The 65,849-nt window shown below is 46.8% G+C and overlaps 4 protein-coding genes across 5 annotated transcripts; 1 reads left to right on the top strand and 3 right to left on the bottom strand.

The window, feature by feature from the left end:
* Positions 1-7,150: 7,150 nt before the first annotated feature.
* Positions 7,151-9,479, bottom strand: LOC120679814 (BURP domain-containing protein 12-like). Its single transcript, XM_039961477.1, has one exon. The coding sequence runs from the start codon at positions 9,371-9,373 to the stop codon at positions 7,454-7,456; it is 1,920 nt and encodes a 639-aa protein (XP_039817411.1). The 5' UTR covers positions 9,374-9,479; the 3' UTR covers positions 7,151-7,453.
* Positions 9,480-40,231: 30,752 nt separating this feature from the next.
* LOC120678014 (2-methylene-furan-3-one reductase-like) lies at positions 40,232-42,013 on the top strand. Its single transcript, XM_039959178.1, has 4 exons — positions 40,232-40,817; positions 40,926-41,263; positions 41,365-41,516; positions 41,618-42,013. The coding sequence occupies exons 1-4, from the start codon at positions 40,401-40,403 to the stop codon at positions 41,881-41,883; spliced, it is 1,173 nt and encodes a 390-aa protein (XP_039815112.1). The 5' UTR covers positions 40,232-40,400; the 3' UTR covers positions 41,884-42,013.
* Positions 41,960-46,590, bottom strand: LOC120678012 (phosphoglucan phosphatase LSF1, chloroplastic-like). Of its 2 annotated transcripts, XM_039959176.1 has the most exons (10): positions 46,139-46,590; positions 45,943-46,046; positions 44,353-44,806; positions 44,120-44,191; positions 43,880-44,001; positions 43,192-43,407; positions 42,954-43,062; positions 42,730-42,842; positions 42,467-42,614; positions 41,960-42,296 (listed from the first exon to the last, which is right to left on the bottom strand). In XM_039959176.1, the coding sequence occupies exons 1-10, from the start codon at positions 46,448-46,450 to the stop codon at positions 42,174-42,176; spliced, it is 1,773 nt and encodes a 590-aa protein (XP_039815110.1). In that variant the 5' UTR covers positions 46,451-46,590; the 3' UTR covers positions 41,960-42,173. The 2 variants fall into 2 exon arrangements, with proteins under 2 accessions (XP_039815110.1, XP_039815111.1); XM_039959177.1 differs by lacking the exon at positions 46,139-46,590 and having other exon boundaries at positions 45,924-46,044.
* Positions 46,591-51,714: 5,124 nt separating this feature from the next.
* Positions 51,715-52,814, bottom strand: LOC120677750 (two-component response regulator ORR12-like). Its single transcript, XM_039958932.1, has 5 exons — positions 52,721-52,814; positions 52,307-52,353; positions 52,112-52,189; positions 51,896-51,966; positions 51,715-51,796 (listed from the first exon to the last, which is right to left on the bottom strand). Exons 1-5 carry the CDS (start codon positions 52,812-52,814, stop codon positions 51,715-51,717), a joined length of 372 nt encoding a protein of 123 aa, XP_039814866.1.
* Between the last annotated feature and the right edge of the window lie 13,035 nt (positions 52,815-65,849).

Below are 65,849 nucleotides of genomic sequence, written 5' to 3'. Positions count from 1 at the left end.
AGGCCATACAAAGCAAAACACGAAGAAAGAACTCAAAGAAACGATGAATTGGACGAGTTCTACTAAAATCAGTAGCACCGGAAGGACCGATGCCTATAGCATCGATGCACCCGATGGTTGTCGGAAGATCCGATGCCCTGGCATTAGTGCAAGACTGAGTGCCTCTGGAGATCAAGTGAAGAAAGAAGTAAAGCACCGGTTGAACCGACGATGTCAAGTCAAGCATCGGTTCATTCAACATACTATGTTCCAAAGACAATGTCAAGTGCCCAGGAGCCAAGTCTTCAGCACCGGTTTAACCGATAATGCATCGGAGCATAGCGTCGGTGCAATGACGTCAGCAGAAGTGGGAGGTCTAACGGCTAGTCCTGGCGCTGTGTGTGACCGGTTTAACTGATGCCCTATGCATCCAACGGCTACTTCAGTTGTTGTGGGTGACCGGAAGAACCGATGCTCCTGCACCGGAAGTTCCGATGCCTACGCAGAAAGCTGTTAATGGATACAAACGACTAGTTCAACTTGGAGGCCTATATATATGTGCTCCCCCGGCCATTTGAAGATTGCTGGAGTCCCAAGATATCACACACGCATCTAAGAACACCTCTAAGCCATCCAAGAGCATAAAGATCAAATCCTTAGTCCTTAACACAAGTTTTGTGAGTGTTAGTGCTAGGTTAGCTCTTGAGTGAGTGATCAAGTAAGGTTTAGATCCTTGTGCTGTGGTTCTAGAGTGAACCAAACTTGTATCTTGGTGCGCCGGCCTCCTTGGAGCATTGGTGGCTCGCCGGCACGTCAACGACCCTCCGACTTGGTGTGGAGCGTCATTGACAACTTTGTACGGGGCTCGGAGACCCCTCCTTCGTGGGCAATCTCCCTTAGTGAAGATCGGGATCAAGGTAATCGTGATTGTGTTCACGGAAGAGACTTGATTGCCGGGAAGCGATACTCTTTGTGAGTGCTTCAACAATGTGGACGTAGGGGCGCTTTTGTGGCAATCCGAACCACGGGATAAATTCTCGTGTCGAGAGTTCGCTTCCTCTCATCCCTCTCTTTAAACTTCCGCATTTCATATTGCAACTTGTGTGCCTTTACTCTCTTAGTGTAGTATTTTATTAGGATTGGCTATAGGTTGCAAAACTCTTTTGGGATGAGGGTTTTACACTAAGGTGAACCGTAGTTGCACATCTAGATAGCTTGATCTAGTTTAAGTTTTGTGCAAACTAGTTAGAGCCATATGTTAAAGTTTTAATAGTGCCTAATTCACCCCTCCCCCTCTTAGGCTAGAGCACCCGATCGCTTTCGGTAGTCCATAGCACTATGGGTACCTTTTGCTATAGACTGCTATATGGACCACTTCTACAATGTTTCAGCTAGCATATAGTAAATATTTTAATGCTATGGACTACCTTATGGCAAACATTGTGGTTGCTCTAATGACCTATAGTCCCTTTTGGCAACCAAACACCACCTTGGACATTGCTGAGGAGGAATATTGTTGAAAAGAACAGAAGCAATGATCTTCTAGAAACTAGTGTGGACCGAGAGGTACAAAAGCAACTCAAGTTTTGTTTGTCTCTATGTTAATTTAGGAACACATGAACATCTTTCATGGTGCTTTGCAACTTTATGGGCCGAAGATTACTGCCTAATGACCCACCCTTTTGTACCATTGCTAAGACTTTATAAAGATCAGAATCTGAGGTCCAAACCGAGCCAAACCAAACAAAAGGGAGCTGCTGAAAAGAAGCAGAGGGATCAGGGAATAAAGCCAATTATAGCAAGCACTTGCCTGTGAGCCTGTGACCTTGGCACACAACACAAAGGCTGTAAGCTTGGCAGCAGCTAGGTATCACACATTCACACTTCGTGCTAAAGCTAAACAAGCTGCATGAGGAACGTTTCACCATGTGCTGTGGCATGTGCCTTTTGCTTTCTGCATTCCATTGAGGATGTCCTGGCCTTTTTGCAGTCAAAGAGTGTCCCTGCAGACTGCAGGGTAGTAGAGCTGGGACAACCAGGTTTTGCATCAAAACTGTACCGTTCTTTGCGTGCTCTAATCTGAAAAGGGGTTGCTCATCAGAAATGCCTCAAAAGAGCAGAGCTGGCTTGCAGTGAAGAATTGGCTTGGGCATGGCTGACGAGATGCTCATGCTTGTCCCAGCAACTTGGGGTACTCATAGGATCGCACAATCGTTCATGATAAGCAGGCCACTGATCTTTGCCATTGCGTGTATTGATTAACAATTCGACATCGTGAGAGTTGTCTGATTGCGCTATTCCTGGGACCTTGAAGTGGATACTATGAAAGATGGTGCTAACCACAGCTGTTGCGCTATGACAAACAGACAAAGCACCGGAGATTTGCTCATCTAGCATGACGCCAGCGTGACCCTGTGCTGACTTAGGCTATTGACCACAGTGTAAGAGGGGAAATAATACTCCATGATTGCACTCGAGAGAGAATTTCGTTCAGCGTAAACATGTAGCCATGTAGGGGATGATTGGATGAATAAACTCGTCTCATTGTTTTCCTTGCTAGATCTTGTCATGGTGAAGCCAACTGTAAAAGAACACCTTGGATCTTGATCACCAGTTGTTGTGAGGCCCCGTGTAAAAGAACAGATTAACTTCGGTGCTGTGCTTTAGTGATAACCTTCTTTGTCTTTCTTCTTTGAAAACTTTTCCTTTGTTTGCAAACCAACTAAGGCCCTGTTTAGTTCCCAAAAAAATTTGCACAGTGTCTGTCACATCGAATCTTTGAACACAGAACACATGCATGGAGCATTAAATGCAGTTGAAAAAATAACTAATTACACAGTCTAACTGATTAGCACGAGCTGAATCTTTTAAGTCTAATTAGTCCATAATTGGATATTATTTGTCAAATAAAAACGAAATGTGCTGCAGTACCAAAACTTAAACTTTTTCACCAACTAAACACACCCTAAGGAAACCCCAAAACAAACTTTGTACTATGCACTTTGCAGGGTTTACTGGTGAGGCTACTCAGTGGCAGACTTGCAAAGAATATATATATCCTTATAAAGTAACATGGACCTACCTTAGGACCATATGACTAGGCCAGTGATAGGCCTCGTAATCTGAAGGCTCACATTTTGTATGACAGTATGAGCATGCATTGCTAGTTACCATGATATGTGGTGGAATTATCTTCCACCAAGTGCATCATTGCAAAATCTGCTTTTGTCTTATTCTCAAACTATGGACAATGTCTCATTACCATTCTTATGTGATTGTCTTCAAATACAATTTCTTTTTTTAGGGGAAACCATGGCAGGCAATCAGCCGGCCTAAACGATTATATTGATGCAAAGTTGTTGCATACAAAGTTTTGGGAAAGAAGGGATCATAGAAATTACAGCTTAGCGTACTACATTTTTGTATAACATCTTCAGGAAAATACAATTTCTGTATACCATCTTCAGGAGAGCTGTAAAAGTAAAATTGTTTTTACTCTAAGGCTACAAAAGTAAAACTCGTTCGCTCACCTAATCAATGAGTCAGTGAGATCTGAAATTACTCAACTCCAGTTTCAGAAACAGATCCAAGTGTACCGACACCAACCTCTGAAGGGAAGAGTCAAAATCCTTCATGGAAGAATGATTTCCAATCTAAGATCCACAACACGTCTTTTGTTTTCAAGCAGAAGGAAATCATTGCTGTTTGTCATGCGGTCATGCCATGGGATCCCTTTCAGAAGCAGATGAAGGCCCTCTTTGGTAGGGCTCCGGCTCCGGCTCCAAAACCGGCTCCAGCCGGAGCCCTGCCAAACGGTGGATTTCGCAGCCGCTCTACGTCCGGAGCTGCACCTGGAGCCCCTCGCGGCTTCCACGCGCGAGGCGGAGCCAGGAAAAGGTAGCTCCACGTGGCTCCTGCTGTCCCTGGACACTCTTGTCCTATGAGGGAAGTGGACGGTGGGAGCAAGGCTCGGCGCACGCGGAGGCGGGCGGGGCAGTAGCGCAGCGCTCGCGGCGGCGTGCCGCACCACCGCGAGACGGCCTGCTTCACGCAGCCCAGCGGGGAGGACGGCGGCGTAGGGACCTCGCGGCGGTGGGGCGGCCGGCGGAGGGAGGTCGCGGTGGCGGGGGTCCCCGAGGCGGCCTGCGATGGAGGAAGCTCGCGACGGCGGGGGTCCCCGAGGCGGACGGCGGCGCGTGGAGCAGGGAGGCGGCGGAGGGAGCTCGCGGCCGGCGGCGGGACAACCCGAGGCGCGGCGCGGCGGGGCGGAGAGAGCCCAGATCGCCGGCGAAGGGGAGGTGGGGCGGGCCGCCGGAAGGGAGGAGGGGCGGCGGCCAGTGGGGCCGAAGCTCGCTGCGGCGGCCAGCGGGAGGAGCCGGCGGCCTACGCGAGGAGGACTAGGAGGTGTGGGCGGCAGGAGGGAGGTGGGTGGAGAAGATTTGCATGGAGGAAAAAAAAGAAAAGGGAGAGAAAAAATCAAAAAAAGGAAGAAAAAAAAGAGAGGGCAAGTTAGACATTTTACAACATCAATACAACAAGTGAAGCCGTTTTGCCAAACGTTTTTCAAAACGGCTCCAACTCCATCAGAAAAGCCGTTCCACCAGAGGAGCCGGAGCCGGAGCCATTTTTGGAGGAGCCGGAGCTCTGCCAAACAGGCTCGAAAACTGTACAAGTGTATGGTGCCCTACTGTCCCCACACTGGAGATGCACGGTAACATTCAGACAAGCAATCATCAGCACCAGGAACTCACAGAGATTTGCTCACAAAAGGTGATCCTTTTCTTTTTCACTGGCAAGTGATTCATGGCATCAATGGCTAGTCAGCCTAAATTCCTTCACCAAACTTGCCTGCCACTCATCCTTTGGTCCATGGTACCCTCCTAGACAGCCATAGTGTGAGCCAGGGAGCTGCCACCACCACACACACACATACAAAAAAGAAAATAAGGGCAAAAAAAGGAAAAACAAATGCTATTGGCTCTATGGATAGGATGGAAGGACAGTAGGACATAAATACCTTTGTGCTCCCCTTGTGAGGAAGGAGACTTTATATTTAATTAGCAAACCGGAGGGCTTCAAATTGGAGCCCCATATTGAGGCCGTGTTTAGATGGTGTAAACGCAAAATACAAAATTTTTATAAATCGCTTGTATGGTGTACTAAATATAGTTGAAAAATAAATCGCATTATACAAATGGACTGTAAATCGCGAGACGAATCTAATGAGTCTAATTAGAACGTGATTAGACACTAAATTGTTACAGTAATGTTATAGTAAACATGCTCTAATGATGGATTAATTGGGCTCATTAGATTCGTCTCGTAGTTTACAGACGAGATTTGTAATTAGTTTTGTGATTAGTCTATATTCAATACTTTAAATATTAAAGATTCCCTTTCAAAAATAAAAAACATATAATACAAAGTGACCTAAACACATGCTGAGTTCGTCATGTGATGCACAACACTCTCGCAATTAACATTAACTCCTGCCAGCTCTTTGACCTCCAAGATGCTCACGTGTCCTCACCCAGCCATGGATTCCTGTGACCTCAGAGCTCAGTGAGGCAGCACCAGTACTGTTCCCAATGCCAAATGCGTTGCCTTGCCCCCATAAAAGATGGCCCTGCCATTGAAGGTCAGCACCAGGGCCCTCCAACTGCCCTGGCCATGCTGGGTGCCCCTGCACGGCTGCACTGCAGCACAAGGGGTGCCTCACTGCCTCTGAAGTTCTGACTCTCATCTACCACCACCCACAGAGTAGCACTACGGTGACACATGGAGGATTGAGATCCGCTGCAGTTGGGGTGGCTGACTTTGAACCACTGCATGTGGGGCCCGCTGGCAGTGACCCAATGTCAGCAGCCCCAACGTCAGCTGATCCGGTTCCACACATGGATTGCCCGGTGTCATAATGCAACAAGATTTGTCCGAGAGTGCAGTTTTGCTCACAATTCATATGAGCTGCTCTAATCTTGCATGAACAAGCTTTTTCAGAAAAAAAAAATCTTGCATCGTGTCTAGACTCTTGAATGTGGATGGACAATTTGATCAGCGACCATCCAAGCACCCAAGCACACCTTCACCTTGGTTTCTTTCTGTTTTTAGTTTTCGTTTTAGCAAAAAGTACGAGGACATAAGATTTCGATTTCGCTGTAGTATACTGTAGCAACAGGATACATCTGATGGGCAGCGGCACTGACTCTGATAACCTGAATTGTAAGTAGGAGTACCATACTAATCTGATATTGTAACACCATTTAGCCCGCCCTCGTGGGACGAGGCTCCGCTGCAGTTGGCCGCCGTCGCCCTCGTGATTGCAAGGTCAGGTCACAGAGCTGCATCGGGCTAAGCACCCCTCGTAGCCGTCACGGGAGAGGAGAGCTGCTGAGCTCGTGATGAGCAGCACCAGCCACCCAACAAGTTACGGCTTGCAATCTGGAGAGGCAGTGCCGGCCAAAGCCTCCCGATTAAACTACGCGGCACTGCAGAAGCAGATGCGCAAGGCAACAACGCATGTCACCTCCAGGCCCCTTGTTTGCACGCCCTCTCGGGCTTGGATGGACATCTGCTGCTGCTGGGAGGCTCAGGAATCAGGAGCCCAGAGCACTAGAAAGTGTCCCCAATCCTCTGCCACCAATCCCACAAGTTCACAGCTAGTAGAGGTGGTTTTACGGCCTTGAGGATTGCCAGTCCAGGAGGGGTTGATATTCCTCCAGAAAATGGCATGGCAACAGACCATGAGCAATGGCAATGGCAGTAAGGGTTGAACTTGACAGGCATGAGAAAGGAACTTAGGCCCCGTTCAGTTCGCGGAAAGGTGGCGAAAAGTTACTGTAGCACATTTCGTTGTTACTTGATAAATAATGTCCAATCATAGATTAATTAGGCTTAAAAAATTCATCTCGGGCTAATCAATTAGACTGTGTAATTAGTTATTTTTTCAACTGTATTTAGTGTTTCATATATGTGTCCGAAAATTCGATGTGATAATACTGTACAAACTTTTTTGGGAAGAGAACGGGGCCTTGGACATTGGAGCAGTGGACCATGGTTGCACAAGGCCACACATATCCAAATCATGAAGCTTCGGTTACAAGCTCACCCTTTACGGTCACTCTTTTTTCTGAAAATGACGCGACGTACTTGAACCGCACCACTTTGCCTGAAATTTGACCAAACTTAACATTTTTTTTTCGTTTCAGTTTCACCACCGCGCAGGGGCAATTCGATCAAGAGAATAAAATCAAGTCCCCACACAACTCCTTCCCAAAGATTTCCCGGGATTTACAGTTTACATTTGATTACTGATGACTAACCAACCCTTTTTCTCTCTTCCTATACAAATCGCACAAATTCACCTTGAGGTAAGGTTAAGGTAGGTTGAGAAAGCAGTGAAGAAGAAGAAGAAAAATTGCCGACCCTGCAAGATCAAGAAGAGGAAGGATTATTCGCCGCGGCCGGGCCACGTCCGTCAATCCGCGACCGTCCACGTCATGTCGCCCTCGAAGATCCAGTGGCACACCTCGACCTCGCCGGGCCTCCCGCCGAGCGCGGCGAACGCGCCGTGCGCCGGGCTCCAGTCCGACGTGTCGAGGTGGCAGATGGCCACGCCGCGGTTGATCTTCTCGCCGGAGCCGGAGCCGTCGGCGGCGGCGGCGATGTCGGCCTCGTACACCCGCACTTTGGGCACCGAGTGGCAGTAGTACACCAGGTACGGGAACAGGCTCTGGTGGCACGACACGGACCGGGTCACCCTGCCGCCGTCCACGCCCGTGACGGCGCCCAGCCGGATGTCGCCGCCGCTGCCGGCGGCGGAGGCCGTGCTGCGGACCACGACGTCGCTGCCCAGCATCTCCACGGCGAAGTCCACGACGTCCTCGGCCGAGGTCGCGCACCGCTTCGTCTCGCCCCTGCTGGGCGCGCGCTGGCACTCGGCCACCGTGGACGCCACGGCCTTCCCCATCGCGGTGTCGAGGGGCACCCCGAACACCTCCGACACGGCGGTGGGCTCGAACGGGATCCTGGCGGCGATGTCCCGGGGCAGGAACGCCCGGGGCGGCATTTTGTCCCTGATGTCCGGCATCGGCATGCGGTTCCCGGCCACGAGCTCCCGCTCCCTGAAGAACTTCCCGGGCTCCGGCGACCACTTGAGGTGCTGGTGGTGCATCGACGCCGCCGCCTCCGCCGACACCGTCAGCGTGGAGGCGGAGGTATTGTGGTACTCCTTGAAGTCGACGCCGGTGCTGGCGTAGCCCTTGAAGGTGTTGTTCTCGCCGGCGTACTCCTTGAAGCCAATGTGGTGGTTGGGGTTGGTGCCCTCGCCGTAGCCCTTGAAGGTGGTGCTCCCCGGGTTGGCCGAGTTGCCGTAGCTCTGGAACTCGGCGGCGCCGCCGTTGGCGCCCTTGGCGTAGGAGGAGAACCTGTCGTCGCCGACGTTGGCGTCGTCGCGGTACCTCTTGAAGGTGTCGACGCCGGCGTTGCCGCCGGCGCCGTAGCTCCGGAACGTGTTCTCGGGGACGTTCCCCTCGACGCCGTAGCCCGTGAAGGTGTCGGTGGCGCCGTTGGCGGACTGGCCGTAGTTGGCGAAGGCGGAGGCCAGGACGTTGGACTCGTTGCCGTAGGACGCGAAGGTCTCCCGCACGCCGTTGCCGCTCCGGCCGTAGCCGGAGAAGCCGCTCTCCCCGTGGTTGGCCTCCTGGGAGTAGGACGCGAAGCCGCGGGCGCGGCCGTTGGCCTGGGCGTCGTAGTTGGTGAAGGTGGAGTCCGGGACGTTGGTCCCGGCGGCGTAGGCGGCGAAGGAGCCGGCCCCGCCGGTGGCGCCGCCGGCGTAGGAGGTGAAGTTGGCGGTGACGACGTTGCCGTCGGCCTCGTAGGACTCGAAGCGGTCGGCGCGGCCGGACGAGTCGCGGCCGTAGCGGCGGAACGAGTCGGCGGCGATGTTGAGGTCCGGGGAGTAGTTGCGGAACGAGTCGGCCCCCTCGCCGGCGCCGGTGCCGTAGTTGGAGAAGTTGGCGTTGCTGTAGCCCTTGAACGGGCCGGCGGCCCTGGCGAGCGACGCCGCGTCGGCGTCGGCGGCCGGGCCGGCGCAGAGGAGGCCGGCCCTGGAGCAGAGCGCGGGGAGGCGGGCGCGGATGTCGGGCAGCGCGGAGGGGAAGGAGGCGGTGTCGGCGGCCGGGAGCGGGGAGAGCTTGGCGACGAAGAAGGCCGGGTGCGGGCGGTTGTTGGGCACCTTGCGGTTCCAGTACCGGATGAAGGCCGCCTTCGCCGTGAACGGGTTCACCGCCGGGGACGGCGCGGCGGCGGTGCCGGCACCGGCGGCGGCGGCATTGTGCGGGAGGAGGAGCACGAGGAGGAGGAGGACGGCGCGGGGTGGCGGAGGTGGAGGAGCCATTGGAGGATTTGGGGACGGGGACGGAGACAAGAAGCCATGGGAATGATTAATAAGAAGACTGGGGAGGGAGTGAGAGTGAGCTCCAGGATGGCAAAAGCCAGTTTCTGCAAAATTGGAAATTCTTTGCCTCCCTCATCCTCTCTCTGGTCTCTCGCACTCCTCTCTATTTTTTTTCTAAAAGAAACCTTTTTTCTTGAGAAAATTTCTGGGATGTTTGCTTTATTTTTCTCACTCTCTCCAACAACTCCACTTGGTGTTCATGGAAAAATATAAAATTCTCTTTCTGAATTCCATCTGTTGAAAAAGGAGAAGAAAGCAACGAAATTTAGCAAACACGTTCGCGTTTTTTTTAATCAAAAAATTACTCGCGTCGCTGCCGTCGAATTTTGATTTTATCTGACGACGCGTTTTCGGCTGTGGAGGCGCGTGGTCTGGTCTGTCACATGCCGGCCTCCGGAGACAGACCACTGTCTCTCCTAGTAATACGCAAACTAATTACTCCGTTCCAACTGGATGCTCAAGAAGCTGCTGCCTGTTGACAACTACCACTAGTTTAATACGGGTGATCTATTTCTAGCGGGAATTTTCATGGTGATAATCTGTGTATCATCAGTAATTACCCCAGCGATTCCGCGTTGCGTTGTACCTGACGATCAAAGGTTGGCAGTAATATTATAAAAAAGGCTGGCAGTAGTTGTTGTGATCCAGAATTGAGGGTAGTATTAGTAATAAAAGCAGATACTAGCAGCAAATCCTCTATAGCTCCTTTTTCGTACTTACCATTTTTCTAAAAATGATCTGGTCAGTCGATCAACGGCAGCTCATGACCATTCACTCCACACACACATATACATATACATATTAAATTCAGTAAAATCATTACGATTTTTGAAAAAAAAGTGTGACAGTTGTCTATTGTGCATAGATTTAAGAATGAAGATTTCTCATTTTATAGTTCCTGTTTATGATATTTTGTATGGCCAGCATATATACTTGATGAAGTATTTGGTGAAATCTCAATTGTTAGTGAGAATTGAAAAACCATTAATAACATGCTTATAAATTGGTAATGTTATAAAAAAAAACTCTAAAGGGAGTAACTTGATGTATAAAATTTGAAAGTAAAGCTTGATTTTGTTCGTGAGGCATGGAATTTGATAAACGTTGAGAAAAAGACAATGTATGACCCATACATTAGTCTTTATCTTCACTCTTTCTCCATGATTAATTTTGTAACTCATAAGAGAAGCCAAATTTAATTAGAAAAACTATATGCTTATATGCCAACCCTCCTTGTCATGGGTGGATATTTTGTTCAAAACTTTTAAGCACCCTTTTTTTAGAGAAAATGAGAGTTCCCGCTTTATTTCAGGGGAACAAAGCCCAAGTAACGGATCCGAGTAGCATACAGCAGAGTTCTTAAAAGAGCTAAGAGTTCTTAAACAGAGAACAAAAAGGCCAAACGACATGGCTTAGAACAAGACGGGCAAATGACTTTGACGGTGACTGTCATCCGGTGTCTCCTCTAGCACTGTCGGCGTAGTTGTGTCACTCCAGGCCTCCTGCCCAGTTGAGGCTGCCGAACCTGATTGTGGCACCGTCTTGGAGCTTGAGGATGTTGCAATCGGACCATCCCAGGCGATGCACAGAGGTTGATGAAGACTTGTTGTGAGCTCCTCCACCACACGATCGAACGCCTGCAAGTCGACATTCTTGCACACCACTCGCCAGTTCTTCAATGTTCTGATAAGTTTCAGCATTAGGTCTTTCTCGTTTCTCCACATCATTCCCTGAAAACAGAGATCATTACGTGTTGTCCAAATGCACCACATCAATGCAACACAGAAGGTATTCAAAGTTGCATTCTTTTTATTGCTAATCCACCATGTAGCCACTGATTCAAAGTCAGAGCCTAGGTTTTTGTTAAAGATCTTAGAAAGGTGACTCCACATAATCGTAGAGACACAACAATCAAAGAACAGGTGGTTCACAGTTTCAGTTTCAGCACAAAATAGACAGCTAATGTTGTCCACTTTCTGCCTTTTGGCTAAGTTAGACCTGGTCAGAGTTTTGTTGTTGGCCATCAACCACAGAAAAATATGGATTTTCGGAGGAACATTCAAGTGCCAAATAACTGGAGTGTAAACTGGTTGGATGCCTCTAAAGCTAACAGTTTTATACATGGAAGATACAGAGAAGTGACCATTGTTTTGAAAGGTCCAGATGATAGCATCGCAGTCAGTTTCAAAACTGACTGTCTCAACTAGCAAGACCAGCTCTTCCCACATTCTGATAATTCTAGGCTCAACTCTTCTCCTAAAGGAGATCTTTAAGTCTCTTCCATCCCATACCGAGGCTAAACTAACATTCTTTTGTTCTGCCAAAATATAAAGCTCCCAAAATTGGGTAGCCAGACAACAGTTACCCATCCATATATCCTCCCAAAATCTTATGGTTTTGCCATCTCCAACTTTCCATCTTATGCCCATATGGGCAGCTTTATAAGCCTATAATATTCCTTTCCAGAAAGGAGAGGCACCTAGTTCAGGGCTGCAAAAAAAATGTTGAGGTTGTTGCGGTTGTACTTATAATCAATTATTTTCCTCCACAATGTGTTCTCATTAAGATGGTATCTATTTATCCAAGAGGCAAGGAGGCAGAGATTTAGAGTATGCAGGTCAGGGATCCCCCAGCCACCAAACTCCTTTTTTTGAGCAACACTCAACCAGTTAGCAAGATGATACTTATGGTTTCCTTCACTATCATTCCAGAGAAAATTTCCCATCTGTGAGTTAATAGTTTCAATTACCCATTTAGGGAACTTGATCACTGATAGCAAATAGATAGGGATGCTGGCTAGGCAGGACTTCAAAAAGGGTGAGCTTTCCAGCATTGGATAAGAGTTTGCCTCTCCAGCCAGCTACTCTATTGATGAGTTTGTCTACCAAAGGATGGATGTCCTCTCTTCTGAGTTTAGAAAAATGCAGTGGAACTCCCAGATACTTAATAGGAAAGGAGCACCCTTTTGTATTTCATGATTCCATCGGATGTGGTTTGCACCTAATATTTTTTCCATTATTACTTTTCATTGGTCAACAAGATGGGTAGCAAGGTCACTTTCATTTTCCATATAGCTCCACGCGTGGAAAAATTTGGAAGACAGCGATGCACTTTTTCCTTCACTTTCTCCAGTTCTCCCTCATTTCCTTTTATGATTTCTCCAATTCATCCCCATACGATTATCGTGTTTGGAGAGAGACACTGTCTTTCCTAAGCAAACTAATTAATTCATTAATGTTTTCTTTCTGGATTTCGACCACGGATCCCATTCCAACTGGATGCTCAAGAAGCTAGCTGCTGCGGCCTGTTGACAACAACCACTAGCTGATCTGTGTAGCATCAATAATTACCCAGCAATTTGGCAGTGCACTTTACTTGATGACCAAAGGCTGGCTAGTTGTTTGCAATCCAGACTTTCAGAGAATGCGCGTCCCCATCAATTTAAGGCAGTGGTAAAACGAGTAGCACATATAAATAGGTATTTCTTTCACTATTTCGCCACAATAGGCAATTAATTTTCTCCAAAAGTTTTTTTATAGCAAATTAAGCTTTTCCGGTCTATGATTGGCATGTCCAGCAAAGCCGTGCAATAAATGAGATGTTTAGATAGACGTCTCCAACCCAACGTCCACAACACTTTTCCAAGTTAAACATTTTCATCTTTGACCGTAGTAGATGGTAAAAAATATAAAAATTGACAATATAAAATTAATATCAATTTATTCATAATGAAACCAACATCACAATATGTAATCTTTTCTATTTAAAAGTAATTATTTTTGAAGATATTATTACTCAAAGATGAAACTATTTGACTTTCAAAAGTCAAATTTTTTTATATTTTGGGATGGAGGTAATCAAATTAACATATGGAGTCCTGCATAAGATTGAGTTGTTATAAAGTATTACATAAAATTTAGGTGGATTAAAACTATGTAAATAATAAGCCCACTGAAGTTATAAAAAGGAGAATTTTTACAATGATTGAAAAAATAAGAGCCCTCCATCTGATAGAATCGGACGGTAGTGGTTAAGGTAGGAAGTACCTGGAAGTGCCTAGACTAAAGTGCCGCTACAAAATGTGGGTCCAAGTATCAAAAAGTTGGACCGAATACTAATTTAATTTAATTTTTGTAAATACCTTCCATTGATCAACATCCCCAAAAAATTAATCATTGTAACAAAGCTAAAAAGGGGGCGTTTAGTTACCAAAAATTTTCACCTCGAAATTTGTGTCTTCTCCTTTGGACACATGCATGGAGCACTAAATGTAGTTAAACAACAAAACTAATTGCACAGTTTGGATGTACACGACGAGACGAATCTTTTAAACCTAATTAGTGCATGATTAGCCATAAGTGCTACAGTAACCCACATGTGCTAATGATGTGGTCAAAGGCCTCAAAAGATTCGTCTCGCGGTTTTCAGGTGAATTCTGAAATTAGTTTTTTAATTAGTGTCCAAAAAGTCTTCCCGACATCTGGTCAAACTATTGATGTGACACTCAAAAAATTTTGGTTTGGGAACTAAACGGCCCCAAAGTCAATCAAATCTATCAAAATCAATATTACAGGCTTTGATTAAAATGTATGTTTTCCATAGTTTAATTGGAATCACGATATAGTGATTTAATCCTATCTGATCGCCACATTATACATGAAAAATTATACTCCCTCCATACTCCAAATACATGTCGTTTCAAACCAGAACTTTGAACTAAAATGAACTAAAAAATCTTGTCGGAATGTCATCTATTGATAACCGGAGGGAGTATACAATGAAAAAAGTTAAGTACGAAAGTTATAATAATGAAAATATTTTCAATGATGGTTTGTTCCTTCACTTCAACGAATGTTAGGTACTGAGGCATGATATTTTAGATCACGACACACGTCTAAGAACCAAATAAATGCAGCTGGCTTGGTCTAAACTGGCACGGTAGAAGTCAAAAGAAGGGTAGATAGTGTCATTACGGCATTATTTTCTAAGCCAGAGTTGATGTTTTGGCAATAAATGAACGGTATTTTGGAAGCGCAGACAACTTAGCAGTATTTTACTAGTTTAGCAAGTGGTAGCAGCAACAAACAACACAGGCAAGATTGCAATTTTCTCCATAAACATTATTGGACTGATTAAGCTTTTAGTCGCTTGAACACTTCTTTTTCCATGATCTACGGTCCTGCTTGGTCGCTACCAGTTCGGATCGACAAGGTTCAATTCGACCAGGAGAACAAAACATTGTCTTGAAAAGAAGATCAATTTGTGTTTCATTAGGGAACATTGTACATTTCGATGGAAATGGTACTTAGGTGTTTTGTCAATGGTACACAAATGAGTAGCATATTTCCCTCCATTGGCAAGTTGCATTTAACTACGGACCAAATTAGTCTCAGTGTTTCTTCATGCATGATTGAGATGTTCAGCAAAACCTTGCCATGAATGAGATGTTTAAGATAGCTAGGGAAACAACAACAGCGACGACTGAAAATGAAACGAAAGATGGCATAGAACGTGGGCCCCACACTGAATGTAGCCCCTACACTTCCATCTTATCATCTCTGATCTAAACCCGTGCTATCTGTACTTGGTTGATGTGTTAATTCAGAAAGTTTGGAATTCAAAGAAACTGCACCAGAATTTCACTAGAAACAGATCGGTTCGTACAAGAATCAGCAAAAAAGAAATCCCATCTCCTATCAAAAACCCCTACTTCGTGAATTTGCACTTGCACATGTTTATTGGTGGCAAGCTAGAATTTCATTCAAAACTGATGAGTTCCCGTAGGAAGTTGGGAAATACATACAGTATAGTTGCATAAGTGAAAAATAACACGCACGTGTCATTCATTGATGTTTTGAAAGAATAACTAGTGGACGTAGATAATTAGTTATCACTGTTAATTACCAATGATGTCAATAATGTCCCCTCACCAACCTCACCGCTTGGTTTTGGCTGATGGGAATATCAAAACTCAATCCATGTCTGCAAGGACAACTGGATCAGATGAATGCATTGATGTTGCATGTTCAGCTTACCCAACAAGGACAATTTGCAGTGTTGGCTGATCATCATCATCAACAACAACAGGTATACAGGAAACATACGCAATGATGTCGATTATAACTGTTGCCTCTAGTTACTGCCAAAGCTGAGGTCAGAATTCAGAAACCTCGACAGGGTCTTCTTCTGACACTACTGCAAGAACTTGAGAATTGAAGCTCTCACCAACATCCGCGCCCATGGTTGTTCAAATCGTATAAAGTTTTTGAAAGAGAATCTTTTTACATTTGAAATATTAAATATAGACTAATCACAAAATAAATTACAGAACTCGTCTACAAATTATGAAATAAATTTATTAAGACTAATTAATTCATCATTACCACATATTTACTGTATACTATATCAATTTACTGTCTAATCATGATCTAATTAGTCTCATTAAATTCGTCTCGTAATTTATAAGAAAACTATGTAAGTGAATAGTCTACTTCTACTCATGATGCAATTAATTCACATATTAGGCCTCCTCCAGCGGCAACCGCTGGCACTAGAGATTTCGCCAGCCGGACAGGGAGCAGCGCGATGGCGAGGGGGAGGCGCGTCGCGAGGGAGGGAAGGGGCCGAGGTTGGTGGCGGCGGCGGAGGAGGAGGATTGGCGCAGGGGCAGGGGAGCCAAGGGCACGGGAGAGGAGGAGCGCGTGATTGGGTGCAGCACGTGCGGCGGGGAAGGATTTGGTGGGAGCGGCGTAATTGATGGGCGGGATTGACCACGGGTACACCGAGGTGAGTACATGGTGTCGCGGTGTCAAAAAATTGCATGGCGGGGCGAAATTGTATGGCGGGGTGGACAAGAATGCTTCCGCCCCAGGCTTCGTCAAATATTTTTTTCTGACATGTGAGCCTTAAAGAGGTGATTTGTGAAGGGTAGGGGTAGGCTAATCTTGGTACATGCTAATTTCAATTGTTTAGGATTCTTATATTATAGATTAACACATGGTTACTGTAGCAATTAATGTCTAATTCTAGCCTAATTAGACTCATTAGATTCATCTCATAATTTACCAGCAAACTATGCAATTTTTTTATTTTGTCTAGATTTAATATTTTATACATGTAAAATTTTCTTTCGACGTGATAGTTTGGAATTTTAAATTTTACAAGTAAACAAGGCCTTGGCAGCGCGCTTCTGTTGGATTGGATTTCCGGATGTGGTTCCGGATGTGGTAGGTGGAGATCCACTTGTCTTTAATTGATCTGTGTCAGAGAAAAGCTAGCTCAGAGAGCGTGTGAAACAAAAGTCTAGGTAGCTTGACTTTCTCGCTCCCCTCTCGACGACCCTTGTCAACAATGTTCAATTTCCTGCCATTTTGGGACTTGGGAGACTGCAAAACCGTAGCGTCGTGGGCTCGTGGTCCAGCTAGAATATCTCCGTTGTCTTCCTGTTGTATTATGTTCAGTAGTACCAGCAACTATCACGAAGTATCAAATTTTTTTCTGGGGTGGGAGGACAACTATTTCCAAAGAGTTGATATACTTTGTGATGTGGAAGTGAGATGACATTGGCAGATATGGCATTTATCAAAAAGTTATTTTCTATGGACCTAAAGATAACTCTAGGGAATTCTAAGTTAACTTTGATGAGATCTAGAACTTTGAAGTTGAAATTTTTATTAGAAGCCAATTAACACCCCCCCCACCCCCACCCACACACACACACAAAAGAAGAAGAGTTGGTAGAAGCTTTAGACAATAAGGGTTATGGGACTCCCTAATATGTGCAAGAAATAACTTATAGGTGAGATGGTAATAAGAAGAGGTCGTGTTAGGAGGACGGTCATTTATTCGAAGGTTGGATACTGCATGCACACGTATGTCACTAAAAAACACATGACTTGTGCAAGGGGTGGTAAAGTCTAAGTGTCGGTGTCCTGACCCGGCGGTCCGGACCGAACTAGTAATGATGATGCGTGGTTTCTCGTCCCAGATGTTGATACAAGAGGCAACACAGTAACGCACGAGTTTATCCTGGTTCTGGCCGCGGGGCCGTACGTCCAGCAACGGGGTGTGCGAGGGCACTGTATTATCTTGCACCGGGCGTGCCTGTAGTAGGGGTACAAGCGAGGTGAGAGAGGGAGGGAAGCTCCCAGGTCTCTGCTAGAGGAGGAGTTGATTGAGGCGTGTGCCAATATCGGAGGCTCAGTGGTGCTGAGTGTTGCGTTCTATTGAATGGGTCCGACCGCGACCCTTAAAGGAAGCCCGCCTCCTCCTTTTATAGACACAAGGAGGGACGATGTACATGCGCAGTGGATCGTGGAAGTCGTCGTCTTTTCCCCAAATCGCGGGGGTGCAGTGGTCGAGCACTGTGGGAAGTACACTGTGGGGCATGGCGTCGGGCGTGGCAGTCGTCCTGGGCATCGTCCTCGGCCTTACGGAGATCGCGCCGGCGTCCTGACAGCTCCAACAGGCGGCGTGGTCGTCGCTGTAGGGTGTACCATCTTCCAGGTGTGGCGTGGCGGCGTTCCGTGGGCCCTGCAGGCCAGGGTCTTGCATATATATGTGCGCCAGCGGTAGTGGGGCACGTGGCGGTCCCGGGCCCCCCCTGGGTGGAGTGCTAGTGCGTGCGCTAAGGGGGTCCGGGAGTCACGTGGAGGTCCCTGACCCCTCGACGGGGAGGTCCGGGCCTCCGGCTGCTAGTGCTGAGCATCCCTCCTTGGTAGACACGTGGCGACGCCGGATCCCTTCCCGAGCAGGGGACGGGTCCGGGGCCGTTGGTGTGGTGAGGTGGAGTCCGGACAGCAGGAGTTGGCAGAATAGTAATGGGAGCTGTGCCGAGTACGTCTCGTACCGCGTCGCAGGTTCCCACAGTATTGCCACAGCGTCCGGGATGGCGGAGCAGTGACCGGAGTTGGCGGACGGGACTCCGGTCACAGCCACTGTGGGGAATGGCGGCCTGACGCCGTCTGACCTGGGCGCTGTGGAGGAGTGGTTAGCATTTAATGCCTCCGTACGACGGGCGGGTCAGCGGAAGGGCCGTTTGTCCTTTTCGTCGAGGGGTGGCCTCGAGCGAGACGGAGACGATTCGCCTCCCCGAGGGTAGGCTCCCTACCCTCGAGCGAGGCGGAGACAAGGGGCGCGGTCGTGAGTCTCGATGGGAGCCCTCGAGCGAGACGGAGATCACCCCGCGGGTCCGAGGGGGGTGTGGATGGGTCGCGTGCTGGGCTTTTTTGAGTCCTTTTCTTTCTTCCAGATTGTAAGGAGGCCGTAGGCCTTCGTGGACTCAGTTGCCTAATATGTGTTTGCGTTTTTAGGATGATTTTAGTACCCCGATTAGGGTGCCCCTAATCGTGGTCCCCGACACTAAGGGTTCTAATCTTAATATCTTATTCAATTTTGCATTGAGCTAAAAATATATAAAATTCAAGTTGGATTGTGGAGATACTGTTAAGGTCATAATCCGTTAGCACCCCCTTATGGCTCGGGGTGTATCCAGACCTGATTTTTTTTCTACTTCTTTTGTATATTTCTGTTTTTACTATCCGTGTTGGTTCGTAGGAACACCGACATGGATATTTGTCAAGCACCCAGCACAGATACAGCGAGCATCTGGCTGTGTCGGCTTCATTGTGCGTGTCCAATAGCCGGCACGATGAGTTGTAGTAGTGAAAATATCAAGTAAATACACGGATATACAAGCACAGACGCTCACTGCTACTCCCTCTGTCCCAAATTATTAGTATTTTTGCTTTTCTAGGTGAAATTTTTTTGTTATGCATCTAGATAAATATCATGTTTAGGTGTATAGCAAAATCGATGTATGGAGAAAAGTCAAAATGACAAATAATTTAGAACGGAAGTAGTAACCAATATTGTGAAATCATTTGGTAACATAAATTTGGAAAACTCAATGATTAGCGCGATCATTTTAGTGTCCAAAATGGTCACAAGTGAGAGTGTTGTATGTAGCGTGGTATTAATCAAAATTACTGTATGAAGAACTTAATTCACATATACACAGGTTTTTGCACTAGCAACTTCTAGATCATCTAGGACCAGGAGACCCTAGTTACTCGTCTCATAAATATTACAAAACTTGATAGGGAGTGCGATTTCAAAATGGAGGGCAGACAAAAGGAGAACAAAAAAAGAGACGCACTCAAAGATGGAAAATAGTAAAAAAGAGACATCCATATATATATATGGTTAATGAACCCTGTGTCGTTGCCATGGGAACTCGCTTGCTACTACAGAAAACATGCACGATACTTGGTCTATCACTGTCGGTACACACACCGGTTTCAATGGAGATTTGATGACATTATATATCGTAAATTTTGTTGACATGACAATGAGAAAGAAGGTTGGAGTTTCATGGGGTGTGAGCAAAATTTCATCACAAAGAAACTCATCTAACACAATTATTTAGTTCCCAGTCTAACGAACTGTACCATGAAACTGTGAACTGAGACTGACCTAAAAAAACAAAACGATTTACCACGGTTGGCCTTTATTTATCACACGAACTAACAATATGGTACGGCAGTCCGTTCAAAAGGGTCAGGCAGAATTGTTGTCGCTATTTTGGCATTTAAACTGAGTGGTGCCGATCTGTGGGCCCCTCGAATTATACGTGCAGTGTACGTACAATCACCTGACGACGCATACGTAAGGTTGAAGTGCTCATGCATGGAATGGACCACAGACGTCAACTACCACGTGGGAACGTTGGCCGGTGCTACATCCATGCTACTGCTGATGATCGATCTCAGAAGAAGCATGCGTTGTTCTGATGAATATTTTAAATGGATGTAAGCATAAGATTTGGTACGTTTTTGGCTGTTGGAAGAGAGAATAATAGAACATAATATATACTCCAAAGCATGCGTTATCTTGCATTCCTCGTTCATTTGTAAGCAGGATCGGAGTTTCATCTTCTAGTTGCCTCATGTTTCTTTGTTCCACAACTTGCTCTCTTTTAATATTGAACCAAAAAAACAATATAATGTCGATTATTGCACTTCCTTTATTTGTAGGTGCTTTTGAAACGATCGAAATAAATGTGTTAAGTGTAAACACACACAATTGCGTTTGTCCATTTGATAGGTACATATGAGAGAGAGAGAGAGAGAGAGAGAGAGAGAGAGAGAGAGTAGCTAGTGTCTCATGCGAGAGACCTTCGATCCTTGCCGCTCGCTCTATGTGGATGCGGTGGTGTGCAAGCCTTAGCTTATTTGTTGGATGCGTATGTGGTAGGGATAGAGGGTGGTGATGGTGTAGTTTCCAGAAACAATGTGTGGATATATGTGCGGAAACGATTTTTGCGCGCGCCGCCTCTGTCAACCTTGTCCCAATGCTTCCTGTTGGCAGCTTGCATGTGAGCTTCCCTTGTTCTTTCCACCCCGGCGAGTATGTGTGCGGACATCCACACATGACACTGCCTTTTCTGCTCGTGTACACGTCTTGCACTAGACACAGTAGTAACTAGGTGGCCGGGTGGGGGGTTTAGAAACAGTGTGGGCTGGTGGGGATTAGGTTAGTGTTTGGGTGATTATATAGCCATGGTTTGGAAGGTAGACCCACATGTCATAGTAAAAACGAGTGTCCTATCAGGTAACGGGTCTGGAGTGTGAAAGAACGTATCTGTACCCACTTCACCCAATGGGTGAAGAAAATGCCCATTAGCAGACCCGTGGGGGCAAAAAAAGCCCTTACACGCACCCTAATAGGTTTTTACCCGCGGGTTATTGCGGTTGCGCTGTTGATAATTTGCAACAGAGGAACTGCTTTGCGTACTTCTGAAAGAGATCGGGTGCTCTAGCCTAAGAGGGGGAGGAGGTGAATTAGGCACTCTTAAAACCTTAAACTATGGCTCCAATTAGTTTGCACAAAACTTAAACTAAACCAAGCTATCTAGTTGTGCAACTACGGTTCTCCTTAGTGTTAAACCCTCATCCCAAAAGAGTTTTGTAACCTATAGACAATCCTAGCAAGATACTACACTAAGAAAATAAAGGCACACAAGTTGTAATATGAAATGCGGAAGCTTAAAGAGATGAATGAGAGAAAACAAACTCTCGACACGAGGATTTATCCCGTGGTTCGGATTGTCACAAAGGCGCCCCTACGTCCACGTTGTTGAAGCACTCACGAAGAGTATCGCTTCTCGGCAATCCGCAATCAAGTCTCTTCCGTGAACACAATCACGGTCACCTTGATCCCGATCTTCACTAAGGGAGATTGCCCACGAAGGAGGGGTCTCCGTCCCCCGTACAATATCGTCGACGCCGCTCCACACCAAGCCGGAGGGTCGTTGACTTGCCGGCGAGCCACCAAAGCTCCAAGGAGGCCAGCGCACCGTGATACAACTTTGGTTCACTTTAAAACCACAGCACAAGTATCTAAATCTTGCTTGATCACTCACTCAAGAGCTAATCTAGCACTAACACTCACAAAGCTTGTTCTAAGGACTAAGGATTTGATCTTTATGCTCTTGGATGGCTTAGAGGTGTTCTTGGATGTGTATGAGATGTCTTGGGACTCCAGCAATCTTCAAATGGCCGGGGGAGCTCATATATATATATATATATATATATATAGGCCTCCAAGTCGAACTAGCCGTTTGTAGCCGTTAGCAGCTTTCTGCGTAGGCATCGGAACATCCAGTGGATAGTGCATATGTTCTTCCGGTCACTCTGTGCTCTGAAGTAGCCGTTGGCTTCTCTGACACGGCCGCAGCACCTTCATGGACCATCGATTGAACCGATGCTTAGTCGTCGGTTCTTCCGGTGACACTTGATCCGTAGATAGCCGTTGCTCCTTACTGACGTCATTACACCGACGCTTGCTCTGATGGGGCATCGGTTCATCCGGTGCTGAAGGCGTGGCTCCTGTGCGCTTGACATCGTCTCTAGAACATAGTACATCCAATGCACCGATGCCTAGCTTGACGTCGTCGGTTCAACCGATGATCTGGCTATCTTGACTTAGTCTTCGCTTGATCTCCATTTGGTGCTCAGACTTACACCGATGCCAGGGCGTCGGAACTTCCGACAACCAATGGATGTACCGATGCTATAGCCATCGGTTCTTCCGGTGCTCCTGTTTTCTGCAGAACTCATCCAATTCAGCGTTTCTTTGAGTTCTTTTTTCGTGTATTGCTTTGCATGGCCTTTTTACTTCATTCCTGGGATCTAGAAATATTCACTTAACAAAACCATTAGTCCTATTAATTGCGTTGTCATTCGATCACTAAAATCACTCGAAATGGCACGAAGGATGCCATGTCCGTTACAACTTCTGAACTTTGGGTCCTGATCCTGACACTATGGCAGATGATGATAGTAACCCGACCAGGGAGCCCGTGTGACTGGGTGAGAGCCAGAGCATGCAGGCACGTTAATGTTGATGATCACGCCAATCAAATTTCTTTTACATCGACATCAACTACCACTGATGCAGGCCTGTCAGTATTTTTTTAGAGAGACACTACTGAACGGCCTGTCAATGTTAATCATGACAATTTCAGAAATAGAACAGCATGCACATCTGAGTGACTGAGGGCGCGTTTAGTTCCAAAAAATTTGAGCAAAAATTTTTAGAAACTTTTACAACAGTAATTAGGAGTAATAAATATAGATTAATTATAAAATTAATTAAACGGATGGATGAGAAATTACAAGATGAATCTATTAAGCCTTATTAATTCGTCATTGGAGGTTGTTTACTGTAACACGACATTGCCTAATTATTGCATTATTAGGTTCATTAGATTGGTCTCGTGATTTGACCCGTAGGTTATGGAATGGATTTTGTTAGTTATCCACATTTTATATTCCTAATTAGTGGTCTACTCTTAATTAGTGGTCAAACGTTCGAAGTTATGGTAACGAGAAATTTTTTGGGAACTAAACAGATCCTGAGTTCACATCACAGTCAAGTTACACGCACGGATGACGGATCAGGGCAATGGGAATCGTTATTCGTCCAATCCAAAACAAGCTCGCGACCTTCAGATTCTCGCAGAGGCGGAGGATCTCGCGCTTCCGGTCCTTGGCTTGTGTGGGAGAAGATGAGCAGATCTGAGCCGGGCATGCAAGCGGATGCTGCTATGGGAAAGGTTTGACCTTTAATTCGTGCGCGACTTGTAGAGGCGGCGGCGATGATGAGCCCGCTATAACGGAAGGCTGTAGCCGCGAGGTGGCTGCAGTGGATGAGGGCCATATGGACGGGGTGGCATTCAGCTACGTGGGGCTAGTCCACCACAAAAGAGTCAGCCGCCGGCTTTGGAGCTAAATTAGCTGGAAGGGGCAACCATGGAGACCGCAGCGGGGCCGCCAGGCCGGTACCGGTACAGGCGGATGGTGAGGTCGAGGATAATAAACACTTCAATACATGAGTGCACCCCGGATATTTGTATAAAACCCCTTAAATTAGTTCACGATTAATAATCATGATTCGATATTTTATCCAAAATGGACCGAGATTAATGATGATCATTTTTTTCGCAAATATGGCTGAGCACGTTTTTTATTAAGAGAGAGAGGGAATTGAAAGTACAACACACGAGTTGATTTCAGAGAAGTGAAATCAACTCGGAACAAAAGACTAGGCTATACGATTACACGGTATCCAAATCGCGACCTGAGCTACCTACCCAAAGCACAATTCTCATCGACTACCCAGTCTAGCGCCTCAGACACTGTTCTCGTAACTACGATCGAAAGTTCTGTTGTTCCTTTTCTTCCACAGCAACCATGATTACCAAGGAGTCAAAACATGGTCGATCCTCTTTCTGAATGCGCTTCCTGGCAGATGTCCACCAGACGACCAACCAGCAGTCTTGGACCAAAGGAGAGACAGCACCCCATCCAATCCTCCGTAGCAAATTGAACCAAAGATCCCTCAAAAAAGGCACTACACAAGTAGATGGTTAATAGTTTCTAAAGCTTTTGCACAGAGAGCACATGAATCATCGTCCTGCAAACCATGCCTCTTCCTCCGAGCTGGTGTCCAGCATCTGTCGTGCAGTACAAGCCAGATGAAAACTTACATTTGGCCGGTGCTCGTGCCTTGTGACGTAGACCCGATCCTTCAACAGGATATTGTCCAACGAAGAAGGACGGACAGGATATTGTCCAACGAAGAAGGACGGATAGGCGAAGGAGGTGGGGAAGATCTTATCTGCAGTCCATTTCCAACAGAAGCGGTCCATCCTATTCTCAACTAGATGAACATCCCATGTCAAGTCCCAAGCACGTAGGTAGTCAAGGAGGACCTGGACCGTGAGCGCCCCCAAAATATCAGTGATCCAGTGATCCTCGTGTAAGCTTGGGGCCTATCGCCGCATAGAGACAGGGGGCGACCTCCGACATTGATTTCCCCTGCATCCATTGATCTTCCCAGAACAAAGCTTTCTAAGCATTCCCCAACTCAAAATAGGTGGAGGCCTGGAACATGGCAATCATAACAGGGTCCTGCTCGTCAGGCAACAATTGACAGGGATAGGTATCTTCAGTGCGTCTCAACCACAACCACCTCATGCGTAGAGCATCACCAAAGTGTTGCAAGTCAGTGATGCATAAGCCACCCAGTTCTGGAGGATGACACACTCTTGGCCACGCAAGGAGACAGTGGCCCCCCTTGGCCGATTGGGCGCCCCTCCAGAGAAATCCACGTCTGATGCTGTCAATACATTTGAGGGCCCAAGGTGAGAGGCTGACCACCAAGGCCGTATGTGTGGAAATGGCCGATAAGGTGCACTTGACGAGGACGGTTCTCCCTGCACGGTTGAGGAGCCCAGCCTTCCATGCCGTCAGCCTACTTGTAACCTTATCGATCAGGGTCTGCAAGGCCCCCTTACTCAATCTCCTCAAACCCAACGGAATTTTGAGATAATGAATAGGAAAAGGGTCAAGCTTTCCAGGAGAGTACTTGAGGAGCATAACCATCGCCTCCAGGTCACATTGGATCGGCGAGATCATGCATTTAGCTTCGTTTGTTTTAAGGCCTGAAGCACGCGCGAAAATCTCAAGGATTCCCCTGGTGAGTATCAAGTCCTGTTTATCCGGCTGGAGGAAGATGACGACGTCATCCGCATGCATGAAAGCTCTGTCCCTGATCCTGGGATGCAATGGCTTTAGGAGGCGCCTAGCATCAGCCAAATTGACGAGGGCATTTAAGCCTTCCATCACCAGGACAAAAAGAAGCGGCAAGAGAGGGTCACCTTGACATAAACCCCTTGCATGACAGATTCGCCTACCAGGTGATCCATTCAGGATGACTTTCGTGCTTGCAGAAGATAGGATCAAGGAAATCCAGCCAAGCCACCTTCGTGTCTTGGTTGAGCAGTTGTGGCTTTTGATTGGACCCACGTATCATCCACCGCCCTTCGCACTCAACTCTCTCCCTCTCTCACTGACAAGCAAGCCCCACTCATCAGTCTTCCTCTCACTGGCCAAGACACGATGGAGCAGCGGCGACCGGGGTTCGCCCGCCTGGGCAGATCGGCCTGTCCTCGCCGGTGTGGGCGCGACAGTGGAGGCTACGAGCCGGAGTCGTCATCCATCTCTCCTTCACCTTCTCCTCCACATCCATCATCGCTGCCCCACTGCCGCTGATGGCGTCATAGAGGTCGGAGTGGACGCCCCGCCCGTCAGTGGAAAGGGCCGTGGGCGGAGCTCTAGCGGCTGAGGATGTCTGAGGCAGAGGAGCTCGCGCAGTGGTGGCAAATGAACTCACGGCGGCAGTAGGGACCTCGCATGACGGCAGAGCAGGAGCACCTAGTGCGCCAGCAAACCTCGCGTAGTGGAGGAGCTCGCGGTGCCGACGGAGCTCGTCCGGCGGAGCAAGCACATGGTCAGGGATGACCGGAGCGGAGGAGCGGACACGAAGGGAAAGAATGAAGCAGTACGCTTCATAACGGATGGCAGACAAGTAATTCTCGTCAAACTTCCCTCCCCGAGTAGGTGAAAGCACTCTCTAACCTGCTTTTAGTTTTGTACTAGGCAAAAGCACCTTGATGACTGTGACTTTGGGTGAAAGCCAAGGCCTTGTTTGGTTGTGGGCTTTTTTTTAAAAGCAAAAGCACCCACCAAAGCTAAATCAAATACACCTCTAGGCTTGTCGGGGCTCACGCACGTGTTGTGGCTGCGCCAATGGTGTGGGATATGTGCGGAAAGGATATATATCGCACCTGCTACAATTTTGGAATCCATCGTGAAGGAGTGATTGGGATTTTTTAGATCCTATTTGGCACAGTAGCATTTACATGCATCTATTTAATCTCCTTTCGTACTATATTGGGCCCACTTTACTTCTCTTTTCCCATGCACCTACATGCGAATCGATTACCCGGCATGCAGCATGCACATGCATGCATGGCTGTACATTATTTTCTCTTTCCCTTTGCACATGCATGTGAATCCGTTGACCATAGCATGAAGCAGGAACATGCATGCATGCAATGAGTGCCTTATCTTCTCTTTATTTTATTACTATTTATTTTCTTCCCATTTTCTCTTTTTATTTCTAATGCCTCGTAAATATTTCATTACTAGTATATAATCTATTTTTCCTTTCTTCTTATTTAATTTTATTTTATTCTCTATTTTCTTTCTACTATAAACCAACTGCAATTGTTCGAAAGACACCAATACTTGATGTTTTTTTTGTTTCTGATTCCCCCCTTATTCCTTATCTAATGTTTTTTCTCTTATTCTTTAATTTATATCCCACTCTTTTTATCTATTCTTTCTCTACCAATCTTGTTTTTTTATATTTTTACTTTATATTCTTCTCTTTACTCCTTATTGTTGTATTTATCTATTTACTTTTCTTAGATAGTAATATTTTTCTCTTGTCCATAACATACTTGTTCGAGGTGTAAAATTTATTTACTCATTTTGTAGATTAAATTTCCCAGCCATTTTGAGTTGCTCAAGCTGCGTTTGGAGTTGCTCAGCCTCCACTCGGTACTTCTCCTCCCTTGAAGTGAAGTCTTCGCTTGTCTTCTCCTGCTGCAAGATCTCACCTTTAAGGAGTTCAAGTTCGGGCTTCAACTTGGCATAAGCCTTCTTCAGAGCTTCATGGGTGGACTGTGCCTTCGCGTTCTCGTCCTCGAAGAGATTCCCATCGAGGGTCGCGAACACGGACTTCCTGGACAAGTGTGCCTTCACCTTATCAGGATCTGGAATGAGCATCACTAGATCATCCGAACGAGGCTCCTCAAATTCTCCAACCCACTTCTGAGTTGTTTGCTCGATGTAGTGGATGAGACGTGGCTTGTTGATGGGAGCCTGTTTCAAGAGCATCTAAAACCGACGAAGATCCTGAACAACGCCATCTGAGCGGAAGCTCATCTCATAATCCCCTTCGAGGCCAATGGGGAGACGGAGCGTACGTTCACGTCGCTGATCTTCTCGAAGGTTGATCTCAATGGTGTACTGCTCTGTCTCGGGCTCCAGCAGCTTGAGGTGCCATTCCATGAGGGCTTTTAGCCTCATGGCTTCTGCAGATATAGCACAACTTGGCAGGAACAAGTGGTTCAGTTCCTAAGAAGGAAAGGCACATTGGTGAGATGCTTCCCAAATGTGTGAGCACGCATAAAGCAAATGTTAGCTACCGATAAATCAATTACCTGGCAACAAAGGAGCGACGTTGTTGCTTTCCTCACCATCATTCACCAGCGTATACGTCACAGCAGGCCCTGCGCACTTCTTGACAGGAGGGCATTTTGCTGATGAAGACATGGGAGTGATGCGTTGTTGATGTATTTGTCACGACAGCCAAAGCTTCCTCAAACTCTTCGTCTGACACAGGGCCGGCTCTATGAATTCGAGGGCCCTAGAGCGAACCAGAAGCCGCTAAATATTTTTATTTATTTATAACATGATAAAAAAGATATTAGTACTAATAATATATATTTAATTTGTGAAGAACATTATTGATAGTATATACAAACTAAAAAGAACAAAAAAAAGCTAATATAATTACCTCAAATATTTTATAAATAAATAATAAGAAAATTAGAACATTAGAAGTTTAAACCTAAATTGTAATATAACATTATCCCGACAAATGCTTCTTAGTTAACATTCTAACACCTAAATTGTAAAGGAAAATAAACAGTAAAGTTAGAAGTTTAAACCTAGAAATCTAAGTATCTAACAGAGTCTGATAGTCACAAAGTAACAGATTATTAGATTAGTTATAGTTACTCACCGACGATTTACTGTTGCTGATTGCAAAAGGTTGCTGTGGCGTGGAGGGGATGAGTCAATGCGTCACGATTCAAGGCAGGCCGGCAGCAGGCGATCACCGGACAGCCAGACACCAGCGTCGCCGGACAGTCGGACGGACGCCGGGCGGGCGGGCGGCGGCAGCCAAAAAAAGGCAGGAGCACGAAGTCTGCGATGCGAAGCGACGCGACGACGGATGGATGACTCGGCACTTCAGTTCTTTTCCGTATGCCGAGCCAAGCGATCTGCAGCCAGTTGTTGTTGGGCCTATACTCATGTGTATCGATGTTGTATAGTACATATTTGATCATGGGCCCCCTCGGCCGTGGGCCCTAGGCGGTCGCCCCTCCCGCCTAGGCCCAGGCCCAGAGCCGGGCCTGGTCTGACATATTGCCAACATTATTTAACGACAGCATGTCCAAATTAACAGATGGCTACAAAATGACAATAATAGCCGAATTTTGCCATTTAAGATGAAGAAAAAGCTTGCAAAATTGATTTACGTGAAGAAAAGAACTGTGCACATACCTCTGGACGTGATTTCGCCTCTGTGCTCTCTTTTGCCGGAGCAGCCTTTTCACTCCTGGCAACATGCATGCTTGGCGGGCTGCACGTCCTTATGCTGAGGGGGTGGCATGCTGGATGACGATGAACCCCTGATCACCACCTCCGGCGAGTGGCAACGCTTCCGGTCTCGCCTACTCTCCAGCGGAGGTGGCGGGCTTGGCGATCTTGATCGCCGGTCGCGGCGAGACGAAGAACCAACGTACGATCTGGTTCCTTACCCGAGTCTTTGCCCAATTAACCTGAGATAGCGGAGCATGGTCGCTATCATCTCCCGACGAAGATATGGGGGATGGACCACGGGAATCTTGCAGAACGATAGGGCTGCCGCTGGCACAGGCGCGCACTGGATGTTCTGGCGCTTGTTCGCCGCCGCGAACAGGTCTTCTTGGCGCATCTGGCCTTCTAGCGGGACGCCTCTTGAGGTCCTCGTTGCCACGCACCATGACGATACGACAAATGAAAAGCCTGCAAGTGCAAAGATTCAAAATAAACAAGTGAAACTAGATAACATAGGCCCTGGATGGCCGGCGCACTCCAGGAAGAAGAGTAAAGGGAATAGATGAAATCTGAATCTGAAGAGTAGACTTCACCTCGGCGTGAGTGGCAAAAGCAATGATGCGCAGGATGTGATCCCATGGAGTAATGGACTCTCACATTTATATTGGCCTAGCTGGATCACACACAAGAAAGAAAGTGATCATGTAGTTTTTGGTAGGTAATAAATAAATGGAAAATGTGTTCACACGGCTGAGGAAAATAAATGATCAGCATGGTCATGCTTTCCTAACCTGCGGCACGTGTAATCTTCAGAGGGATGTCAAGGTGTGCTGTCATCCGGACGCACACAGAAACAAGATGTTGCCTGAGAAGCTAAAAAATTTGTTTCGTTAAGCTAAGCCCGATTGACCTATGCAATCATGCTTAACTTAGCGAGGGGGCATTTGTTTGATGGATTTTTGTTATAGTTTTCCATTAGGCCCGAGGCCCATGGGCCGGCCCGAGGCTCGAGTTTTTGGCCCGATACAAGGCCCGGCCCGGCACGAAGTTAAACGTGCCCGTGCCGTGCCTGAGGCGCAGGCACGTGGGCCGGCCTGGCCCGGCACGAATATGTATCCAGTCCACATAAAAATACAAAGCCCATGTCCCAAACCCTAAATCTAGCAGGCCACAGCCCACATATGCCACCCCACCGGCCCACCCCTCCCACCCTCACGCGGCTCACGACCTCACGCCGCCGCCCCCCACCCCTGTCCTCCCTCGCGCCCCCTCCCCTCTCTCCCTCCGCTGGGCGGCGGCGGCGCCGCCCCTCCTCCTCCAGCCGGCGATGCAGCAGATCCAGGCCGCGGCCGCCACCTCCTCCTCCAGGCCACGGCCGCTGGCTTTGCGTCCTCCTCCTCCGGGCCGTGCCACCTCTGCCCCCGCACCGTGGCCGGTGGGCCACCTCCTCTCCTTCGCGCCGGCAGCTCCTCCGCGCGACGTGGCGGCCGGCAGCTCCTCCGCGCGGCGGCGACTCCGCGCCGGCCGCTCCTCCACGTGACGGCGACTCCGCGTCGGCAGCTCGGGTCGTGCAGCGCTTAATGGGCCGGTCGGGCCGGCCCGGCACCCCAAATTGGCCTCGGGCCGTGCTCGTGCGCAGTGCCTCGGCACGTGGGCCGGCCCGGCCCGGCACGATTAGTTATCTGGGCTAACCGTGCCGGGTCGGGCCGGGCTGGGCCGTTGGACAAATATAATTTTTGTACACACCCAGCTCCCAGTGATTAGCCCAGTATAACATGAAGCTAGCATGCAAATGCATGCGCAATAACATGTTACTAGTGCCATGGAATTTGTACATATGCTTTCTGCATTTCGAATTGCACAGATGACCGGGTTGCCAAACATGCACATACGTACTCAACAGATTCATACGCTTGCTACTCGGGCGCGCGTACATGTACGCATATATGCTAGCTGGTGAAAGCGATCGGGTGCTCTAGCCTAAAAGGGGAGGAGGTGAATTAATCACTATTAAAACCTAAATCTATGGCTCCAACTAGTTTGCACAAAACTTAAACTAATTCAAGCTATCTAGATGTGCAACTACGGTTCACCTTAGTGTGAAACCCTTATTACAAAAGAGTTTTGCAACCTATAGCCAATTCTAATAAGATACTACACTAAGAAAGTAAAGACACACCAGTTGCAATATGAAATGCAGAAGTTTAATAAGAGGGATTAGAGGAAGCGAACTCTCGACAGGACGATTTATCCCGTGGTTCGGATTGCCACAAAGGTGCCCCTACGTCCACGTTGTTGAAGCACTCACGAAGAGTATCGCTTCCGGACAATCAAGTCTCTTCCGTAAACACAATTACGGTCACCTTGATCCCGATCTTCACTAAGGGAGATTGCCCACGAAAAAGGGGTCTCCGTCCCCCGCACAATGTCGTCGACGCCGCTCCACACAAAACCGGAGGGTCGTTGACTTGCCGGCGAACCACCAATTGCTCCAAGGGGCCGGCGCACCGTAATACAAGTGTGGTTCACTCTAGAACGAGTCACAAGGATCTCAACATTGCTTGTTCACTCACTCAAGAGCTAATCTAGCACTCACACTTTACAAAGCTAGTGCTAAAACCTAAGGATATGATCAATGAGCTCTTATATGGCTTGGAGGTATTCTTGGATGTATGTATGACTTCTAGCAACTCCAGCAATCTTCAAATAGCCGGGGGAGCTCATATATATAGGCCTCCAAGTCGAACTAGCCGTTTGTAGCCGTTAGCAGCTTTCTGCGTAGGCATCAGAACATCCGGTGCATAGTGCATCGGTTCTTCCGGTCACTCTGCGCTCTGAACTATCCGTTGGCTTCTTTGACACGGCCGCAGCACCTTCAGGGTCCATCGGTTGAACCGATGCTTAGGCGTCGGTTCTTCCGGTGACACTTGATCCGCAGATAGCCGTCGCTCTTGCTGACGTCATTGCACCGACGCCTTGCTCCGACGCACCACCGGTTCAATCAGTGTAGAATGGCTTAGCTGCTGCACGCTTGACAATGTCTCTGGAACATAGTACGTTGAATGCACCGACGCTTCTCTTTACACCGTCGGTTCAACCGGTGCTTCATTTTTTCTTCACTTGATCTCCAGAGGCGCTCAGTCTTGCACCAAAGCCAGGCCGTCGGATCTTCCGACAACCATCGGATGCACCGATGCTATAGCCATCGGTTCTTCCGGTGCTACTGGTTTCAGTAGAACTCGTCCAATTCAGCGTTTTTGAGTTCTTTCTTCGTGTTTTACTTTGCATGGCATTTTTACTTCATCCCTGGGATCTGGAAATATTCACTTAACAAAACCATTAGTCCCATTGATTACGTTGTCATACGATCACCAAAATCACTCGAAATGGCATAAATGGTGCCATATTCGTTACAATCTCCCCCCTTTTTGGTGATTGATGACAACACAATCAAAGTAAGTATAAAATTTGCAAGAATTGACAAATTGAACCACTTACACTTGCTTGGATGTTTTCCATCATCCAATGACGGTTTGGCCTCCTCCTAAAACCATTATCCCCTTTGTTCCTCCCCCTATTTTCTACTCTTCTCTCATTTGTTGACTTGATCCAGTCGGCATTTCCCCCCTTCGGAAAATACTTTTCCTTTTTGGGAACATGCCTTGCTTTGATCCACATTTCTCCCCCTTTGGAATCAAATCACCTAAAAGGTCTTGCACCTAAAAGGTCTTGCAAAACAATATAGCTCAAGAGAAGATTAGTAACCTAGGGAGTTGGTTACATGACTTATGATCCAATTGTATGATATCAATGAAGATACAAATTGAAAATTTATTATGGTGGATCACCAAATCACGAAACTAGCATGACATGAGCTAAGCTTTCCACAAGTGTGTACACAACACGATAATGTGAAAATCAAGTGTACAACTAAAAGTTTTAATAAGAAAGCTTAGATCATATCATGCACGGAGGTAGCTCAAAAAAGATAAAAAATTGACAATTATACCAATTGAATGAGCTTAGAACCTTGCATACCTCCGGGGGTTACTTTGTTTACCTTGCATGTACCAATTGAAAGTGATTTGCAACCAATTGAAAGTCTTTAAACAAAGGGCACTTGGTACACCAAAGTTAAGCAAATGTATGAGCACATAGCCAAAGAACTTAGATATCAGCATTTAAGTTCTAAGGAGCATGGCTCAATATGCATGAAGCACAATTTATCTAATCACTCTTATAGAGTTGTTTGTTCACATTGAGCATGAATAACATTCTCTTAGAGTGTTAACTCCATCGTGAGACTACAAAAGATAAACTTGCAAATATGTTAGTCTCAAAACCACAACCTATAGGATGAACTCCCCCTAAATATGTGCATTTTGTGTTTGAATCACCAAGCAAATATATGCACATTGATTTTGATACAATTGGGAAGTTTACCCTATAGCTTGTGTTCATGGTACACATATGAAACATATACCTCATGAAGTCCATATACCATGAAGGGTAACCTTGTGTAGCTTTCTACACACTTATCAAACCATGTATATTGCTCATGGGTTAGAATCATGACACAAGCAACCTACCATATATAACACTAGGAGATGCAAAACATACAAACATCCTAGCAAGAGCAATGGAGCTACATGATGCTTGAATTTAAATCTAGCTACCATTACTTAATGGGGGACTTGGGCAACGAATGTCCAAGTTGTGAGCTTAGATTGTTTTGGCTTGAACCTTCACTTTAACTTGTAAGCTAAGCCTCCAAATCCCCCAAAGCCGTTCTTGGCTTTAAGTCTCCTTTGGACCCCACACCGTTTGAGGCCCCTTCATATTGGTGATGATGTCCTTGGCCACCCAAATGGAGTGGTTCCAACTCCTTTCTTTCTTCCCAACCTTGTGAGCAACCACCTTGCCATTGGTCTTCTTTTTTATCACATAGGAGGTGCTATTGCTTTTGTTGCTCCGGTTGGGCTTGGTGTAGATGAGAGAACTCTTGATTGTGAGTTTCTTCTTGTTCTTCTCATCCAGAAGCTTCTTACTTGGTTGAGAACACTTGTTGGACTTGTGGTCTTCTTTGTGGCACTTTGAGCAAGTCACGGTGGACCCCTTCTCAAACTTCTTCACCATGTCTTCACGGTTATCTTAAGAAGGTTGGACATTGCTCTCTATGCTCTTGCCCTTCAATCTATACAAGTCCTTCATGAGCCTTTCCACTTCTTGCTTGAGCTCATCATTCTCCTTGGCAATGAGATCATCACATGATTCTACAATAACATTCTCATAGCATTTCTCATTGCAGGGGTTAGAGCAAGATTCATCAATTAAATCAATGCAAGAAGTTGAAGCATCTACCCTAGAGATTGGAATTGCACAATGGATAGTTTGCTCCATTTTCAAAGAGTCATTAGTATCATTAATGCTCTCAAATTTTAATTTGAGCTCTTCATGCTCCTTGCTAAGCAATTTGAATTTGCACATCAAATCTTCAAAATTTGTAGCAAAAGAAGCATTTAGATCATTGAGAGCATTAAGGTTTTTAATTTCTTTTGATTGTTTCTTAATGACTTTTTGGTGCTCATGAACAAGGTCAAGAAGTTCATCAATTGAAGTAGAGTCGGAGTCATCATCACTTACATCGCTATCCATACCTTTGGCCATAAAGTAAGTGTTGGATGATGATCCCATGCGAGTGGTGAATTTCTTGTTTGATTCATCACTTGAACTTGATTCTTCACCACCGCTAACCCATTCACCAAATATGGCAAATGATTCATGCTTGGGCTTCTTCTCCTTCTTTTGCTTATTCTTCTTGAACTTCTTCTCAACCTTCATAAGTTGATTGTGAGGCCCATCTTTGAGGAAGACCATATACCCCATTGAGTTGATTTCCTTTAAGCATTTGTTCATCTTCTTTGCTTGCTTGTAGAGGATGGGGTGCATTGCCTCTTTATCATCACTTGAGGAGCTTCTTGCATCCTCTTCCTCCTCATCACTTGAGCTATCTTTGATGGCCATCTTCTTCAACTTCTTGAGTTGTTTGCATGCAAGAACGCTATGTGTTGGTGAAGAAGAAGACGCTTTTGACTTGATGTCATTGCGTAGCTCATGGGCGATCACCTTGTTGAGGACTTGATTTGGTGTCATTGTGGTGAGATCTTTTTTATATAGAATTGTTGTCACCAAATCATAGTCCGGCCTTCGGAGTGAGTGAAGGATCTTGCGAATGAGTTCCAAATTTTTAATTTGCTACACACCTAAAGAATTAATCTCATTCACAAGAGTGTTCAAACGTGAATACATAGATTCGGCATTCTCATCATCAAGTTGCTTAAAGCTATTAATCTTATCAATGAGAACATTATATCTTTCGTTGGCAACATCCTCCGTGCCCTCATGGTTCTCAATGATAGTCTTCCATAGCGTTTTAGCATTTTCACAAGAATAAACCCGATTGAACATATTGTCACTAAGAGAAGACAAGATTATGGATTTAGTGGTAACATTATATTGCTTCTCTTGTTGACCATTGTTTTTTACACCTTCACTCACAACTCTCCAAACATTTAGCCCTGTCGCTTGGAGATGGGTTTGCTTCAAAACCTTCCATCGTTGGAAGCCCGTGCCGTCGAACCATGGAGCGGGTCTAAAAGGATCCATCCTTTCCCCCTAAGAGCTAACTCACTAGGCAGTGAAGCCTACCGATCTAATGAGCAGGTAAACACAAATTTGCCAATGGAATTGGTTTTCTTTGTGAGAGAAGTGAGTCCCCGCTCTGATACTAATTGAAAGCGATCGGGTGCTCTAGCCTAAGAAGGGGAGGGGGTGAATCAGGCACTATTAAAACCTAAACCTATGGCTCCAACTAGTTTGCACAAAACTTAAACAAATTCAAGCTATCTAGATGTGCAACTACGGTTCACCTTAGTGTGAAACCCTCATCCCAAAAGAGTTTTGCAATCTATAGCCAATCCTATCAAGATAGTACACTAAGAAAGTAAAGGCACACAAGTTGCAATATGAAATACGGAAGCTTAATGAGAGGGATGAGAGGAAGCGAACTCTCGACACGAGGATGTATCCCGTGGTTCAGATTGCCACAAAGGCGCCCCTACGTCCACGTTGTTGAAGCACTCACGAAGAGTATCGCTTCCCGGCAATCAAGTCTCTTCCGTGAACACAATCACGGTCACCTTAATCCCGATCTTCACTAAGGGAGATTGCCCACGAAAGAGTGGTCTCCGTCCCCTGCACAATGTCGTCGACGCCGCTCCATACCAAGCCGGAGGGTCGTTGACTTGCCGGCGAGCCACCAATTGCTCCAAGGGACCGGCGCACCGTAATACAAGTGTGCTTCACTCTAGAACCAGCCATAAGGATCTCAATCTTGCTTGTTCACTCACTCAAGAGCTAATCTAGCACTCACACTTTACAAAGCTAGTGCTAAAACCTAAGGATATGATCAATGAGCTCTTGTATGGCTTGGAGGTGTTCTTGGGTGTGTGTATGACTTCTAGCAACTCCAGCAATCTTCAAATGGCCGGGGGAGCTCATATATATTGGCCTCCAAATCGAACTAGCCGTTTGTAGCCGTTAGCAGCTTTCTGCGTAGGCATCGGAACATCCGGTGCTTAGTGCATCGGTTCTTCCGGTCACTCTGCGCTCTGAACTAGCCGTTGGCTTCTCTGACACGGCTGCATCACCTTCAGGGACCATCGGTCGAACCGATGCTTAGGCGTCGGTTCTTCCGGTGACACTTGATCCGCAGATAGCCGTCGCTCTTGCTGACGTCATTGCACCGACGTCTTGCTCCGACGCACCACCGGTTCAACCGGTGCTGAAAGACTTAGCTGCTGCACGCTTGACAACGTCTCTGGAACATAGTACGTTGAATGCACCGACGCTTCTCTTTACACCGTCATTTCAACCGGTGCTTCATTTTTTTCTTCACTTGATCTCCAGAGGCGCTCAGTCTTGCACCAAAGCCAGGCCGTCGGATCTTCCGACAACCATCGGATACACCGATGCTATAGGCATCGGTTCTTTCAGTGCTACTGGTTTCAGTAGAACTCGTCCAATTCAGCGTTTTTTTGAGTTCTTTCTTCGTGTTTTGCTTTGCATTGCCTTTTTATTTCATCCCTGGGATCTAGAAACATTCACTTAACAAAACTATTAGTTCCATTGATTGCGTTGTCATACGATCATCAAAATCACTCGAAATAGCATAAATGATGACATATTCGTTACAGCTGGGCACATCCTTCATCAACGCTAAATCAGAGCCACCAACCGGCTGTCCTGGCCTATAAAAGGAGGACTGGTCGTCATTCATACGACACACACACACGGGGAGGGACACAGGCAGCAGACAGACCGAGAGGCTGAGAGAAAGCCAGACAGAGAGAAGACTCTCACTCGTTGCCTGCACGGCCGCACTTGTCCCACGGCCAGAAAACCTCCACGCTCACGCACAAGCAAAAGGGAACTAGAAGCCATCATCACCACCTTGATCCAGTGCACGTCGACGCCAGGAAGAACGCCGGAGGCAGCCAGTCGCTGCCGCACGGAGGAGTTGGCCATGGCCGGCACAGGTGTTTAAAAACACTAACCATTCTCTCTTCCTCTCTTCCTGTTTCACGCATGCATGGCCAGCTATGGAGAATTTAAGAGGAGTCCATTTGCGCAACCTGCGCACCGGAGATGCCGCCATGGAGTCCGATCGCTGCTGCGACCCAACTCATCGTCAAGCTTTAATTTTGAGCTCATCATCGTCACTTACGACGGCACACTCCTAAGTCGACTCAAGACCTCGCGGCACCCGGCTCGGCTTCTTCCCCAGGCCCAGCTCGACGAGATCGATGCGGACGCCGGCCGCGGCCCAGTCACCGGAGTTTCACCGTCATTAGCATCTTCCTAGCAGCAGCGCCGGAGCTCACCACGCCCAAGAAGGATCACGCAGGCAGCAGCGGCTTCAAAACTGGCATCGACGACGACGCCGGCGTTCGTCGGCTCTGAGCACGACCCTTATTGGTTAAAGCCATACTCGACGTCCGCAGCGGCGCGGCGGCCGAGCTAGTCCACTGCGCCCATGGAGTCGACGGCAGAGCCGAACACATCACCTCCAAAGTTCTGCGAGAGCGGGAGTGATCGACTGCCAAAGCTCTAGCCACCCAGAGTCACTTCACGTCATGAGTTGCAAGGAGCAGCAAACAAGCTAAGTGTACGTGCATGCATGGCCCATGCACGAAGACAAGAAACATGCACTACGTGCGCCAGTGGCATGCTTGTGCCGTCCAGAATATTGAGATCACCGTACCAGCTATATTAAGGCCAGCCTACGGACGACGGAGCCAGCCGCCCGTGCGTCGTCGCGGTCTCGGCCATCTCGCCACGCACGATCGCTTGCCTACTCGCCGAAGCCATCCATGAGCTGAAGCCGTCGCGGTCTCGGACATCTCATTCTTGCCAAGCACCATCGCTTGCCTGCTTGCCGAAGCCGTCCATGAGCTGAAGCCGGCTTGGTCTCGGACATCGAGCTCCTCTTCTCCATGCATTGCTATCCACCAATGACGTTTGTTATGTCGCCCGTGACCGACGAGGCCGTGGATCACGCCAACACCTATTTCTATATACCAGCATTTATCATTCATCCACATATTATGCATGGAAGAAGTAAAGTGAAGATGAAGACGACGACCACGCGTAGCTTAATCGGAGGTGTCTCGTTGATTTGAATTGCGGGAGTAATTAACTGGGAGTTTTCTAAAGCCCCAGGAACCGTGATACCGCATCTCGCTTGAGTCAAAAGGCCCTTGTGGCTTCGGCGCACATTATAAGAAGAGGAATTGTAATTTTGTTGATCAAAGAATTAATGAAATACTTATTTTTTATCTTTATCTCTTATTTATTTGTGTACTGGCGCGCCCGCAATATTTAACTTTATTTATTGTGTACTGGCGCGCCCGCAATATTTAACTCCACTCGTATCCCCGCGTATTAGTATTTCTTTTTATTTTCCGTATCGAACACTAAATTTAATTTTGATGTTCGGCTTAGTATTTATAGCTTTTTTTTAGATTTTGAATTTGCATGCATGTGGATGATTCATCATCTTATCTTCTACTGCATGCATGCACACAATCTCTCTCCTTTGGTAATATAAATGTGTGATATATCCATGCGGAAACAATCAAATTGTAAACAGGCCTAATTACAGCCCAATTACCGTCCGCAATAAAATATCCGCTTGGGGTGATGGTTTGGGAAATCATAACTTGAAATAATGTCCAATCGTTGCCTACTGCGTAGAATCTCTCCAATTTAGCTGACAACGTCAACATACATGCATCAATTTTTTGTTCGTGATGTTCAGCAGTGTACTATTATTTGTTCGTCGGGTTTAATATTTTTTCTAAAGAGATATGCAGTTGTTCCAAGTAGTCCATACGTTCCGGCTTTATGAAAAGAGCTTAAAAAATAAAATTCTCCAAATATAGTCAACTGTGATCTTGTTTTGAAGATCTGAACGCAAGAAATACGATGCTGCAATCTGAATTTAATTTGAATATTCCCAATGAGATTTATGGATTTTTTGTTTCAAACATCTTTACATGTAGATGATATTATTGTTTATCTTATATGCATGAATGCACATATTTTCCCCCTCTTCTGCTCTCTATGTGCAAATAGTCAGATTTATTGAGCTGAAATATGGCTCACCACATGCATCTCGACACAGGCACAGCCCGTTAACGTGACCGTGCGTAAACAGCTCATGCTGTGCCGGACCAGGCCGGACGGCCCGTTTGGCCACGTAGATCTGTGCCGCTGTCTATGTCCTATTGTCCTTCCAAGTTCCAACCCGCCGGCAAGGTATCGAGCGGCCAACTGGAGGGAAGAGAACGGGCCTTCTCTCCGCGGCCATCCGAGATCCCCTCCCTGGATCATCGGATCGAGAAGACGACAACCCGCCGAACATTCTACACAAAACCAGTGCGGCAGTGCGCGCAACCAGCAGCCACAAGCTTCGCCTACCCGAGCGCTCCCCGCCACTCCCGACTGCCGCTAACGGATAGCAACACCCGGGCGAGCTGAGCAACAGCACGCCTGCAATCTTCTTCTTCGGATCCGAGAAGGAGCTGCCCAGGGGGAAAAAAAACAGAATGCAGGCGTTCCTCTCCTCGTCGATCCCCGCCACCTCGTACTCGAGGTCGTCCTTCCTGCCGCAGCCGCCTCAGGCTCCCGTGAAGCTCGCCCTCCCGTCGTCGGGACCCAGGGCCGCCGCCGTCGCGAGGAGAACGGAGGCGGGGCGCCCGGCGGCAGGCCGGTGCGTGGCGGCGTCCGCGTCCGCGTCCCCGGCCATGGCCGCCGCCGTGGCCGCGGCGGAGGTGCCCGCGGCCATGAAGGCCTGGGCGTACGGCGCGTACGGGGACGCCGGCGTGCTCAAGCTCGACGAGGCCGCGGCGGTGCCCGCCGTGGGCGAGGGCCAGGTGCTCGTCAAGGTCGCCGCCGCGGCGCTCAACCCCGTCGACGCCAAGCGCCGAGCCGGCAAGTTCCAGGCCACCGACTCGCCGCTCCCGGTCCGATCGGCTCTCCTCCACGGATGATTGGAAACTGAATTCACCGCCGCTTTCGCTCGCTCCAATTCTCAGGCATCCGCTGACCTTGCTGGTCCATGTCATGAGCAGACCGTGCCGGGGTACGACGTGGCCGGCGTCGTCGTGAAGGTGGGCGGCGGGGTGAAGGGCCTCAAGGAAGGCGACGAGGTGTACGGCATGATCAGCGAGAAGCCCCTGGACGGGCCCAAGCAGTCGGGCTCGCTGGCGGAGTACACCGCCGTCGAGGAGAGGCTGCTCGCGCCCAAGCCCAAGGGCCTCGACTTCGCTCAGGCCGCCGGCCTGCCGCTCGCCATCCTCACCGCCAACGAGGGCCTCGAGAGGGCGGGGCTCGCCGCCGGCAAGTCCGTCCTTGTCCTCGGCGGCGCCGGTGGCGTCGGGTCCCTTGCCATCCAGGTCAGACACCGACGGTCGCCGCTGCTGGCTGCAGCTGTGCTGTGGGTACTGAACGTCTGAACTGAACTTTCTGACACGATGCTGCTCTTGATGTGGAACGAAGCAGCTGGCGAAGCAAAGTGTACGGCGCATCGAAGGTGGCCGCCACGGCCAGCACCAAGAAGATCGAGCTGCTCAAGAGCCTGGGCGCCGACGTCGCCATTGACTACACCAAGGAGAACTTCGACGAGCTGCCTGACAAGTACGACGTCGTCTTCGATGCAGTAGGTAAGAATGCCCTCAGAAAAATACCTAACATGTACAGCCTGACAAAGTGAGATGTAGACCTCGGCTGAGCAATCTGCCCTGTATTTTTTTCAAGGTTTCAGGTCAGGGCGACAAGGCTGTGAAGGTGGTGAAGGAAGGCGGCAGCGTGGTGGTCCTCACCGGAGCCGTCACCCCGCCAGGGTTCCGGTTCGTGGTTACCTCCAACGGCTCCACCTTGGAGAAGCTCAACCCCTACCTCGAGTCCGGGAAGGTGAAGCCGCTCATCGACCCGACCGGGCCGTTCCCCTTCTCGCAGGTTGTGGAGGCTTTCTCCTACCTTGAGACCGGAAGAGCAACCGGCAAAGTAGTCATTTCTCCCGTCCCATGAGAGCTGTAGACTGCAGAGAGTTTGTTGTTTGTTCACTGGCCATTTGAGTGCCGACCTGAGATCCCCGAGTGTCAAATATTCTAAAGGGACGTTTATTTCAGTACAGTTCATAGAATTACAAAGCGGTGTACATTGTGCTCATTGCTGATCCACTTATCAACGTCCCAGTCTCTGCGTGATGAACAGGTAACTACAGTAAGGTCCCTTAGTTGTTACATGAGTTTCCTGTAGCCATAAAATTGCTAATTCTTGATTGGCTATCTGGCTCGCTGGCAAAGGGCTGAAAATGTTTATTGCTTCGGGGACAATCTGATTGGGCAGATTGCAAATGCCATGCGGCGCGCAGCAAATGCCAATGAAAATCGCTCGTCCTCAGTTAGCGCCCTTTCTATTACCTTGACAACGGTTGGGTCCTGCAATGAGATACCAACATCTTGACTACTGATTCCACAGGTTCTACACTACTAACTCAAAACAATGATGGAGCGAAATGAGAGAATGTGCCTAAATTGCAAATGCACAGGCAGGTGGCATAGCTGCCTATAATCTCATCAGAGCCATTGGAGCCAGAGGATTTACATACCCTTATATGTAGCTGGCTCGGAGCAGGACGAATACGTGCAATATCACCAACTCTGATCACGTTGTTGACATTCCCATGTTCATCTGTTTCTGTTGGCAATGCAGTCGAATGCCTCCACTGGCCCCCAACTATGAACTTGTAGTAGTACCTGAATGAGTATGGGGTTAGTTTCAGTTAACTCCATCACCATCAGCAGTACACATAATAACAAAAGAACCTTGCAGTTCAAAATTTCAAGAAAGAACAAATAAATGACAACTTACTTTCCATGTCGAAGTCGAACTTCAGCCTCATACCTCGACCCACCCTTGTGGCTGCACTTTAGTTTGTCTTTCCAGTTACTTGTAAAATCCCCGACCAATTCTACATCCTCACCCTGGAGTAATTGATTTGTCAAAACATATCATGAAGTATCAGAGTGAATTGAAGAAATGAATTTTCATGTCAAACACTCACTCAGTAACACTTCTGCACAGAAGGAACTTACCTCCCGACCACTATTCCAAACAAAACATACTGAATGTGTGGGACTACCATCGTGCCTTCCATTTTCAACTAAAGCAATAAGATCCCATGTTGCCCAAACAATTGCAGCTCTGCATGTCAAACAAATCCCTTAGTTCCAAACTGATAATCATAACAACTGCAGTAGCAATTACAGTAGGCTGCTCTTTGCATTAGCATCGAATCAGTTAACAAATATAACTTTTCTCAACAATAATTACCTGTCAGGTCTACAAGAGTGCAAACCAGTGATGAACTTATGAGCAATATGGAGAGGTGTATCTTGAACCCAGTGTAAGTATGATATCACACATGCTGGTGATCTATCATATCCAGTGGTACAAGTCACATATATACGGTAGTTCTTCCTTATAAGGCGCAACAGAAGACCAACACAGAAAGGAAGCTTCTTCCTAAGGTCCATGGAATCCACCTCTCTGAACAAAATCCGCCATTTATAGTTTAGGGACTATTAGATTGCAGAAAAGGGTTTTAGGGTTTCCGATCACATCTAAGGAGCAAGAAAGAATTTCACCAAAAGTCCATTGAGAACCTCCTTTTGTTCAAATAAGAATTAAGGTGAAGCTGGATGAGCTTGCAAGTTTCAAAGAAATAATGCACATAAAAATAACAGTGAACGACAAATACTACAGTGATGAAAATATCAACTAGACTATTGTGTATGTGTAGATAAACATTAATTCTAGCCTATGAGAAACTCTAACCTGTTTGGCCATCAAACCAGATTTGCTTCAACTAGACAGTAAGGGCAACATAAATGATTAACAGCAATCGTACAGAAAGCTACTGTGGTTATTCAAATAAAGCTACAGCTGGTTCAGTGTAACTGTTGCAATGACCAAGAATCAAACTTAAACCATCTTCAAAACAGAGGGAATTACAGCATACCGTATAGGATAGTTAACCATCAAGATGTTATTCTCGTGACAAGAATTGTTGATTGCCTCAGAATTGATTCCCCAATTGACGCGCTCACTTTCACTTTGGAAATTCAGAACAGCAGTAATACCCTGAAGCCTTTTGAAGTATCAGAAACTTAACTGGATAATAAACAAAAAGAATGTATAATTGCAACAAATCAAATCATCAATCCAACAAATTTGCTTATTGCATATGTCAGGAACCTACCACAGTTTCTGATAACATCTTCACATCTCTCTCTGTTTGTATGCATGATCCAACAAATATTTGTTCAGTAATCTGTCAAAGATACCATAAAAAACAAATGGCATCATTATCGATGCTTATTGATAAAGTAATCTTGATTCCTGAGCTGCTTAAAGCATATGGACGCACCCTTATAGAGGTACATATCATGTAAAGAAAAAAAATAAAGGGCGCACACAAGCAGTCATCCCTACCTTACTGAATTGCATCCCAAGTGAATGATTGTAGTATAGTTCACCTTTAGCACGGTCTAGTGCTTTAATGTACTCCTCCAAAGGAAAGCTACCATGCGCCCATTCAGCATTTGCATCATCTTCATCAGAATATAAACCAACAATCTCACTTATGCGATTTGAAAGGTTAGTGCTGCTCTGATTGAATCCACCTTTCTCACTAGAAAGAAAAGACCATCCTTGAGAACTTAGCAACCTTGGGGAGAATATAGCAAAACCAGATTTCCCGTCCCCCTTGGAAGACTCATTCAGCTTTGTGGACAAAAGAGCACTGTTCCAGGAAGCAACAGCAACCCGCCCTCTGTTAAATAGGATGTGGTAATCTTCATTTTGGTGTAACTGATGGATCGGAAAAGGAGCAAATGGTCTCTCAAGAACAAGGCTGCATGGTCCTGACTTATCCCTAAGCGCAATCCTGGATAGAAGTTAAGAGAACATATGAGCAAAGTGTAACCATATAGTATTTCCATCAAACATTTAAATCGTTTTCATGAATTTTTCTACACCAAGAATTTCCTGAGCTAAGCGCATTTCCGGACATTGTCACTATAGTTTAACAAAAGTGCTGAACTGCTGACGTCTTGACTTTGAGGAAGGTGCTTCTCCAATGGTAAATACTTCCTGAAGGAATTGATGAGGGCTTGGATTAAAATCACCAGCTGCTACAGTACTAAATGTTTATTCGCTTCAGTATTTGGGAAAGCACAGAGCTGAACCTTGTTTCTCAGTGCATTGCAGTACTGCTGGGTGCCATGAAATTTTTCTGTAAATGATTTAACATTTAACCTGAGCCATTCAAACAGAGTCTTAAATTGTTAGTTCCAAGTACATCTATTATCTTATTATTTGGCCAACAAACGGAGCCTCCACGTTCGCTCTCAAGGTCTAGAAATTCCCACGTTAATTGGAGGAAAATAGAAAAATAAAAATTACCCACCACTGCCATTATGATAAAAATTAGCCTAAAATACCCCTATGCCTAATTAAAAATCACCCACCAATGCCATTATGAAAAATAAATATAAAATATCATTTAGCTATGTATCAGTTACAAACATATATTGTTAATAAAAACTAAAGCTAACAACAATCAACCAAAATAAAATGAAAATAAGAATAATTATATGCATTATTATTAAAGCTGAACAAATCGAATTGTTATTACATGTAGATCATCTTTGAATTGTTTTAACCAACAATGAAACATAATTTTCAATAATGAATAGGGTGATGTATGATAAAAAATAGTATAATTTTAAGCAAGGATACAATGACTAGCAGCACAAATGCGCGGGTTATACGCCTAGTTTTAATGCACCTTTGGAACATAGGAATTTCTCTACGGCATTAGCAAAACCTTAGAGCATAATAGTTCCAAGTTGAAACAGCAGAGGCAACAAACTAACACAAGCAGCAAAAGCACATCCGATCAGAAACAAACTTATACTATAACACACTGACGGAAGGCGATACGGCGGGATGACTCCCTAAATTTCAAATCGAGGCTTGTGTATGGACGAATGAAACGTAACGACATTACTGGTGCCGTACTCCGTGTCACCAAGGTCTTTGATGGTGACGAGGCCCTGTTCGCCGGCGCCCGCCTTCTTGAGCGTGTCGCCGACCATGATGATCCGCGACTTCTCCGCGTTCCCCTGCGACACATGCAGCAGCCGCACGTCAGTCGGTCGGGTCAGCCACTCGCCCGCCGAAGGCTCTCTCCGCGCCCACCCGCGCCCGCGCTTACCCCTTTCCTGAGCGAGTGGACGAAGACGCGGCCGTCGACGCCGAGCGCCAAGCGGACGCCGAGGGGGCGGTCGACGGCGACCATGTACTCGTTGAGCCGCATCTTCCCCGCGGGCCCGCCCGCGCCCGGGTCCGCCCCTTCCGCCGCCGCCGCGACGCTGAGCCTCCTCCACCTCCGCCCCCTCCTGCAGGAGACGGAGGAGGAGTACGGGCGGGCCCTGGGTGGCGCCCGCGGGCCCCCCAATCCGGCGCCGCCGGCGGTGGCCGTAATGGTGAGGGCCGGTGGGGTGAGGAGGTGCAGGTGGGGCGCCATGGGCGCGGCGCGGGATGGGGATCGGGTCCGCGGCGGCGGTGAGAGCGGTGCACGGCGGTCGGCGGCACGGGGGAATGGCGGGCACGGGATCAGAGGCGGAGTGGAGTGGGGATGGGAAGTGTGTGGAACGGAACTGGAAGCGGAGGCGTTTGGGAGTTTGCGCGGGCGGGCGGGCAGGGGGCGTGGGACCCTCGCCGCGGCGCAGTTGGGTTTTGATATTTTCCCACACCGCTCAGCCCGTTCGGATGAGCTGATAACCTCTGGCTGGGCTGGACTCGCAGCTCCAGTCGGTCGGCAGCCGAACAGCTGAACGCGGCAGGCAGCCGAATAGCCTAGCTTGTTTAGGGCATCTCCAATCCATAAATAGTTGCCGTCTGTAAGGCTGAACTCAGCAGCGTGTGTTGGATGCGTCCAGAACTTGACGTGGCACGCGGGCGGGCGTACGCGGCGGGGCATGCGGCCGACGTGGCGGGCGGGCACGCGGGCGGGACACGCTGCTGAGTTCAGCCAAGTTTTGGGATTCTGTGATACAGACAGCTACTGTCTATTAAGTTGTTTAATATTTTGCATAGAGCCTATGGATTAATCGTGAATAGCATTCCTACGTACCATTGTATAGCTACGTACCATCATTTCCATAATCTATATGGTTAAAAATTATGAAAAATAAAAAAAATGCACAACCTTATCTCTTCTCAGTTCCTCTCCGCCTCCAGTAACCAATCTCCGTACCACGCTCTCCTTGCTCTCTGTCTCCCTCTATTCATTCTCCAACCGCACTTCTCTTTCCTCTATCCATCTCAGCATCTCACGGACTCACGCTGCAGACGAGAGACGACGGCTGGCAGGCGAGCGACGGCCGCTGCAGGTCGACGCAGCGCAGGCGGGTGGCGCCCAGCTCAACGGCGCCGATGAGCAGTGGACAGTGGTGTGGCGAGGCGGGCGGCGGTCGGCTCGCCGCGACGCCGGCGAGCAGCTGCTCGCGGGTCAGGCTGTTAATGGTCTGGGCTGAGCCCAATTTTGATGGTTTGGTTTTGCTATTTAGGCATGTTTATGTTTAGTTCCCACCCCGTAAACGCAAAAAGCTGTAAATACAAAATTTTGCGAAGGAATCTTACTAATTTGAAGTACTAAATGAAGTCTATTTACAAAATTTTTTACATGGATGGGCTGTAAATCACGAGACGAATCTAATTAACCTACTTAATCCATGATTTGCAACAGTGATGCTACAGTAACCATCCGCTAATTATTGCTTAATCATGGATTAATTAGCATCATTAGATTCGTCTCGCGATTTACAACCCATCTGTGCAAAAAAATTTGTAAATAGACTTCATTTAGTATTTCAAATTGGCAAAATTTCTTCACAAAATTTTTTTGTGTTTACATGGAACTAAACAGAGCCTTAGTCTTATTTGGTTTGGTGGCAAATGGGCTAAGATATTTACTAGTCTGATTTGGTTTGGTTTAGCTAGTATAATGAATTGGTTCAATTCGGTTTGTCGTCACAAGCTAGCAAGGCTTGCGCGTGCCTAGCATGCATCGGCCAGCCGCAGGTCAGGACTCAGGACCTCGAGGTGACCCGCAGAGACCGTGGCTGCCGCTCCCTCACGCTCATGAAGCAAACCATGGTCATAAGCAGTTCGACTGGTTTGAAAATGCAATCCAGTTTGGTTCTGGTTTGGTTTTTGCAGTCATTGGATTGGTGTGGTTTAATTGATAAGCATACTACTAAGAGCATCTCTAGCAATTTGCTATATTTTACTTGGCATATTTTGTGTTTTGCCAACTTCTAAAAAGATATACCAAGTAAAAAAGAGTTTATCTCCAACAGTTTGGCATAATTCACTTACCAAACCCAGATCTAACTTACATCATGAACTCTGAGAGAGAAACAAAATTATATTTATGCCCTTCCACTATTTGAAAATTTAAATCAGGAACCCTTCTCTGTTATTTATTTATTTCTTTTTTCACCTTTCCACATGAATAGAAACCACGATGTCAACCGCGTGCCGCGCGCATATATTTGCGCGCTGAAGGCTGGTTTTTTCCAAGTTGCCAAAAATTGCCAAGTCTTTTGTCAAATTGTTGGAGGAGTATTTTTAACATTTTTGCTAAAAATCAAAAATGACAACTCAATTTGTCAAACTACTGAAGATGCTCTAATTGATTTGGTGCGGTGTTGGTTTAGATTTTACACCATTAGCAGCGTGACTCGCGGGGCTGTGGCCGCGAGGCGTGCGCCGGCGCTTGCTGACTCGCGGGCCCGCTCCACGCGAGCTTCACGTGACGTGGCGCTCCAGCGAGAGCTGCTGCTTTTCTTTTCTTTTTTGGCAAAGCTTTGTTTTGCTCTCTATTACAACAATTTTTTTGCGTGCCGTGATTGTGGGGTAGCACTAAGCACAAAAGAAGGAATATGCAAATAAACATATTTAAGGCTTCTCCGGTGGCCGAACCATGGGCTGACGTGGCTGCCTAATGAATCGCAACGACTGCAGGTAGTGAATTATGAAGGAGAGAGATGAACCGATTCATCTTTGAGAGTCAACTCCTGGTGGAATAAAGAAACAAGGGGTCTCATCGACTATTGTTGTTGTGAGGAGCGACACTGAGTGGGTCCTATAGTAGATCCTATTGCTGATTATTTAATCAATGAGACAACCGGAGAGAGAAAAGAATGGCTTGCGTGGAATGCATGAGTCGAATCATACCAAAAAGCCACTGGATAAGCCCTTACAGAATCTTTCCCTTGTCCACGTCATGTGCCATGTGGATGACAGCTGACATGATGGGTACATAATAGATGCCTAACAACAAAGGCTAGAAGAGAGTATTAGAATGCTTGTGACAAGGAGCTCGTGGACAGAATAGCCAGTTTGGCGTGTGCCAAAGTAAGAACATCCTTGGTGGCATGGTCTCGGGCACGACATTTGTAAGGAAAATATCTTTTAAAGCTATTGTTTGTGATTTTAATGATTGAATAACAACATAACCGAGGGAATTAATGTTTTGTCAAGAGATACGTTAGGCTTCAAGTATGAAATGGAAATCATTAAAATGATCAAATATGAAATATTCAAGAAGAAATGAAGCAAAACAAGCACAGAGCATCACCGACGTTTTGGACCGAATCAATTGGTGATGGGCTGAGACAGCTGGAGAAGGAATGACCGATTCATTAAGTCATATCCATCAAGGGTTCCACTGAATCAATTGGTGCCCTGGGAAGCTGAAGAATGTCTCTGGAACAACCGATTCATTCGATCATGAACATGAAGGCAACACTGAATCAATTGGTGTCTCGGAAGGAAGATGAAGAACAGATTGACAGATCCATTCGGTCAAAGTCCATGAAAGCAGGACCGAGTCAGTCGGTGATGCTCGTGGACCTGGGAGTCAGCCACCCAATGGCTCCATTGTACAATATGACTGATTCATTCGGATAGTGCAAAATGGAGGGGCCGATTTAGTCGGTAAAGGTAGAATTTCTGCCCGTTGGAGCAATTGCTAGTTTCTTGGTTGGGGCTATAAATATCCCTCCACCCAGCTATATCAAGTGTGCTAGAGCTTACGGAAGTTGTAGACCTGTGTTTCACGCACATTCCAGTGCTCTGGCCACCAAAATGCTCAAGAAAAGATTAAGACAACTAGTAAAAGTTTAGGGCTTGATTAGTGCTAATTTAAGCCTCTTAGCGTATTACTTTAGGTGTTAGCCTAGAGTTAGGTGAGGTTTGCATACCTCATTGCTATCGGTGCTTGGGCGCACCAAGAGTTGTAAATCCGAGGCTTGTAAGTCTTATGAGATCTTGTAACCGAGTTTGTGGAGTGGCCGCCAGTGCATGTGAGAGGAAGGAGAGGCCCTCGGTGATTTGCCGAAGCTCTACCTAGTGAAGACGGTGGGAAGCATCCGGGAGAGGCAAGGTGGAGACCCACTTGCGCGTTGGGAATCCCTATGTAACTTATGATATAAACTAATTTTATAAATTGCTCCATCACGCTAAAAGAATATTAAGTATTTTTCTACAAATTTTACAATGTAGTGTCCCTTAAAATTTGAATAATCTTCAAAAACAACATATTTTATTGATTTCTAATTTTTACCATTTTAATTTATTCATGTGTGTCTTTAGGCCAAATGTGTTTGTGCCCATTATGTTTATCAATAAAAAGAACTTTCATGAATTTAGAAAGTGATTCGAAGGTCACCTTGGTCGAGAAAAGAGGGACGAAATCCATAAGTGAGTTAGAGTTAAGTAACAAAATGCATGAAAGTGTCAAATAAGGAATAAAAGTTCAATCCTGTCAAATAGTATTAGATTGCTATTATCATTATAGTAGTAGTAGTAATTAATGTTGATTACTTTGGCTACTCATGACAATTTGCATAACTATGTTATTTCCTTGTGCTTTCGGTAAAAAAAGAAAGCATCAAATGGTACCCAAAAGACAAGTTGATTACTTTGGCTACTCATGACAATTTGCATAACTATGTTATTTCCATGTGCTTTCGGTAAAAAAGAAAGCATCAAATGGTACCTAAAAGACAAGTTTCAGCTTGCCAACTTAAAGGACTCCCAATAGCCATACATGTGGAGCAATGGGGCATGGTCCAGGGTATAGATGGGCTTTGGTATTGTTAGACTTGTAAGTCTATTTGAGCCAATGATGGCTTAAATATTACCCCATAGTCAAGAAAATAGGATTTACAAATATCACACATCGTTTCATTCAATTATTGTCAATTTAAGAAAATGGAAGCTACTAATGTATTAATCTTAGCTCAAAGCTAAATTAACAGATGTGTCATAGAAGGCCCATCTAGAAGTCATGGAATATATTTTAGAAGACTTTCTAGACCAAATTTGGAGAAGATTTAAGCAACAGATGTGGAAATTTGTGCAAGGCCTAGGGGCAAAAGGAGGAGCAAAATCTGTTTTGTCCTCCCTTTTTTGCTATGGCATTGGAAAACTGATCAGGAACAATCATATCCACCATGCCCAACTCCGACAAGTTTGTGATACAATGTCTCCATCATGAACTTAGGTTTATACCAAACTAGATATTATATGAATTTAAGACACATAGTATTCATAAAACCACATCACCATCTGCTAGAAGTTGAATCGGATAGCACAAAACTAATGACATAAAGATGACCGCACATGGTCAAATGTAAATAACGATGACTACAAAACTGGAAACATAGGACCATATATAGGAGTTCTTGTAGTCCTTTATTTGTTACTCTCATCATCTCATCAAATGTAACTCAGAACACGGGGCACGTCAACAATATTGAGAGGCTTAATGATATACTCCTTCGCCCCTGCATCCAAGCACCTGCATACAAAAGGTGCACACAACATAAAGTGAATACATATATATATATAACAATTATCTATCTGATGCAATATCTTAATAGTTCTAATCTTCACTCACTTTTTCATCCTTTCAGGGATGTTGTCAGAGGACATGATCACCACAGGAATGTGCTTCAGTGTAGGTGATTTCTTGAGTGAATTAAAAAAATTTTGTTAATAAATAATAAGGTTTTCCAATATTCAGAGATGCTTGGTAAAAAGTTCAACATAACATAGGTCAATGAAACTATATGTGGCACATGAAAACTAAAATTTATTTATGAAATGACTCTACCTTAACCTCTATTAGAAGATCATACCCAGTCATATCAGGCATACAATAATCAGTCAGAATCAACTTCACATCATATTCCTACATAGAATGATTACGTAGAACATGTCAAAAAGTTCATAACCAAATAAACTAACTTAAGCAAGTGCATATGTGTAAATATCATTTGCATAAACTATAGAAAAACTATTGATATACCATATTTAGAAACTCCAAGGCTTGCTTTGGACCCTCCTTAACAGTCACTGCAAAATAATAATATTTCTAGCGACAATAAGAATTATTGAACATCAAAACACTTGTTTTCTGAACATAAATAAGACTAGAGACACTGAAATATCTTGAATTTATGCCTATTATAAATTTTAAAATTTCCTATGTATACTATATTTAAAGTCAGATCATGTTACAATAAGGAAAATCTCAACCACAACATCACATAAGGACATCAATTCTAGTATAGAATCCCAAATCCCTACTATGTACTACTATTTTATCCATTTTCAAAGAGTGTAAAAATAATAAATAATAAATAATAAAACTTGATAAGCAATATAACAAAAAGACTTGTTGTAGAATGGAGTAGAAAGATTCATAATAGCCATATTGCACCTCGAATGTTACAAGCCTTTAGGACCCGGGATGCCACAAGGCGATCAACTAATGAATCATCAACAACAAGAACATGAGGGGCATCGGTGGCCATGGTACTCTCCACACAACTTCTGGTTCCTTCTTTCGAGGGAAGAGCTTGCAAACCTTTGATATAAGATTGTTTATACTGCAATGTTGTGCGATGGAGTGAACTGAGAATGGGCCTCTTTATATAGTCGTTCGCGGGTGTACTAGCTATATCTCTAAGATAGAGAAATAGTTACTTGCAGCTTTACCATCTATATCCTTAAGATATATAATCAGAGCTTGAGGATATATTGGTGATATCTTTTAAGATAGAGATGAGTTTGTAGATATGATGATGATATGATTAAGATATAGAATCAATTTGCAGGTAAACTTATATCCTCAAGATAGAGAAAAACAGTAAATAGTATTTAAGAATTTAATGATCAATATATATCTTTCTACACGACAAGTTAGCATATCCTTAAGATATACAATGTATTTCCAATGGACTCTAGCCATATTTTGCCAGCGCATAGAAATCTTTCATTTGTATGTTGTTACTGTGTCAAGCAGTAGTAATTCGGTTCATCTTAAGGTAGGCATGGTAAGTAAATCTTGGACCTAGAATTTGAAGGGTCGAAATGGTCTTATGATCCCCTTGACGAAGTTGAGGCCCCATGATTTGAGCCTAGCTAGATCCCCATTTTGATAATGTTAAAACTTGAATTTGTCATGAAAAATAAGGAATGCATCAAGCTAACAAAACTGTTACATGGTCGTATTGTGAAGTTGTGCTAAATCATTGGCAACTATGGTAATAGTTATTTTACATTTTATAAGCATGGCCACATAATTATAAAAATGCTAGTTCACGCACAAATGAGAATCCTAAGAACCATCATTCATAGCGCATCATGTAAGGCTTGGAGTTATATCTAGTGAAAACATACTACGTATGAAAACAGCGTGAAAATCAACTGTATTAGTTATTTTCAAACTGTGAATGAATTACAAAAGATGATTGGTGCCATAAAAAAAATTCAAAAGTGGCATGGACTTAATTGAACTAGGACATTTGGCGCGCATTGCGCACCCTACCATGTGAACATAACAATAGAAATGAATGTATAAGTAATAGATATAGATGCATATGACATCAACCAAAATGATAGTGTAAGGAACATGGCCCCATTAGGCCATTGTTTGTGATTTTGGTGATTGTGTGACAACATAACCAATGGGACTAACAAGTTTGTGAGATCATATTTGTAGAATTTTTAGGTCCCATAGATAAAATCAAATGTGTCCAATTCACCACAGAGATGTGTCCAATCCATCGCTGAGACGCCAAACCATAGTGAAAAAGCAGAGATAGAATATTTATGAGGTGTCCAAATGACCGTCACAATGAGTTGGACAAAAGGATGCAGAAAACAGTAGCACCGGTCTAACCGGTAGGCTTCGGATACACTGGTGCCCTATCACCGGTGCAATGGGCCATGCAATGCCCAACCAAGTGAAGAAATCAACACAGCACCGGTTGAACCAACGGTGTGCAAAAGAAGCACTGGTGCAAGCACCATACCATTGTTCAGAGATGATGTCAAGCAAGGGAGAGCAGATGCTTCAGGACCGGTTGAACCGGTGTACCACCGGTGTAACACACCGGTCTAACCGGTGGCATTGTCAGAGAGCCAATGGCTAGCTCAGAGCTGTGAGTGACCGGTTACACCGGTGCCACCTCACTGGTCTAACCGGTGCCCTGCGCAGAAAAATCCCAACGGCTACAAATGGCTCTATGGACTTGGTGGGCTATTTATATGCCATCCCCCGGGCATTTGAAGGTGGCTGGAGTTCAGAGATATCACACCCACATCCAACAACACCTCCAAGCCATCCAAGAGCTTAGTGATAATATCTTTAGTCCTTAGCACACATTTGAGAGTGTTAGTGCTAGGTTAGCTCTTTAGAGAGTGAGAGAGCAAGGCTTTGAGCCTTTGTGCTGTGGTTCTTTCGTGAACCAACAAGATATCTTGGTGCGCTGGCCCCTTGGAGCTTTGAGGCTCGCCGGCAACGTCAACGACCCTCCGACTTGGTGTGGAGCGGTGTGGACGACCTTGTGCGGGGGTCGTGGAGACCCCCAACCTTTGTGGAGAAGCTCCTTAGTGGAAATCGGGATCAAGGTGACCGTGGTTTTGTTCACGGAAGAGACTTGATTACCGAGAAGCGATACTCTTAGTGAGTGCTTCAATAACGTAGATGTAGGTGTGCCTTTATGGCTAACCGAACCATGAGATAAACACCCGCGTCGAGAGTTTGCTTTCTCCTATCCCACTCTTTACGTTTCCGCATTTTATACTAGCTTCCTTGTGTGCCTTTACTTTCATAGAGTAGTATCTTAATAGAAAAGGCTATAGGCTGCTAAACTCTTTTGGGATAGGGGTTTCACGCTAGAAAAGCCGTAGTTGCACATATAGATAGCATGTTTTAGTTTAATATTGTGCAATTTAGTTGGAGCCATAGGTTAAGGCTAGAGCACCCGATCCAATCTTTCAGATAGTATTACTCATAAATTTCTGAAGAACCATGTTAATCATCCATATCACAAATCACATAGCCAACTAATTCAATTAATCAAACAATAGCTGAATTGAGTTCACTCGTGTGCAATGGCAGCAACAATTTATATATAATCACACGCACACCCACTAATTTATCGGTAGTAACACCAACCTCTGAGAATTAACACTGTTATAATTTTAAAATAAAAGATTTGTATGAAATAAAAAGAGAAAAGAACAAATGCCAGGCAGGCCAGCAAGGACAACAACTAATAGAAAAAGAAAAATCATCCAAGGACCAACCCAAACAATCACGGCAGTGAATTAAGATCATCTCTAGCTACCCCCCACAACAACAACCAAGAATCTACCCAGGAACCTTCACAACCTGTAAAATACGGAAAGGATCGAAACAAATTTCATCAGTTCTAGTGTTTTTGGCCTCTAGTCATGGACAATTTTAATCCATGTATCATAATTTAGTAGCATTCTGAGATAAGTCTACACTCAATTACTTTCATAACTTTCTAGGATTAGAATCATTGTGCTACTACTGAAAACTTGTGTTGCACTAAAATTCAGAGTTTCATATTCGGACTACACTTTTAACAAATAATTTTGACTTGATTTTTTTCTTTCCACTTGCAAATATATGTGGTGACGCATAAGGAGAGAGAGAGAGAGAGAGGAAGGGCACAAGCCAAGGGGCTAGGTGTTGACGGTCTGTTTTGACACATTTTGACCGTCAACTATCGCGCAAAATTGAGGCATCAAAGGGAATAAATATTAGGATATGATAATTTATTAACGAATTTCACATATGCTGGTCTGAAAATGTGTGCAGGTAAATTTGGGCCAAAAATGTTGGAAACTAGCGAGTATGATCCAAGGTATAAATTCCCATCCAATCACAACATCAATCCAAAGCAACACCTTCTCGGCCAATCAGAGGGTGAAACGCAGAAGCACACGGATTAGAGGGCCCACTAGAGGGGGTAAACCGAATTAAGACAGGCTAAGCCCCACATAACCGACCTTGGGGCCCACCTACAAGTCTCGTAGAGAAAAAAGGAGGCGATCGGGGCCACGTGGCGGTCAGCCAACCACATGGTCGGCCGACCATGCCCTAGCATCACCGACCTTCTCCTTTGGCGTGCAGCTTCCTGGATGCTTCCTTAACGCGGTTCCAAGTGCCTCCCCTACAAAAACTCGGCTGAGACCCCTCTAGTGCCCCCTTATAAATATGAGGGGAGGGGGTTAAGAATAGAGACACTAACACATTCACTCCTTTGTCGCTTTTGGATTTAGGGGAAGGTTAGGGGTAGAGGTACTTAGGAGGGGAGCCGGTTTGTCGGTGCTCTTCTCCAATTTGTACCTCTACACGAGTGAGGGGAAGTCGGGAAGGTACCAGGGTTGTCGGGCCCTATCTCGACGGATGCTTATCAATCATAGTAAGTGTTCATGATTTTCTTTGTGCTTTAGTTTCTTAGTTAAGTTAGTGCTAGTTCCCTAGTTGTTTATGGAATCAATAATTCACTAGTTTAGTGGATGCCTCTAGAGTAGGACTCCTGATAGAGGGATAATCTTGTACGATTCTAGAGTTAGTAGAGGACAATGTAGACATGGTGTCTAGACTAGATTCTACCTGTTGATTGTTGTATGACCATATGGTTTGTAGAGGTAGCATGCAGGTGGTGACAGCCCTGTTTAGTGCCATCATAACCCTCCACGTTCGGGTATATAATAGTGCCTTATTTTTGGAGCTTCAGCTTAATCCAAGCAAAGCCGATAGCCCGAAGTAAGCAACTAGTTAGCTCTATCTTACCTTTGATTCTGAGCCTTAGAAATCCTCTTCATCCCTTCCCTCCTCGGTAGTGTGGTGTCCTTGGACGAATTCGTGTCTTAGATAATATACTCACGTTCCATGTGGATACGATACCTTGGAATACTCTTGGGTGAAAGCTTCGACGATATCCATGTGCTTGCGGATTCTATTCGTGACGCTCTAAAACGTCAACACTAGGATTCTTCACGTCTGCAGGTTAACCCGCTAATAATAGGGGTCGCGCGTGGGGTGGGATCCTGCGCATCACACAAGCAACCCGCCGGCCCAAATCAGCACCCCACCGGGTCAAAACCATGCATGCTCATGACCTATGAAGGGATGCAATATTATTGGTAGATTTTTCTTCCATTTTTCTTCATTCATTCATTTGGAACAATTATTCCAGAAAGCGGAACATTTTTTATTATATTGGAACAATTGTACTAAAAGGCTCCACAATTCTTTATTATGTTGGAACAATTATTCCAGAAGGTGGAATATGTTTTTCATTATGTTGGAACAATTCTCCCAACTTAAAAAATTGACCCATGTTGAAAAAATGTTCCATAAAAAAATTATCTAAATATATTCAAGTGGGGTCTTCTTCTGAAAATTTCATTGTAAGAAATACAGTGGTGCGGTCAGATTTTGATTTGAATATACGCTTTGGAAAATATAACTTTTTCTTGTTTGATTTCTTATTGGGTCACATACCCAACTTATTATTACATACACCACATTCTTGATGAGTAAGCAAACCGGGCCGGCAGAGTGAGCAGCTGAACATAGGCCGCTCCACCACCGCCTGGCCTGAGGGCCAGCAGATGTAGAGGACATAAAAAAAAGTTACAGAGGAGCGCCCGCTGCGCTGTGCTCTCCCCGCGTCCCTTGCAGAGAGCAGGGCAAACAAGGGTATCTTTTAATCATTCCGATTTGTTAGAGGACATTCTCTCAAGTGTCTCCACTCTTAAGAACTTGTGAAATGTGTTAGAGGATGGGGAAGTTATAGACTTGTGCTCCACACATATTCAAGTGCTCTAGCCATAAAAGTGCTCAAGAGAAGATCAAAGCAATTAGCAAAAGTCTTAGGACTTTATTAGTGCTAGTTTAGGCCGCTTAGCGTATTGCTTTGGGTGTTAGCCTAGAGTTAGGCGAGGTACACATCTTTGCTATCGGTGCTTGCACGCACCAAGTGTTGTAAATTCGGGGCTTGTAAGTCTTGCAAGACGCTTCAATCGAGTTTGTGGAGTGGCTGTCGGTGTTTGTGAGAGCTCGGCGATCTGCCGAAGCTCTACGTAGTGAAGACGACAATAGCATCTGCTTGCGCCTGTGGGAAGCCCGTCGACTATCCACAGAGTTACTCGACTAGGAGCTTGGCCCTTGCGCGGGCATTCCCTCGAGAGGGCCTCCAATGAGGATCAATGGAAAGCGAGAGTTTTCCAATATCTCGATAAAAATTCACTGCGCCGGGAGTTTGCATTGTCTATCCTATTTACATTCCGCATTGCTTCTTACACTTGCATTCTGCGCTTACCTTTTCTAGAATTACCCTATGTAGTTTGTAGGATTGGAATATCGGATCCAAAACTTTTGTGCGGTAGAGATAGCAACACATACAAAAAATTTAGTGCGCATCCAGATAGATTTGGTATAGATTTTTATCAGATCGGCTGGGCTGATTAGCCCAGCCATTAGGCTACTGAGCATTGTCGGCCTCTGTAGCGCTAACCCCGACCACCCATCCGCCTTCTCTCTCCCTCCCTACGGTTGCTAAGGCTATCCGCATTTGTCATACTCTAAATTCATTCTCTAAAAGAAATATTTTGTCCTAGTCATCGATACTCTACTTTATATCCAAATCTTTCGCACCCATCATACTCTATAATTCATCCTTTATACCAACTACCAATATGCGGGACCCACATGCCATACACATATTTTATATTTTATCCCCATCCATCCACCCACCTCCCATCCCCCATCGCCTCCCCCCTTTGTCTCCCTCCTCTCTCTCTCCAAGCCGGCGCCGGGCCACCTCCGACCTTCCTCCCCGGCGACCCTCCCGCGCGGCCCGGCTTTCCTCCTCTCGGACGGCAGGCCTCCTACCCCGCGCTGGGCCTCTCCCGGTGGCCGAGCTCCCCGCACCATGGTGAGGCGGGCCACCACGGGGCGCGGCCATGGAGGGCGGTGGTGGCGGCCCGTTGCGCCGCACCTCTGCCTCCGCGCCTCCCGCGAGTCCCCGCGCCGCCTCCGCGCCCCTCGCCACCTGGCTCGTCCCCGCGCGCACGCCCTGCACCTCCTCGCAGCTGCTCCTCCCCCCAGATCCGCCGCGGCCGCGCCAGTGGAGGCGCGGGGCCCAGCCTCCCATGGCCGGAGCGGCGGGCTCCTCAACACCCCCTCGCAGTCGGCGGCCATCTGGCATTCCTTCCTCCCTCGCCGTCGGCAGCCATCTGGCATTCCTTGCTCCCTCGTCATCGGTGGCCCCTGGCTCCCTCCCTCCTCCCGAGCCGCGCGGGGCCATCACGCAGACTGATCCGGCTCCCCCCTCTCGGCCGACTCCCTTCCTCCCTCCTCAACTCGATGGCGCGGCGAGGCGCGGAAAGGTGCGGCCGGCGGCTCGAGCTCCAGCCTTCCTCCCCCTCCATGGCCGGCGCCGGGTCCGCGTGGGTCCGGCGGCGGCGACGGCCTCGAGGGCGCCTGGACGCGGCCCCGGAGCTCCATCCCGGCTGGATCCACGCGGGGCCAAGGCGGCGGCGGATCCGGCGCCCTCTCCTCACGCTCCAGCGATCGCGGCACGCGGCCTGCGCGGCGGCCGGGCGAGCGAGGCGTGCAGCCGGCAAGCCGTTGACGCAGAGGCCCGCGCGGCGAGGCTAGCGGAGGCGAGCGGCAGGGGGGCTCCAGCGCCGAGCCGGCCGTAGGGCTCCCGGCGGACGGTCGCCAGATCCGCCCCGAGCAGGAGCTGCCGCGGGTGCGCGCGGGGGCAGGCCGTACAGGGCAGCTACGGCGGGCGCGCGGCGGGACGGCGGGGGCGGAGGCGCCTCGGAGGCGAGGCGCGGTGGCGAGGCTCGGCGAGCGCGCGCGGTCGGGCGGCGGCAGCGAGCCGGCCGGCGCTCGCGGCGCGTGACAGCGGCGGCCGCGCGCCTCCCCGACGACAGCTGCGGCGGCGGCTCCTCGCTCTCGACCTCCCCCCTCTCTCTGGCGCGCGAGGCGGTTGGCCGCGCGGGGCCCGCGCCACGGTGGCGACGGTAGCGGAGGCCGCTACCTGCGCTTGGAATGGCGGATGTCTGCCCATCCGCGACGATAGCGGATGGTTTAGCGAACACCGCTGTAGGGCCATATCCGCTAACCCCGTCTTGGAGTACGGCGCTATCCCGCACCCAGTGCGGACAGCCTAAAGGGTACCTGCAGCAACCTGCACGCAGCAGCGGCTGCCATTCGGCTGCTGCAGCACTAGCTGTAGCGCAGCCATCAAATTGGGCAGACGATTAGGGTGTATATATGTTTGAAGTCTTAGTTTTTAAACACCTAATTTACCCCTCCCTCTAGAGTGTCACGATTCTTTCAGCATCAACCCACGCTCAATCCCATCCTGTTTTCCGCTCCCCTTATGAGATCTCGCACATCAAATTGGTCTTCAATTCGCATCTCACGCTAATGGCAAACAAGTAAAACTGCAGCAACAACTATGTCCTAAACAAGGATTCTCATGTGCAACTGAAAGTTCATGGTTACATGTACACCATTAAAAAAAATCTGAAGACATTTGTATGCCATTGCGAGAACTTTGTTTTACCTATGTATCACTCCGTCCTGCTGCTACATGCTATTAGAACTTAACAGATTTTCACCCTTATGCTATTAGAACTTAACAGATTTTCACCCTTATGCTATTAGAACTTAACAGATTTTCACCCTTGATAGGTAGGATCCACCTATGGAGTTATCCATGGGTCTATCTCATCCGCTACCGGCACAAACACATCGGCTTCTCCCTTATAGGGGTAGTAAAGGGCTTTAATTTTTTTCTAGATAATCTAAGGGCCGAATCCTAAAAGATTTAGGCTCTAATCTTATTCAATTTTGATATAAAAAAATTAAAGGACAATTAAAATTGTGAAAATAGCATTAGGATTATTAGCAAACCCAAACAACCCCACCCCACCCCACCCCCCCCACCCCCCAATTGATGGAAAGGACGCCGCTGTCGGCGCCGGCGCCGCCGTCGGCCTCCCTCCCTCCGCCCCTCTCGCCCCTCTTCCGCGCGCGCCTGGGGCTAGCCCGCGCCTCCAGCCCGCCGCGCATGAAGGCCGCCGCATTCCAGGGCGCTGCCGGGACGCGGCCGAGGAGGAGCTGCTCCGCCGCAACTTGCAGCAGCAGGTGCTGCCCCTGCCCGGCGCCGCCGCCTGGGGCGCGCTCTAGTAGCCAGGGGGCTACGGCTACGGCTACGGGGCCGCGTACCCGTGGGCCCTGCATGTGCCGCAGCCGGAGGCCTACCCATCCTATCACTACCCGGCGGCGGCCACCGGTGGCGCCTGGGGCGCGTACGCATACCCGTCGGTGGCGCAGGGAGCATACGGCGGCGGATGGCTCGGCCATGGCGCCTTCTGATCGAGGCAGAGCAGCTGAGCCCGTGCGCAGAGAGTGCCGAGACGAACCTAGCTACAGTAGAGATGTCTGCAACTGCTTTGTGGTTGCGGGTGTTTTTTTTGTTGGGTGATCTGTAATACTAGTAGTATTTTGCACTTGAGTAGGAATTATGTTTTCAGAACAAGTCGAACGGTAACCAACAGCAGGTTAAGGATTCCCTCGGCTGCGTTGTTGTTGTTGGCTTGCGACCAGCCTCGATGTGCAGTTTAATTAGGAGTACTCCTATCTATCTGCTCGAGTAGCAGCAAGTAGGAAGGCGATAGCAAGTGGAGACGATCGAGCTCTGCTCATTCACGACGGACGAAATGATCATCAAAAGAACCTGGCCCTGCTGGTTGGATGCTAATCACCGTGTTCGGCTGGTTGCTTGCGGGCTGGTTCCGTCTGTTGCGGGCTGCTGCTGCCGTTCGGCGGGCTGCTTCCTGCTGGCTGCGAGGCTGCTGCTGGCTGCGAGCTGCTGCTGCCTGCTTGCTGCCGCCGCCAAGAGCTGCCTGCTGCTGCTGCCGCCAAGACCAGCCGAACACGGTGAATAAGACTTGCTCAGATTGGTCTGGTCTGGTCTGGTCGTTAAACCAGAGAGACAAGAGATGAGGACAACGCCACCCCTGTTCAACCCATAAGGTAGAATCCATAAGGTAGAGAAGTAGAAGGGTAAAGTTGTCTTCGTGCACCTCCGTTAGCCACAATTAGTGTCCATTCCGTCCAAAACCACAATTAGTGTCCATTTCGTCCAAAAGGGCACACAGGTAAAAGAAAGTTCGCGTGATGACACGCACACATGTTTCCAAACTTTTTGGTGATATACACGTAACCATGAACAATGGTATTGTTGATAGCCAAAATTGACACCAACCGGTCTGACTGGTCTGACTGAGCGGTCTGACCGGTCGAGGCACTATGGCCTGTCCGCAGGGACCGACTGGCCTGACAGGTAGGTCCGACCGGTCTGATCGGTCTAGGAGGAGTCCGAGTACAATTAGAGTTTTTAATAGATTTAGATATGTAAAAGGGTTTCTTGTGGGATAAGTCCATCCCACCCTATAAATATAAAGGGTCACGGCCGATTGAGGATATCCAATCGAACAAAATCAATACAAACTCTATTTTTTATCCTCTTTTCCAAATCCTAGTTTTTCCAACCCCATCTGCTGTTCTTCCTTCGTCTCCGCGACGTCTGAAGGCGTTCTAGGTGGCCTGCCGATCCTAGAACAATCCTACTTGCGCCTACCCTGACGGGGTCCCTCCCGGGTTAGCGTTCGCAGGCCGTCGCCGATTCTCACCGGCGACCGGTCTGATCGGTCCCCTAGACCGGTCTGACCGCTCCACACAGGAAGAGCTGCATCGAGCTCTTTCTCGCGCCGCACGATCTAGTGCGTTCGTGTGTTGACCAAAATTTGCGTCAACATACTTTTTGGCGACTCCGCTGGGGAAGAAAGATCTTGGTTAGCAAAACCGATCTAATCTACCCTAAAGAAGATGGGCTCCAACGCAGAAATCGACAATGAGAACATCATCCCTTCGACATACGAGCATCTTCCGGAGGACGTCTGTCTGCTGCTGGAGGAGCGCAAGAAGAAGCGCGATGAAGAAGATCTACAAGAGGCGCTTGCGAGCATCAAGGTCGATCGACGCGGCAAAGTCACCAAGATCAAGGAGATCGACTTCGCTTCTACCTCCACAGATGCATCTACAGAGGTAACACCTGCTGTGAGTGCTCCACCTTCTGGTGTTACTATGGAACAAATTCAGAAATTGCTAGCTGAGCGCGATGTTTATTAGGTTAATTGGCTTAGCTCTAAGGAAAGAGAATCGGCTGGTAAGAAACCAGAAACAGCCGATGAACCTCCATCTGTTTCTACTTCTGAATTTTATGTTCCTCAACCATCGGCAACATCTCCTACGAGTCAACCTCAATATGGGATGCCGATGAATTATTTCAGTGGTCAAACTGTGACACCCACATACACTGATCCCATTATGAGTATTCTGGGTTCGGCCAACATTAGCCGAACAAATGAGATTGTTCAGTACACACCACCAGAACCCCCCAGGAACTCAGTACCACATATCGGTCCTATCTCCGATGAGATGTTCGACCGATACGTGCAACGTTAGCAAAACCGGCAGAGACCGGTCAGACCGGTATACCAGTCCGGTCAGACCGGTTCCCCCCCCACCGGTTCGACCGGTCGTACCGACCGGTCCATTCGGTCAGTTTGTTTCAAACCAGCGAGAGGTATCTACATCCACACAGTCAAATTCTTCGAGTAATTTTGATAAAATGCTTACTGATTATAAGAATAATTTGGCTAATTTGCTTAGAGAAAGATTTGGAGTGGATGCTAGAAGCAAAACCCGCACATACCAAAAGCCGTATCCTACTTCGTTTGATTCGGTTGCACACCCTGCTGGTTTTAGGTTGCTTGGGTTTGTTAAATTCAGTGGGGAAGATACTAGGAGTACTTTTGAGCATATTAACCAGTATCTTGCCCAATTAGGAGAAGCTGGTTCAATAAATGAGTTGAAAGTGCGTTTATTTTCTTTATCTTTAACTGGAACAGCTTTCTCATGGTTTTCATCTTTCGCACCTAATTCTATTGGCTCATGGGAATAATTAGAGCAGAAGTTCCATGAGCACTTTTTCTGTGGGCATGATGAGCTTAAACTGTCTCACTTGACATCGGTTAGACAATCACGTGATGAATCTGTCAATGATTACATAAGACGATTCCGTGATATAAAAACCGATGCTTTAGTGTGAATATTGCAGAGAAAGATTTAGCTGATTTGGCTTTTAATGACTTGCGCTCTCATATTAAAGAAAGGTTAGAGGGCTATGATTTCTTTACTATTACTCAGGTGCATTAAAGAGCTTTGGCTGTAGAAAGCCGAAACAAAGAGTCTCAAGAATCCCATAGGCATCATCGTTCTAGTGTGCATACTTTAGTGTGCAATTCAGATTGTTCGGACGATGAGTCTAATGATGTATATGCTGCAGAGTTTGCTTGGCCATCTCAAGCTAAACCATTTACTTGTTCTGCTCTTAAACCGATTCAGAAAAATCGGCAAGATGAACGATTTACTTTTGATGTATCCAAGTGCGAGAGGATATTTGATGAGTTATATAGAATTAGATATGTCAAGATGTCACATACTCTACCGCCGCTTGAAGAGTTGAAGCGGCGAGCATATTATAAATTTCATAATATTTTTTCACATGCTACCAATGATTGCAATGTGTTACGTAGACAAATTCAATCGGCCATTAATGAAGGACGGTTGGTTATTCTTAATATGCAGGTTGATTAGAATCCTTTCCCAGTGCATATGTTGGAATTGTATAATCCTAAAGTGCTAGTTCGGCCGAGTCAAGCCGAATCAACCAAGGGGAAGAATGTAGTTATTGGTGATGAAAGACCTGAAAAGAAGCTGACACAGAAGACCCCTCAAGGCGCAAAAACACTCGGGGGGCAAGACAAGAAGAAGAAGGCCGACAACAAGTCGACCGGTCTGACCGGCCACAGCGGCGGTCTAACCGGTTCGACCGGTCTGACCGGTCATGGAACCGGTCTGACCGGTGCGCCCAGTAAATTTGGGAACTCTTCCAAAATCAAGACAAGGCTGAGTTTTAAGAAACTCTTGGCCAAATATGAGAAGGAAGGGAGTGCTCAGAGACAGAAGAGGCGACCAAGCGAAGTCAAGAATACGGGATCATCGTCAAAACATCAAGAGCAATTGAGTCGAGTTAATTATACTTCATCTAGTGGACCGATTGCTCCATTGTATTGCTGATATTCTTACTTTAATACACCTATGAATTATAGTAGGATGCATATGCAATCATATTATATTCAATATCCTCCTATGTATCCAAATCATGCATTACTACAAAGACCGATTGTTGCCAGCAATAATCCGATCAAACAAGATGTTGATTGCAGCAAGGAGAATGAGAAGAGCAAAGAGCAAGATTCAAAGTTTTTACAGCCGTGGTGGTGTCCCTCAGGCTTGTCTCTTACTCAGAAGCGAAGGCTGCAACGTATGCGCAAGAAGGAGGCAATGGAACAATAGGTGGAGACTATGC

The sequence above is a fragment of the Panicum virgatum genome, chromosome 6N (assembly GCF_016808335.1).
Source record: "Panicum virgatum strain AP13 chromosome 6N, P.virgatum_v5, whole genome shotgun sequence".
Classification (NCBI taxonomy): domain Eukaryota; kingdom Viridiplantae; phylum Streptophyta; class Magnoliopsida; order Poales; family Poaceae; genus Panicum; species Panicum virgatum.
This window is presented reverse-complemented; position numbering and strand designations above follow the sequence as displayed.

Coding starts and splice junctions, on each gene's coding strand:
- LOC120677750 (XM_039958932.1), bottom strand. CDS start 52,814: ATGGCCACCGATGCCCCTCATGTTCTTGTTGTTGATGATTCATTAGTT. Junction 51,967..52,111: donor ATCTTCTAATAGAGGTTAAG/GTAGAGTCATTT, acceptor AATTCACTCAAG/AAATCACCTACACTGAAGCA. Junction 51,797..51,895: donor ATCCCTGAAAGGATGAAAAA/GTGAGTGAAGAT, acceptor TTTTGTATGCAG/GTGCTTGGATGCAGGGGCGA.
- LOC120678012 (XM_039959176.1), bottom strand. CDS start 46,450: ATGGCGCCCCACCTGCACCTCCTCACCCCACCGGCCCTCACCATTACG. Junction 46,047..46,138: donor TCCACTCGCTCAGGAAAGGG/GTAAGCGCGGGC, acceptor CATGTGTCGCAG/GGGAACGCGGAGAAGTCGCG. Junction 44,807..45,942: donor AAAGACCTTGGTGACACGGA/GTACGGCACCAG, acceptor ACTTCTATCCAG/GATTGCGCTTAGGGATAAGT.
- LOC120679814 (XM_039961477.1), bottom strand. CDS start 9,373: ATGGCTCCTCCACCTCCGCCACCCCGCGCCGTCCTCCTCCTCCTCGTG.
- LOC120678014 (XM_039959178.1), top strand. CDS start 40,401: ATGCAGGCGTTCCTCTCCTCGTCGATCCCCGCCACCTCGTACTCGAGG. Junction 40,818..40,925: donor CCACCGACTCGCCGCTCCCG/GTCCGATCGGCT, acceptor TGTCATGAGCAG/ACCGTGCCGGGGTACGACGT. Junction 41,264..41,364: donor ATCCAGGTCAGACACCGACG/GTCGCCGCTGCT, acceptor CAGCTGGCGAAG/CAAAGTGTACGGCGCATCGA.